The sequence below is a fragment of the Netta rufina genome (assembly GCF_964035555.1).
Source record: "Netta rufina genome assembly, chromosome: 7".
In the NCBI taxonomy this organism is placed as follows: domain Eukaryota; kingdom Metazoa; phylum Chordata; class Aves; order Anseriformes; family Anatidae; genus Netta; species Netta rufina.
This window is the reverse complement of record NC_140130.1, coordinates 15,096,855-15,168,943: the sequence shown is the minus strand read 5'-3', so window position 1 is coordinate 15,168,943 and position 72,089 is coordinate 15,096,855. Positions and strand designations below refer to the sequence as shown.

Sequence of the window (72,089 nt, the reverse complement as noted above, 5' to 3'; positions counted from 1 at the left end):
AGAAAGTGTTTGAAAAGACTGCAGCCCTCCTTCATTTCTGAAAAATGGGATTCCAAGCCCAAGCTTCATACTCAAGGCTGTGAGTTTTAAATGGAAGATACTGAATTCAAGGTCTGGGAAGATATCTTCCTAAATTACAAACAGGAATGTGAAGTCAGAAGACAGTCTTCTCTGAATTCCCTGTGGGCAAGCTCAGTTGGCTCCTTGTTCAGGATGCTGGTTGTAAGCACACGTTTTTTGTTGCTTATCTCTCTCCAAGCACCTATGAGCAGACACTGTAGCAAATATCAGAACGCAAGATTTCTGTGAGGCCAGGTCTGTCCTGCTGAGTGCTTCTGTGCTCACTCACCTTTCCAGGACAAACAGAGGGAGCTTTACTCCTTTGAGCTGTGACTTTAGCTCTTAGCATTGGTAGTGCAATAGAAAGCAAGTGACCTGGTTATAAATGACAGTCAGAATTGCTCTGCGTGCATGCACATGGTTTCTACCACCAGATAAACAGAGATAAACATGTGGTAGCTATTTTAATTAATCACACCCTAGGGGCTTTGCCTATTGGTTTCTAAGATGAGAAGTGCACAAGATGCAGTGCTGTGAAAAAATTCCATCAAATGAACCCTTACCAAAAGCATGTCTGAGAAAAACTGCAATTTCCTTATTAGAATCACATGTCAGCACCTTGCCAGCTACACTTTTGAATGCTCTTCAGCAGTTTTTTTGCACTTGCCCACAAACATTGCACATAAACCCATCGACAGGGTGACTCACATCATTATTCTGTGTCAAACCTTTCTGCAAAAAGGCTGTGGTGGAGTCACTTGATGCTGTGTTTGCTTATGCCCTGAAGGCCTCCAGGCAATCCCCAAATCAGCTGGGTTCATGTTACCAGGGATAAGTGAGCTGGCACTTGGACTGCGTGCCTGCACGATTGTGACTTCTTTTCAGTCATAAAGTGATTTCCCAATTTATGAGGAAATTATACATTGCTCACCAAATTTAGGAAGCAGATCATATTGCAGTCAATATTTTACAGGTGCTCTGTGGCCAATTTTGGTTGTGACTAATGCAGAGGTTCCCTTTTGCTTTGGTTCATCCTAGCTGGGATATTCGCAGTAAGCAGCGGTTGTATTTGTTTGGCAGCTAACCTTGTTAGAAATGGGAGTAAATACTTATTATTTCCAGGACAGGTTATTGCCCAGGAGAGAAATACCTCTTTCCTCTTTTTCTCCTCCTTATGCTTTGCAGCCTTAAAGTTTGGATTGCTGCCTTGTGCAGAGAAGTTCCTCAAAGAGGTAAGAAAGTGGAAAATACTAAGAGGTTCAAAGAAGAAACAGTTTCTGGACAGCACATCCAGAGATGTTCTGTTTCAAAACATTGAGGCCGGTCTTATTGACGAAACTCTGGGGGACTTTGAAAGCTGAAGAACACTTCTGGACTCATAAATTGGAGCTCAGCAGGTGGCTGTGATTTCATAAAGTTAAAAGTCTTCTTTGGAAAAGTTTTTTTTTTTTTTTTTGCAGTTCCTGTTTGGGTTTGAGGTAGAATATGGTCTGATACGAGAACCTATTTATATCTATTCAGAGCTAGAATAAATTGCACAACTTGTTTCTTTTGCCTGGTGTTCATGCCAGCATCCACAGTGGTCATCAGCGTGTGTGTTTTTATGCAGTTTTATTTGTGCATTCCAGCCATCTTGTATAGATATTAGGCTGCCATGTGAGCTCTTAAGGCCTTTCAGAGAAAAGGAAAAACATCACAGGGATGGAGTAGGTGCTCACCTTCAAGCTGGGAACCCACTCAGCACTGGAGTGGCTCAGGACATGAGAATGCTGGAAGAGGGTGAAATTCATATCAATAAAGTCTCCGCTGGAATAGCTACCACCTGCTTGAAACCCCTGTCAGTGTTCTGGAGCCACTTCAGGTTACTGCCTATAATGTCAGTAAAGGCATCCCAGTAAAGACAGTTAAATCCTCCATCAGATTAGGTTTCTATACATTTCCCATGGTGACATTGAGAGAATTTGAAGAGAAACCTGACAGACCTGGTATACTGGCACAAGATATGGCTGTAATCTTTCCAGTGCTTCCAAAGCAAGCCTTATCTTTGAAAATGAATTACTGTGTGTGTCTGTGACTCAGGGGTGGCTCTGCAAGCACCCTGAGTCCTGCGCAGAATGAAAAAGCCACCTTTTCTCCCTTTTCCCATTACGGAGATTTACTTCTGTTGTGAAGCCAGAACCCTGCAACCTATGTAGGAACAGAAGTCCAAATTACTGAAGTTATTTTGATAACGGTACTGTGTCTCGGGCAGACTTTGAGGATGCCTGTATCAGGTATGTAAGGTTTCCAGAGAATTTTTGGATTACTGGATATTTTCTAAAGCCCTAAGTCCATTTTCCTTGTGCTCTTTAAAATGAGGCAGCTTTTGATGACACCAGAATAGGAAATCAGTATTTCCCCCAAAACATATCTTTTATAAGCGTGGACACAGTTCCTCTGTGTCAGTGTCCTCATGTCCATTTATAACCATATTTTGCATCCTGCATTTTCCTGTTTCTTTATTTCGTTGTTTTATTTATTTATTTATTTACTAAGGGGTGGAAACCATCAATGGAGCAGAAGGAAACTTTGCTGTGCCAGCTAACCAACTAGGCTGGTGTAGCATAAGGTGCAGGAAAGAAGTGGATGTGGCTTGTTGTGACTGATTAAAAGGGGCAAGGAAGGAGCATGGGGAACAATGAGTGCATGCTGTGTGGAGTGTGCATAGTCCTGAAAAGTGAGAGAGTGAAATGCTGCTGAAATATTGATAGGGCGGATAGGCTCTGGAATGATTGACGGCATGTGCGTGTGTCTTGGCAAGTTTAATTGGATTTGTTGGCACAGAGGGTAGAAGAATGTGGTGCATTTCCTTTTATGGGTTTCTTTCTTTCAACCTCTTCTTTTCTTTCCTATAGAATTGACGTTCAATGCATATCTTTTCATCGTCCGCATAGAAAACCTGGTCTCTGTTCCTCTCAATTTTAAGGTTGAGGGAGCTGCGTAGAGGGGATGAAAAGAGATGTAAAACAAGTTTCATTACATTTTATTTACTACTTGTCTTCACTTTCACTAGGTGTGAGTATTCACTGAAGAGTGATAATTTGGAGGGGAAAAAGAGGACACAATGGAATAGTGGCTAAATGAATCCCAGTGTTATGATGCCAATCATATCAGGAAATCTGCCTCAAGGACTTGTTATCTGTGTGCTCTACTTGGGCATTCCTGTGTTTCTCTTTTTGGCTTATCCTCAGTAGCCAGATTACTTTTATCTTGCCATACAATTTGGACCTAGGACATCAGGCACAAAGGTGTTAGATTATACCAAAGTGGTGAAATCCAGATCTTTCAAAATACTGACAAGCCCTATGCCTATTAAGTTTCCTAGCTTCCATTGAAACAAATAGATTTCTGTGTGCAGCCTCCTGAGTTGCTCTGATGATCTAAGCCTAAATTCTCAACAAGTTGTCAGCCACGGTGTTCCTGGGCTTTCTCCTCCAAGGCTAGGTATTTCAGAGTTGCACTCTCCTTTCTACCTTTTTTTTTTTTTTTTTTTTTTTTTTTGTGTGTGTGTGAGTGTCCTGTGCTTTTAACCAGAAACATAGAACCATCTCTTTTCTCCCCAGGTCTTATTTCTGCTCTATCTTGTGTAAATCAGGAGTTCTTCTAGTAAGCAGAAAGCCACTCTGGATTTCTGATTCCTGCAAAAAGCTTTTTGTTTTGCTTAATTTTTAATAAAACTACTTTCCTCTGTTGTTTGTGTGATACACTGGACTTACTGTTGGTGAAAAGTCCCAGCATGGGAACTATGTGGATAGCATCTGTAAAAGTTTTTCTGGCTCTGCTGGTTTTTCATGGTGGAGCCCTGACCAGGAGGAACACACATCAAGTACAGGGAAGGTAGTTTGGTGCCCCAGTTCTTAGACTTTCACTGTTACACAGGTTAAAAACCAATCTAGTTATTTCACACAGCAATGTGTACCTGGAGTGGACATCGTGTTTGCTGTCGCAGATGAACTTCTTTAGATCCATCTTCAAAACAGACAAGTTTGTCTCCAGTTACAAGGTGCTCACTCCTCTGACCTTTGATTTCTGTTCAGGTCTTACAGGTCCAAGAGCTGATCGCAAAGATGACAGCTTCGAAGATGTCTCAGAGAGAACCCCAAACTCTGTTCTTGGGCTCAGTGGGAAAGATATCTGTCTTCTGAGGAGGTGAGTGAAAAAACAGAGAATTGAGAAGATTTTTTTTTATGCAGGGAAGATTGAGAACTGCTGATTGAGGACACTGTTACATCAAAGGGTAGAAGTTTTCACTTGCTCCTGCTCTGAGTTCAGCTTCAATCACTAGCCGTGGTAATCCCTTTTCAAATTTGTAAGCTTTCCAGGTCCTCAGGCACATATATTTGAGCCATTGGTGTCCCGCCTCTTCCTTTCTTTTTGCTTTACACTGCCCCACAATCAAACTTAAGTCTGTGAAAAGTGGTGAGTAGGAAAGTATGGGGAGGGAGAACTTAATGACATGTTCAGTCATCTCTGAAGAGACGAAGCCAAACATGTCTCCAGTAGCAGAATATTTTGGGAGCAGTTTGTTTTCAAATAACAAGCTTAATGTAATAATGTCATTACACTTCTCTAAATTCAAGGATGTGCTTTCACTGAAACACAATGGAATCTAAGCTATCAGTCAGATACCTCATTTTCACTGAAGTAACAGCCAGTTTCACTGGCAGAAGTATTTCTGAATGGTCTTCGCTTACCTAAGGCTGCTTTTGGCTTGAGATAAATGTATCTTCTTGAGACTGACTGATTATAAGAATTATTGGGGGAAAAAAGGCAGAGTATAGGAGAACATAGATAGTCTGGTTATTAGTTCGATTTGTTTTTATATTATTATTATTTTATTATTATATTATTTATATGTGCACTAAATCCAATATTTCAGAAAACACTGATGCAAGAAATCAAGGGTCACTTTTCTGCTGTGGATGTTGTACCTCCTTTCTTACAAAAAGCCCGAATTTCAGGAAAAAAGCAACGGAGATAGGATTAATGAAGAATCAACTGATGCCTTCATTACTCTGCTAATGAACCACCTTCCATCTACTACTTGCTGTGAATCTGCTCCCATTGCCCCAGATCTTAACTCTATGGTCAGTTCTCTTTAATCTTAGCACCCTCTGCTGTGGACATCTATAATAACATCTCATTTAATTATTACTAGCGTATAAATTGTGTATTCCTTTTTGTACCAAAGGATCTACAAATCAAACACAGCTTGTGTCAATGGAGCTGTATCTGATATGAAAAATGTGTTCTATTCCTTGACTTGCTGTGGAAGATAGCTTTTTTCCAAGTGTTTGCTAAAGAAGAAACATGCAGAATACAGGCAAGGAGATCTTAAAATACTCCGTATAAGAGAGAGGCCTCAACTGAAACCTAGTCTTTGCAGAAGAGGGCTGTAGGCATGCAAATGTTTATAGAGTCCAGAGATCACCTCAGGTTGCACAGGCTAATTAAAAAAAAAAAAAAAAAAAAAAGTTGATATTTGCTACGTCCTGTTCCTGTGGAACATGCACTGATTGTATCACTTCTGTCTTTGGTGTCAGATTTTCTATGTGAATATGGGCATGTAGCTTAAAATTGGTTAATTGGTTTTGTTAGCTCTCCTGATCCAGAGATTCTCTCTTGCAAGCACTCTCCATGGATAGTTCTTCAGGTCAAGTCCTCACTTGAGTCAGCAGTATTTCAATAAATTTTATATATATATATATATATATATATATATATTTAATATACCAGTTTGAAAATATCAAAATAGGAAGTGATGAGTTAGTATATGCATTTGCCTAATTTATAAAAAGGATTTTGCAGAGATTATGCTTTAAAATCAAACTTTGTTATTGCATCTTTCCAGTAACTGGTTCTGTTTTTGAATCTCTCTGAGACAGAAGAGGGGTAGATATGCATTTCAGCAGAGATACAGCCTGTAAAATGAAGGAAAAAAACATTCCTCCTAGGTGAGCTATAGTAACTTCTTCCACACCTGTTTACAGACAGAAAAAAATCTCCTTTTCCTTATTAATGAAGGTTCTTGCCCTAGCCCCTCAGATGAGAACTCAGTTTCAAGTGATCCTTTCCTCTCTAAGAAGCCTTCTTCTTACATTTAGACCCTTTCTCCAATGCCTGTCAGACTTGAAGTCTAACAAGATGGCTGTACCTCCAGAGATGCTTTTGAGAATAGCAATAATTTCAGATACCCCACATAGGCAGTTTGTGCTTTCAGTGTCTTCCTTTAAATGCTTAAGTAATTGTTACAACCCCCCCACACACCATGTTTTCTATTTTGTCTTTTAGAAAGCAGAATGTGTAATAGCAATAACCATATGAACCAGTCATTTCCCTTCTCACTCCTCCAACTCCATCTGCTGATCACTCATATGAGAGCTCTAACAGCAGAGCTGCTTTTGAGGATTGTTGAAGACGTGGAGCAGTGAAAGCCTTCTTGTCAAGCATCCAAGAGCAAATAGCATCAGAGATGAGATTTTGAATACATTAGTAATAATACTGTATTGATCTCAAAACACTTTACAAACATTAACTAATTAAGCTTTAAAACACTGAAATAAGTTTGCATTAATAAAGACCATTTAGCAAATGAAGAAGTGGAGGTAAACAAAGGGTAAGTGAAGTGACCAGTATCAGGTGGTGAATGAAGGTCAAAGAAAGAAACCTGGTATCTAATTGTTCTGCATTTCACATGATCTCATTGAGAAAACTTTTGCAGTGAAAGTTGCAGCCATTTCAAATTAAATATTCTAAGGCATTTTGTAAAAAGCTTGAGCATTTCTTACAAGAATCGAGATGGTACAAAAGCTTACAAAACTAATAAATGCTTTCAGCTCTCAGGTCCAGCTTTGACTGAGAAGGGACCATTTCTGAAAGCAGAGGGGGCAGCAGTGGCCTTGTACTGAGCCTTTTTCTCATTGCTTTTCTCTGGTGGTACTAGCTGGATAGAAAACTGCTTTGACCTGCAAAATGGGAATTCACGTGGGTTTGACTCTGATGTCATGCGTCTATCCCACCCTTCCTATGGGAGGAATAAAGCCCTCTCAAGGGATTGGTCTGCTCCAGTCATCCCAGCCAGTCTATGGAGCCTGGGGGGCTGTTACAGAGTGGAACGGCTTAGAGTCAGTGGAGCAACCCTGGCTTAAAATCAATGTAACAAGGTGGAGAATCAGGCACACAGTGAGTGAATCATGCAGAGCAGTGTTGACCCAAACAGAGGATGACGGCTTAGAACAGGTTCCTCAGAGACATTAAGTTATCCTTGGAAAGGCAGGTCTCAAAGCCAAGGTTTATACTTTCTTAATGGGTTTCATTAGGAAGAAAGGAAAGGAACTGGAAAAAAATGTGTAGCTTAAAAGGGAATGACTGCAGTGCGGTCAAAAATTTGTTCCATTTTTCAATAAAAGAAGCCAATCCTGCCTTGAAATTCATGTCCCTTCAAAGTTCAAGGAGGCCTGTATTGTTGGCCTGTTCAGTCAGAATGCTCCAGCCACTTATTGTATGTGGATTGCACTCCAGGGACTGACTGAAAAAATATGATTTAGTGAAAGCTTGTACCCAAAACACATCATTGGCCTCTGATCTCTGAACATTTAAATATTTCAAGCTTACAAGCGGACGCTGTCACGAGGATAGACCCTGATCCCTAGCTGATTCTAGAACATCTGTTGAGGCATTTACCAAGTTAATAGATTAGCTATGAGAATCAGGCAGGTGTTTTTCACCAAAGCCAGAAAACATCAAAATCAGATTGCCCTCCAAGTCTTTCAGCACAGGCAATCGAGTTAGAATGACTCATAGAGTCTAACAGATAATAAAACACACATAACATTTGCTTTAAGGTACAGGTGGGGATATTTTGTACTGTGCTTAGGAGAAAGAAAAACTAACTCTATTTGGGAATAGAGTAATTGAATACAGATGGGAGGAGGCAAATGAAAGAATTTAGCAAATATCTCAGTGGAATAGCTAATGGGAACGAGACAGAATAGGAAATTAAAAATTATTCGAAGCAGATGGACCATTCTTTGAGTTTTTTAAAATTTATTAGGGCTGCGAAAAAAATGTGTCTGTTTATTTTCCACGGCCATGAAATTAATGACTTGGTGAGTTGTGCTTGTGCAATTTTATGACTGCCATGTCATTTGTCATAATTTGGGTGCTGTTTGATATGGATTTATGAATATTTCCTCCCCCCCAACATGATTTATGGGTGTTGGTCATATGTGAATTAGACTGTCACCTTTAGTATGAAAAAGTACAAATGACAGATTATAAAAAAAAAAAAAAAGGTGCTCCAGTCCTAAGTGCTGGAAAGGGGAGTTCAGAGTCCCCTCCTCTGCTTTTTCACTGGTAGTTTTTGTTTAGAGCTGACAATTAAACGTTTGGACTTGAGTCAAGCATGGGTGAATATTGAGAGGGGCTTGAATAGTTCTGAACTTGTCTGAACTTCACCTGCGAATTCAGCTTGAGACCTCCTTTCCTTGAACCATGCACTGAAAAAAAAAAAAAATATATATATATATATTACCATAGGAACAACTGATTTACTGTATAGGAACAAATTGGCCTGGCAAATTTGCTATCTTGCTTCTAGGCTAACTCTGGTTGAAGCTTCGCTGAAAAGTGCAAGTAATCTCACACAATCTGTCCAGTTTTGTAGCACTGCATACTTGAAGGAGTGAAGTTAAAAGACATACCAAACCACCAGGATTTCTGCAATAATATCTCAGGTTTAGACCGAAGTACCAACTTTATACTAGCTGTTACCACTTCTGCCAAAACTATTAGTATATGCCATTTGTTTTGTAGCATGTAGCTATGGTACAAACCAGTTTAGGACAGGAGAAGCACAGTTGCTCCTGGATTGAAGCAGTCTGAGGTCAAGCATATAACTGAGGAATGTAAGTATCTGATCACCCGATGGTCCCCTGTCGATGTTGGGAAAGTGATGTGCACCTCCAGAGGGCAGTTCAGCCCACGTGTCTCCATCTGTTGACTGTGTAGACAGACTTAAAACAGTACCCCCTTCCTTAGCTCCTCAGTTTGGTGTAGAAAGTCATGTGGGAGGAATTAGCGCCCAGCATGGGATATAGCTTTAAAAAGAAGAAACAATACACCTTGCATGACAACAAAACATTGCTGATCGTCTTTCATGCTGAGCTAGCAACTGTTGCCTTCACAGGGGATATGACTAGTTCATTCTACAGTTTTTAGACAATCATATGCTGTAGCCCATTTTCTGTGATCCAGACAAGATTGTTTCTCTAGTGGGAGGCTGATAGTTCTTAGCAAGTATCTCTGCCCTCGTAGGGAATGAATGGATTACTTTGCAATCACAGTGAGATACCAAGGCAGTCTTTGCAGTTCTGGATAGCACCTATTACTGCTGAGGGTAATTGATCTTTTCTATAGATGATCAAGCAAGAACCTGCATTAGCAAACCACTGTCATGTCTGCTGTTGTGAGGGCAGCTAAAACACTTTGCTGTGGTGATTTTCAGCTTTACAAAATTGAAATTTGCAAAAATAATCCAGGATCACCTGTACTTAATTCAAGAATGAGGTCCAGTGACCTTAGCTGAAACATCAGGAAACCTTCACAGCTATTGGAGAAAGTTCATCAGCTGCGGTACGTTGATATATCTCAAATATGTCATTGCTTGAGGCAATGAAACTTGTTTCTTATAATTTTGGTAACACATCAATAAATCAATTCCTAGGCTCATAAATTACTTTTGTTATGCAAAAGTAGCTGGTTAAGTTGTCTGGCAGTTCTAAAACTAAATACGTATATATTACTGTAATTTTGAGTTGATCTGAGGTGATTTTTTTTCAGAATCCTGAAAACTGACCAAATTTATTTCAGTCAAAAATCTTTAGATGAAAATGAAATGCCGTTCTTGTGATTTACTTGAGTTTTTTTTTTTTTTTTTTTTTTTCACTCCAAAAATATTTCCAAACTAGCTCCTTTTGATTTCTTTAGAAATCTCTTTTTAAAAATACCAAACATCATTTCAGTCCTTTTTCAAAGATTTTAGATTTTGTTTTCTCTAGGGAAATGCGTAAGTGAAAATAAAGCAAATTTATAGTACCTTTAGTTTCACCAAATCTGCGTTTATCCCTTGTAATTTTTTTTTTGGTCAAAATATTGAGCCTGCATTAGTTCCTAGTTCCTTTTTTATTTTTACTTTTACTTTTCACTTGCTGAATGGATTGACTTGCAAGTTTTAGATTATGCTTTGCCATTTTTTGAAATTGGTGAATTAAATATGTAATCCTTTTCAATAAAAACAATTATACTCGGTTTAGGGGTGGAGAAAGGGGAGAGTATCTGCTGTTGGATAAGAGTAGTGTTCTCATTGAGCTTAGATCAAAGCTGTTTTGACTGTATCTGGCATTTAAAAGGCCAACCTGCTCATACCCTGTTACCATAAAGAAATTTGCCAGGAAGGCAGGTGTCTAACTATACAGGCAATCAGATTACAGAGCAAAGTAATCATGATTTCCGATTGTGAGCATAGCTTGCCACATTAGCACATGTACTTTGGAAGAGAGGGAGAAGTAATCAGAGAAAGATAAGGACAAGGGTGGAGATCATTTGAGACAGTCCTGTTCTAACAAGCTAGTAAATTTTATGTGGATTTTATTAAAGGATTTCATTTCCTTTACATAAAAAAGGTCAAAGCTATCTGAAAATGAGAAAATCCTTGAGTTTGCTTTCATTTGTTTTTAAGAGTTACTGAAACGTAGCAATGTGTTTCTTGGGAGGCACCATTTGCACATAGATGTCTGTAACCGAGCAAGTCACAGCTGCAGAGTTTCTTTAAGGCATGCATGCTTGGCTTTGACATGCTCAGATTTATGGTGAGATTTAAGTTCTTGTACCAATGGTGATGTTTCCTGAATGGTTTTCATCCAGATGGTCTTCGAGAGGATAAGTTTAACAAGATTTATTCACTGAGAAGGGGCAATGTGAATTAAAATTACAAGGGGTACTGTATATACACTATTTCTTTCCCACTCACTGCCTCATGAAACGTACAAAATCTTCTCTCTCCATTCCCCAAAAAGAAGTCAAATGGAGTTGCTTCTTTCAGAGTATAGTTCCCCTTTGACCAGATTAGAGCTTTGGCAAACAAGTGTGATGGATTATTGTTGGGGTGGGAGAAGGGGTTGCCACCATAAGCACCTACCCTGCCACTTTACCAGGGGCTTTCACCCCACTAGCAGAGGCAGCATATGCAAGCAAGTGCCAGTTTATCAGCTGTCATAGTCTGCAGGCCATTGGCAGTTAAAAATACTGGCTGTGAGCTGTATAGATGAGGGCTGGACCACGTTGCTTTCTAATGGCTCTGTTTCAGCTTCTGGAGAGGGACTGCTGCAGACAGATGGGAGAGGTAACCTCTTAAACCATTACCACTAAATCCAGCATGACCTTTCTGATTCAGCTCCAAGTCGTCAGTCTTTGAGAGCTGTTAGGACTAACAGCAATGTTTGGGGTTCCGAGGCCGTATCTTCAATGGCTTGTAGGCACAGTTAAAGTCAGCAGAGTACCGGTGATTTATGCAAGCTGAGAATTTAAGCACAGTAATTCACGTTGTGATTGCTGAACCTAGATTTCCTGGAAAATATGAGTTATTTTTCATATGAAGGAACTGATTTTTATGTTACGTTGTAGGTTTCTATAAGGATGTTGACACAGTGAAACAATTAGGCTCTTGCTTAATTGCTAAAGTTAGTGTCTTTGTCAAAGAAAACTAAAAGGTATCACTTCCATGCTTAAAGTTACATGCTTTGTACATGTTTGGTGGACAGAGTCAGAAGATTTGTCATTTTCTGGGGTGGTCTTTTAAAAAGTATGATTAATTAAATCACTATGTGCAATTTTTGTTATTATTTGCTTATTCAAGGGCTTAAAAAATAAGATGGTTGGCACTAGAAGATCAAAGCCTTTTATCCATTTGTTTTGTATCTCACTTGCAGGCTAGTTTTGTTTGTTTGTTTTCCTCCCATATCAAGTGTATCTCAACTGTTAATAATTTGGCTCCTTTAGCAGGACCATCACATATTAGTTTGAACATCTTTGAATCAGGCTAAAACTCCAGTGACAGAAGGAAAAAGCTTGTCCTAGAAGAGCATATACTGAAAGATTGCACTGCCACCAGCATGTTGCTTTTAGAAGTCTGGGCATGTTAAAGGTATTTATTTATTTATTTATTTTTACTTTGCTACCTTCTGTTATTTGGAGAAATATCTTTCATGCATTGCCTGCTGACAATTAAGCTTTAACAGACAAGATTTTCACAATCAATGACTGGTTTGAGATCTTTCTGTTTCTGAGTTGTTAATCTGTGATATTTTTGTTTTCACGAGGTAGCTACTCAGCATTTCATAAAATCATCTGCACTTTACACTACTGCAGTTTAATCAGCCTCAAGTGTAGGTACTGAAAATCACCAATTACTTTTGAAAACTTGGGCCAGATGATCAACACCTTTTTACAAGAATGAAAAATAGCAAGTGAAAAGACTTTGTGATTGTTCTTTATGGCAAAGAATGGACAGTCTGAATAAATTGTAGAAGGGTTAATCATTGTAATGAAATAGACCTCATTGTGTTGTTGCAAGTTAAAAATATGCCTCTTGCCGCCGGGCTTGCATTAATATTGTTTGAGAGGAGTAGCATCAATGTACTGTAATAGACTTTTATTAATAGGCTAGCACAGTCATCAGTCTCTGGGTTGGTGTGATGGCTGAATACAGTGAACACGAGCATCTTGACAAGCCAGTAACAAAATCTATCTATCATTTTCAGTGTGAAGATGCTGCGATAATTATGTTTACAGTGGTAATAAAATATGGATAAATAAAGTGTTGAAACCCATGGAAATTTCAGGTCCACAGTGAATACCCTATGAAATATAAAAGAGCATCACCATAAATTCACCTAGCTGTATAGATTGAAATCATTATTCTCTTGACCTATCTTGCTATTTTTAGAATAAATTTCATGTATTTTTTATTCAGCATTGTTCAATGATAAAACCACTTCAAGGCTAAAGACCTAGGTTGCATTCCTTGCTTGCTCTAGACGTGCAAGGATGTTTGGTGCCCTTCCTGTTGATAGTGCTGATGACCTCAGAACAGCCGTGCAGTGGCATATTATAATGCTGGTGTTAACAGTACCAGTCACTTTTTCATTCCAGTATCAGCCATATAAAGAATGGGGCATGTTCTGCTCCCTTTCATGCTTCTCTGTGTGGGCGGTTGACTCCATTTATTTCAGTAGAATTACTCTAAGTTTATGGTAAAAGGAAAAACAAACTTCCTGGTCTAGTGGCTTGTGGTGTCAATGAGTCAAAGTCTCCTTGCCTGAGAAATGATTTGTCATGTGATTGCTGGGAAGAAAAAGGCCCTGACTTTTTCTGCCCTATAGCCATGCCCCTGGCAGGACAAAGAAGCCTTATGTAGTCGAGAATATATTGCATTTACATCGTTTCACTTTCTTTACAATGGCAGGTTAATCTACACTTTAGCATAAGGAAGAATGTGACCCATTCTAGGTCACCATTCAACCCGACACTAAACAGCATCTGATTTTTTTTTTTTTTTATTGCTATTTTTTTTTAACTTCCTAAGAAAGGTGCTAGTTTGATAGTCTGTAATACTGATGTCTTTGTGCTCATCCATGGCACAGCCCTGCTCATGCAGCAGCAGAGAAGGCGCCTTCTGCCAATGTGCCTCCACCCTGGCCTGTAGTGGAGGAGAGGTAACTCTGCTTCCCATGCTTCATTTAATTCTTGGCTCTGTCTGCTGAGAATGGCAACGGAGTTGCCAGTTGTGGCATGCACATTTATTGCTGGGATGTGAGCCAGAACCACCAATCCATTTTGCATAGACGCTGAACAGCAATGGTAAATACTTCTTGTTCATTACTAACCCAAGCCGGATTTGAACTGAAAGTTTGGAGGTGAAAGACTGTCTCCCATTCCTTAATCCCCTTAACATTTCAGTCTGCCTTATAAAACTTTTTAGAAACAAATCTAAACCTTGTGTATTAAATGAAATCCAGGAGAGAAAAGAAAATTCAGGGTGAAGCTTGAGTCTGTTTTCTTCTTCAGCAAGCTTCTTTGCTAGTAGTGACCCTGGAAAATTGTTCTCTGATTATTCTCTTGAGAGATTACTCTAATTTTTTTGCTGCTGTAGATGGCCATATGATCAATTGTCATCAGTCAGTGCTTGATGATGGGTCATTACTTACTAGTGCATACTTGGGTAAAAAACACATGCGACTTCCATTAGGAGGCAGAGTGCACCTACATCAAATATGAAGTGTACAGTAAGTTCTCATTAATAATGTTTCAAGACTGTCCTCCTAAAGTTCTTAGTACAGAAGCTGCCTTCACAGTGGAAGAATTGAAGCTAAGACAGATTTGCAGTTTACAGTCAGGAAAATGATTTTCCCCATAAGTAAAAACTGAATTTTTATGTGAGTATTTCAACAACAGAAATTGCATTCAGAAATGTAGAGATCATTCTCTTCCGTTCTTCGCTTCATCACCCCCTAACTTCAGAGAGTTTTTGCATTTTAATTAATTCATTTAATTAAATGAAGTTATAGCAAGTGTAAATGTTCCCTTCTTGTTCCATTTTGAAGTTAACGGTTAATGTATGACACCATGGAAAATGCTACCTTCTTATGGGTACTGTATTGGTCAGGAAATCTGATTGTCTTCAAGAATGTAGAGAATTATTTTAGTGATTTAAAAAAAAAAAAACCAACGTATTTTTAATCATCATAGCAGCAATTCAAATCAAACAGACCTTCAACTGAATAAACAACTGAGAATTAAACAATGTAAAGCAAGCACAGTCCTGCTATGCAAGTCTTTTAGAAGGAATTCTGCAAGGACAGCCTCTTTCCTATAAAGGTCAAGATCATTTCTGTCTGAATTATATGGGTTTTCTTTTGGGCTCTCAAAGTGAAATCTGGTAGACTAAGGGGAATAAAATCAGAAAGAGGTAAAATTGGAAGATATAGGATTTTTTTGGTCCCTGTATATGGAAGGCATTGGAATATGTAGAGATAGGATTGGATGAAATTCTGTACAACCTAGTTGCATCGCTGTGTGTTCCATCTGGAGCATACTGCTGTAAATAAATATATCCATTTGTATGTCTAAAAACTGAGATGCTCTGTGAGTAGGATTGGTTTCCATGCTTCCTCTCCACTCCCCTCCCCTAACTCTGTGTGTGGAAGACCTCTTAAGAAAAAGCCTGAGGGGAAGCAAGGAAAAAGGCAAGTTCATCTTATCACCTAGTGCTGGTTGATACCTTCTGCATAAGCTCCCATAAGGCGCATTGGTGTTAAATCACAAGTTGTTACACAACAAGTAACTGACTGTGACTTTTCTTTTTTTATTTAATGTGACACTCCATGTAAAAATGTACAGATTACTGGAATGACTACATTTAAAATGGCTATCAGACCACTTATTTTTAGTCACTACTGAGTCAGCATTGAAGTTCTTTAGACATAGTAGGGAGCTCATCCCTCATGTTGTCTGCATTTGTGCAGGCAGGACCAAGCTACAGTGTAGAGAGAAGCCTGCTATTCACAAGCTTTAAACTAGCTAGCTTGGTTGACGTAAATTGTTAAGCTGTGACAGCGAGTCCTCACCCAAGATCCTTTTGAAGGCTGTACTGCTCTCAGTATTTGAGTTGGTTCATTTAGGCTGCTCCGGGTATGTTTCCACCTCTGGATTACAGTGGAAGTTACTGCAGTGAATCACAACTGCAAACAGTTTGCTGAAGCATTTATCAGCTGAGCTTTGGCCTGCTTCCTGATCACAAATTGGCCCTGGATGGCTATGTGTAATAAGCTATTTAACACTGGAATGTACTTTCTGGACAAGTTTTGGGAAAAGATCTCTTTGGGACAGACCCTGGTCTCTGCACCTTCCAGCTTAAAGCACTATGCTCACTCATATGTTCTTCTTATGTTGTATGGTTTTAGATGGGGAATTTTATAGAGGAAGTTGGAGCCACAATCTAGTTGAAATGCAGGGGAGAGTTCTGTACCTCCTTACCTTATGTTTATTATAGAACTGTAGGTAAAAGCCCTTTGCAAATTGCTCAGTTTGTAGTCATTTAAGGCTACATAAATGCCAGGGGGAGTTAGCAAGAATTCTCCAGATGGTCAGAGCTGATGTCCGCTGAAAGTCAATAGGATTGAGGCTCTTTTTTTGTCCCCTCCAGTCACTACGTTGATTCTTTGGACACTGGCATGTATCTGTAAATCTCATTCCCTGGTATTCATGAAAGCCCTACCTTTAGCTGGTGTGCTTCTACTACAAATTAACATCGCCACCCCATTGCCTAGTTCCAACTAAAGCAAAACTGAGGTGTTACCAATGTGTATCCCTCTCTGGCACCATCTAGTGACTCCAGAACTGGGCTTCCAACCACTGCTCCGTTCCCATTGGAAAACAAGATGTGTTTTCCTTTGGCAATAGCTTAAAATTCAGTTCAGTGCAGATGTTGCTCTCATGAAATTAACTCACCTTAGAGCAATGGTTGCAAAGTCTTTTGGGAGAAAGCTTTGTAGTATGGCTCTTGTACTAACAGTTTAGATTCGTAATTCAAGGTGCAAAAGTGCCAAAGCACATAAAAAATAATGTGAAGATCTTGTTATAGATATTTTGTTACAGTAAGAATCAAGCATGAGTATGTGTGTGTGTGTCTGTGTCTGTTTTAAGACTGTCAGAGTCTTTGAGCATCTTTTCTAGTCCTAATAAAATAGCTGAGAATGAAATGAGCATACTTAAATTATAGAATGATTCAGGGCATCATGTTGTTAATAATGTAGAGAAATGAGATATAAAAGCTTTTACTCAAGCATACCCTAAAGCAAATTTAAGTAGAGCACACAGCTATGATGCTGATTGTTTTCACAGGTGTTGGCACCATATGAATTAAATGAAGAAAAAAAATGGTGAAACATTTATGACTCATTAGAATTATGTGGTTTTCTATCCTGTCCTAACAACTGAAAAAAGGTGTAATTTACATTTGCAGCCAAATGGCGTGAAGTAACATTATACTTTACCGACATGAAAAGAGGAGACTTCCAGATGACTACTATTCTGAACTTCTCTGGTTCTCAAATCCTGGATTTTCAGTTTTTCATGTGGACTTTTGAGAGCTAAAATTATTGCTCCATTAAAAAAAAAAAAAAAAAAAAAAAAAAAAAAAGGAATAGGATAACTTTGAATCTATAGAACATGTGGTTTCAAGGAGCTAAGTGTCATTCACTATATATAACACCTTTACAATCAGAATATTTCCCCTTTTCATCAAAGAATACACTTGATAGATTCAAAGAGAGACACATCTGTGTTGGCTTTTTGATAAATAAGTCTGCATCCTCCTTTTCTTCTCTTCTTTTCAGAGTTTAATTTTTTTTTTTCCTATCAGAATTGTTTTGTTGTAGATTTTAAATATTTACATGAAGGAGGTCTCCTGACAGGCTGATCTATAGCAGGAAAGCAACAAATAAACAAATCCATGTCTACAGTATTTTAGATTCTGGTTTCCTGAGCTGCTAAGTGTTTATTTTCCTATTGTAAAAACCTGCATTGAAATACATTCAAAATGGAGTTCACATGGCAGCTTTCATGCAACATCTAATGTTTTAACAAAGTCATAATATAAGCCTCAGCTTCCCATACACTGCATAGTTGGCTAAGAAAGAAAGCAGCTGATTTATCAGAGCCTCTGTGCTGTAGATGAGTCTTCAGAAAAAGAACATGTCGTACTTTGCAACTGAGACTTTTTTGCAAACACCTAATAAACCAGAAAAAGAAAGTTTTACTGGGCTTCGTGAGCACATTTTTCTCCTCTCACCAGAGCACCAAACTCAGTTGGTAATCCTACATTCATTTATTTCATCCTCCCCTGAAATTTCTCATAGCACAAACTCAGTCAATTCTGGCTGGCTAATTTGCATCTCATGGCCTGCAGTATCTCTTTAGGAGGTGAACTATTAAAAATACATTAGCCTGGTGTAGATGGTAATGGGCCAAATGCTGCTGGTTTTGAAGGCAATCTGGGAAGCCTCATGCTCTCTCTGACTTGATAGCTGTGTAAGTAAGTTGTTTGTTTTTGCTGTCCTTGGACTTTAAAAGTTCTAGCAGCAGATGTAGGTGAGGTGATTGTTCTTCTGAAAATCTGGATTGAGAAAATGCACTTCTCTTCCTTTCCAAGCTTGCACTAATCTTTAACGTTACCCTTATTTCTGTTCTGCCAGAACTGTGTCCTATTAGCATCCAAAAATGTTACACATAACTTTGGCTTGCTTACAGAAGATGATCCAACCACTAACATTTGCCTTCTGTAGCTGAACGCTGAAAGAAAAAATAATCCACATTTGAAATGTGAGACTTTGCTGCTGTCAGTTTCTGGAACTGATTATTAGGGCTGTGATTTTTATCTACTCACTTGTACAGTAATTAAAAGCAATTCCCTCATCAGTTATCATCCTGCAAAGCCAGCTTTTAAGCAGTGCTTGATGTACAGTTTATTAACCTAAGCCCACGTTGAAGGAAAGGTGACATAGTTTAAAAAGTAAGAATGAACACATCTGCTCAGAAACAAAGAGCTGAATGCAAAATAGATACTTACTGTTAAACTGGCAAAATGGCTATGTGATTTTAATTGGCAGAGTAGGAGTAATCACCTGGCTTGGGCTGGGTATACACCTTCATTCTGTCCACTCCCATATGTCTTTTTTACATGGATTATTTTCTGTAGATGTATCCTGTCATGATGGAATAGTTGGTTAAAGACTTGAGCAGGAAATCAGGGATTCAATTACTATGGCTTGCTGAAGAGGAAGTGCTATTCAGCTGCCTGACAACTAGTGCCACACCTTCTAGCAGGTATTGATGAGCACGAATGCCTATCAGTGTCAGTTCTGAAATCAGGATGTTTAATGTTACCTGAATACTGGGCCTCTAGCCACCAGTGTTGTAGCTGAAGACATCTTGATTGTGGGAAAGAGGTGTCAAATAACAGGCAATTAAATGTTATGATACTTAACTGTGATGACTCTTCTGGGTGGGTGCTAGAGACAAAACATTAGGCTGAATGGAGACAAACTTTAAGTGAGCTATGGATATGTTATGTTGGTCATTTCTTGGCTACTGAGAACAGGGTGGAAATGCCCCCGCCAAAACAAGTGTAGGATGTTCAGTACTTTTTAATGTAATGCATGAACCTGGCACAGTCCTTTAAGGAAATGCTACTGTAAATGTTATCTTGTGAGAATGCTCAAAGTTTAGGAAATACAGGCCTTTAAAGAATAAGATTGAAAGTGGAACACAGGTCTCTGAAGTACAACATGCCTCCAGAGCATCTAAAACACTGATGTGGAGGTGCTTGAGAAAGGGGGATAAAAACAACTCTGGTGCAAATATGCAGAGGGAGGCAAAAAAATACTGTCTTTGCTCTTTCAGATGGAGCTGCTCAAAGCAGTCCAAAAGAATAGCAGGGTGTCTGACGGGCAGTAAAGTGATTTGCAACCAATAGCCCGCAAGAGAGCAAGGAGTAAGTGCCACAGGAGCTTGTGCCCACCTCCAGCCCCACTAGGAAGTGAATGAAGAACTGCATGGATCTTGTTTTAAATGGAACTGAACGGTAATCCCAGGAGATTTAAGTGCTGAGATCATGCAATGGATACATATTTCACACCTGGGGATAGAGACATGCCTGAGATGAGCCAGGAAATGTATCTACAGGCCAGGCATGAATACCCAGTTGAAAGCATTCATGGAACAGTGAAAGCTGTGTAAAGAATATAGTGATTGACAAGAAATGCCTCATGAAATCCCAGCCCAGCCCTGGAAAAGGTCAGAATAAACTTGTTTCTAATGAAAGAAACTTTATGGCCACCGTAGATTACTAACCCAGTTTCTGGAAGATGCACAGACAAGAATGGTGATCAGAAAATGGAAGGCACAGGTTTCGAGATATGATACTCACTGGGACCAAGTGAGAGGGTCCTGGTACCTCTCATTTAGGATTCTGAATACTTCAGTGCATTTAAAAACTTCTGCGTAATAAGATTTATGTCCCTTTAAATACAAAACAGAATAGGAAGATGATATCTGTCTTAAAGGCAACCAAACAAAAGGTGGCAATGTTAGAGAGATAAGAATAGGGGTTGTCCTGTTTGGTTTGAACCTTATAAATGCTAAATATTTCCATGGTTTAGATAGTGACATATATTCAGAGTCTAAGAAAGTATGTCTTCTGAAGCTTGGAGCAAAAATGATTTATTTTTTTTCTTTACAGCTATTGGGAAACCAAACACAAAGAACCTAAAACCCAGAAGCTACTGTATGCAGGCAGGTGTATATGAAATTTACTCTGAAGTTACTATGAAAGATAAGAGCACCAAAAAAAGTCATTGGGTACAGGACGTGAGAGGAGTAAAACAAGCAGGAATAGTGAAACCTGAGAGACTACACTGTGACTAGAATCAAAGATAGCAGCAAGTGATCATAGTCTGTTAGACTAACGTGCCCAACACAAAAAGGATGTGAAGTCTGTGATGAGCACAGAAGATCAGTACAACCGATCCTCTCAAGGGCCCTCAATAATGACCAAAATCAGGGAAGTTAAGCAGTATGGAAAGAACTTGGTTGCTTCATCGTTGGCATCCAGTGTTGTTTTAGCTATTACAACATAGCCTGTCTGGCATCCTTTTGCCACCTCGGTGGAGTGTCAATCTGCTTTAGGTCCTGCGTCATACCTGCTATTCCTGTACAGATGTCTTGGATACCTTAAGGTCTCTCAAATGGCACTGGGCACTGAGCATGAGCAGAGAAATCCTGTCACTTGCCTTATGAAGCATCATGCTCTTGAAGGGCCACAACAGTGTGGTAATGGCTACAGACCAGCGTGGCAGCACTGAGTAAGCTGAAGAAATCTTTAAATGGGTAAGTCTGTGCAATAATTATCTTCAGCTTTGGCTTTTCAAGGCTAGCTGTGGGCCCAGTCCTGCAACTTCTTACTTTGGCCAAGAGTGAATCTCCTGTGGGGAGCTGTAATTCCCAGAGCAGATGGAAGCTGTCAGGTTCGCAGTCAGAAGTGATGGAAAGGGATAGTGTATAACAGCTCCCTCTGGACAGGAGAGATTGGGGGAGACAGGTGGGTCTCTCCAGCCAAAGAGAGGATATCAGAGATAAGGATGCTTTAGAAAGGTGGTTTAACAGGCAATGAGGTGTCTATGTAAAATACCCAGAGGAGAAAGCAATTAAAAGAACTGTAGTTGATTAAAAAAAAAAAAAAAAAAAAAAAAAAAAAAAAAAGACTTGAAGAAAATAGAGTTAGTCTGAGAATGAGCTTAATCAACAAGGTGCCCTTGAAGTTTATCAGACCACCTAGAGGTGCAATATCCTAGACAAGCAACAAGTTCTGAGAAATACCCTTCATCTAATCTTTTTTTTATTATTATTATTTTTCCCTACCCTAGAAAGACTGAAGTGTTTTGGTTTGGTTGGAAAACTGAACTAGCTTGCCAGAGGGAAAGCGAAGGAAACCAGAACATTTTCCCAAAGAGAAGGTAAGGCCCAGCCACACCTTCCAACATCAAATCTTTAATCATGTACCTGCCTGCATAGCAGCGGCAATATTCAGTGTTTCTGTAACATCATTCATGCAAGCATTTCAAAGCACTTCATAAGCACTAATTAATCAAACCTCACAAACACTCAGCAAGCAGCAACTTTGCCCACCAATGAAGTGTAATCACTTCTAAAATGGAATATGATGGCAGTTTGATATCGCATAACGTGACGCAACAGGTCAAGGCAAGTAGAGCAGGAGCAATTGAGGGCACTTGGGAAGTACCCATCCTTAAACAGTTTTGCAGATACAGTGCTTCTTTTACGTTAGATATGCTTTGTTGGAGGTATTAGCTAAAAATATTTCTTGTGAAAAAGCAGTTTTTGCATTTCAACCAAAAGAACAATTTAAAATATGTTTTTAAATTCCTAGTAGAGTTCTTTATGCTAAAGGCAAATATCTGCACTTTGTGGGGACAATCCATCAGAATACTCTGCTGTCATTGTTGTTTCCATCTCACTAGCCATTGGTACTTCAGTCCTAGACATGAAATAAAATACTCCTTGATGCCCAGGCTTTGCCAACGGCAGCTTCTTGGAGGAAGAAGGAGACTGCAAGCTCTAGCTTCAGTTCTGCTAAATTTTCAGGGACCACCTGGCACTGTTTCTTTTAGTACTTTACCCCTGGATGTCTCTTAAAGCCCTGATCCCCAGCCACAAACCCTGCTCCAGTGCAGAAGCCATAGGATCTAAATCAGGGCCTTCTCTTGGCTCAGTTAAAGCTGTCAAGCATTCCAGTTTCTCCGATGGGAGAAAGAGTGGGCCAGCCTAGTTTCTTTATATTTCTGCCAATCCAGTCTTGAGGGGTGGACTAATTCAGATGTGTGTATGTTGCTAATATTTTGATTGCATGTCTTCCCGATTAAACATATGCTGAGGAACGTTGGCCTTTTCCTGTCTATAGGCAAAACATCCCTGTAGTTTAGGTCTCCTGTCCCATCACCTCTCATCTTCTTTAGAAGCAAATGGGACATGGATTTTATTTTTTTTTTTTGACATCACACAATAAAATTATATTTTCCTTGTGTAAAACAATGTGCAAACCATTAAGTAGAATAATGAAATGCTGGAAGTTAAAACAATAAGCTTGGATGATTTAAACCTTGCTACATTTTAAAGGAGCAATATGTTTGCAAGAATGAATTGGTCTTTTGGGCTGAATAAATAGTACAGATATCCAGCCCTCTTTGGAAAGAACAAGTAATACCTAGGAACATAATTTAAACCAGTGTTGTAATTAGCTGGTCATTTCACGTTACTAGAGCTTTGGTCTTGTTGTTTGGCTTTACAAATGACCCATATAGTCATCTTTTAATTATATATGATACTTTAAAAACAAAACAAAAAAAAAAAAAAACCAACAAAAAAAATACCACTAAACACAAAAACCGAAAACACACACACACACACTAACTATGTTTGCATGAGAATCTTTCCTTTGGCAGAATATTTAACAGTAAATTATTTAGATGGATTATGTGGTACATTCTCCATTAATAAGTCTTTGCAAGCTTATTTAAAAGCCCAAGGTCTAGGAGCTCCTCTAACCATACCTTCAGGATATCATAATTCTCCCTGACTTCACTTCCTGAACACTGAAGCAACACTGTATTTTAAGTCAAAACTCATCGCACCATACATCTAACTGATAAATAATGGGCATTACTGTGAATGGAAAAAGATGGCTTTGTTCCTGCTCATGGTAGAAACTGTAGAAGTAGAAATTCTTTAACAGAAATTCAGTCAAATTCTTGCAGAACTTCTTTCAGAAGCTAGGAGGGCTAGAGTTTTCCTTGGGATTTTTTTCTCCCAGTAGCACAGGGAGTTAAAATATTCCTGACTTTTGCACTGGGTCACCCACATACCAAGCCAATATTGAGATGGAAATCAGAGCTGTCTTAAGGCTGCTCCTGGTTACCATCACCTTCTTAAAGTCTCCAAGAAATGATTTCAGTTCCCTAGGATCAGAGAGAGACAGATGTTCCATACCAGTTTCCTTATAAGTTCACCTGTAGTGGATTAGTAAATAATACATTGTTAGAGGAAGGCATTGCAAAGCTATCACACGAGGGTTTGTGTCTTTTGTTTGTTTGCTTGTTTGTTTTTCAAATCTAGCATTCTCCTGGCAGTGCAGGTACATGGTTGAATTGACTTTTTCCCTGTTTCATTCTAGCTGATTGCTGAAAAGAAGCTACAGGAGGTCAGCATCTGGCCCCAAATTTGAGTTGTATGCAATAGAGTGAGGATTCTTCAGTTTTAATATTAATATCAGCGCTAACAGCAGCATGTCTTCTAGTGCAACACCTCAGTGAGGTCACTTCTAGGGACAGTCTGGATTGTGAATTGTGATACTGTATTGTGAAATTTTGGCTAAAGTTGGTGTTGTGTGAGAGGCATTCTGAATGCAGATTTTGGCCCTCTAACAAGCCCATTGCCACCAACCTAAAAATTAAGAAAATACTTTTTCATATATGAACTTTTTTTTTTTTTTTTGTCTCCTGGCTTTACAACTTCAATTCACACTAATTATAGATTAGCTGTAATAATAAAAATAAATAAATAATTAAAATAACAACCAAACAAAAAAACCCACTGTCATCTATATTCATACTCATACACTAGAAATTAGAAGTTGAGGGTGAGAACTGAAAAATTCAGTCTTGGATGTTGAGAAAGAGTCAGACCTGCTGTCTCCCCTTGAAGTCACCTAGGTGAGGCTTTTTGACATAATGGAAGCATCAATGAACTGCTCGTGATTAAATGTTTGACAGGTTGACACTATCCCCCTGAACAGGAAGACTGGGGTTGAAAGAAAATTTTAATACAAACAGAATTTCATTAATACCACAGTTTGCTGGTCTTTTCTTTTCCCCCACCATTATTTTTGCTTAGATGGTGTCATTACCTTTTAAAGGGGAAAGACACTATGGTTAAGCTTTGTCTCAGAAACAATGTCATACTAATGGAATGGGAGCTTTCAAGTAAAATCTGAAACAAGCATGGAACAGTTCTGATTCTCCAGGCACAAACAAAACCAGTTTTAATAGGGTGGTTCCTTTAAATGCAGGCTCTATTCATTGAGCCAACATTTATTTTGTAGAGAGAGTGCAGAAATTCATTAAACAATATAAAATAATCAATATAAATAGAGTATCAGAATGGTCTTACATCTCCAAATCCAAAAATATAGCCTCACTTTGCTTTATTTACCTTCTGAGAGCTTTTTTTCAAATGTGGTAACTGTTAGACTCTATCTGCTCTGTTCAGTGTTAGGGCTGTCATGATGAAAGTGCATAAACAATATAAATAATAGTTGTTGGCACATGAAAGGAACTCCGAGTGGATTGTTCTTTTGGAATCTAACTGTCAGGGCTTTTGTTTGACTCTGTTTTTTTATTATTATTATTTTTCATGTTTAATCCAAAAATTCTTAGAATCTTAAATTGATTATTTGAAAACCCATCATTCTTTTAATATTTACATTAGAATTTAATATTTATAGCTTGATGCCAGGCAATTCTTATACAATTTAGTAAATATTTATTAAATCAGACTTGTTTTTTTAAGACTTACAGTTTTGTAACTACTCCCTAGCACTAATACCCTTTGAAGCAGAATGTCAGCCTGCGCAAGTTAGTTTCTATATTGTCTTTTCATTTCTTGTCTGCGTTGATCCTTCTTGACTTCTTTTCACTGCTGAATAGTTAAATAGCTTAATCTCTTTCTGATCCTTGATATTATCAGGTTATATAACCTCCCACTCCATTCCCACTCATCATCTCTGAAATGTAATATTTGCACGTGGAATTTTGACTTCTCATTTGCGATTTGGAGCGGTCTTTAAAACATTGTTTGAACCCACAACAACTCTCCTCGTGATGCATTTTTAATTTCTCATTTGCAAGCAAGTAAACTGACTTACTGAGAGCTTACAGTCAACATTCTTCTGATACCATTTAATTGCAAGTGTTCAGCTTTTATATGAACAGCTTGAGACATTTACCACCTTACTTGCAGACTCATACAAACTCTTTTTGAAGATGAGAATTGTGGAAGTACTGACTCACAGTGAAAAGCAGACCATATGCATCTTCTCAGTTTGGAAACCTAAAACTGAGCCATCTAAATCAATGAACGTGATAGAACGTTATAAACAGCTTACCCAGTCACCAACAGAGCCAGTAATAGACCTTGGGCATCTGCTTCACATTTTCTTGTTCTCCTGCTATGCCGTTCTCCACTCCTTAAATTTGTCCATCAGTGACAAATTAAGTACAAGTGGACACTTGAGGGATATGGGCAAAAGAATGTTGAAAACAAAGCAATTCAGAAGGTTTTATCCTTTCTATCCAAGTCAATGGCAGGTGTTCTACATCCTATTACAGCCCTGATAGTGAGTTACGTTGCGTCATTTCAGCACACTTGCTTTCAGACTGGATGAATAAATGTCAGTTCAGATAGCAGATATCCAGTCCAAATGATCCACAGTTGGATGGCAGCAGGTGAACAGAGGAATTTCCAGTGCAGGAGCCTATCCTAGCACTCCACACATGGAAGACTGCAGATATTCCAGGTCTTGGTAACGGAAAGAAGCAGATATAAGCTAGGAAATATTTTCCTGTGATTTTATAGTACATTCATGATTGATTATGAGCCTGTACATGATGGAGAAGAGAGCTTTTCAGAATAAATATAAACAGTTCTGATTATACATCTTCCCTCTTATTGACACAAATGGGCAATAGACAACGTGCTATAAGCAAAAAAATGTTTCACTACATTAGGAACCATTTCTTTGCTAAAACACCCATGAAATCAGCCTCTTGACATATTCCCCAGCAAGTTAATCTGATTGTGATTGTCTCTGAGTGAAATGGAAATGAGAAAATTCCAATAAGCATGCGAACATACAAACTGATTTTCAACCCATTTTAAACACAGGTTGGCTGAAGACATTACTTGTGTAGACGAGTAAGTGAAAGGATGAAGTGCATCTGAATGTAAAAGCCAAAATCAATTTGATTTTAAATGATTTTCAACTGATTTTAAAAAGCAATGGTGTGGAACTTATGTGTAAGGTTAAAAGACTTCAATTTTATTCCCTTCAAACTAAAACAAGCTTATTTTTTCTCCTGTATTCAATTTATTATTTTTTTTATTCCACTACTGTTTTCAGGAGCCTGTATGTCACTTTACCAGTTTTAGTCAGGATTATTGGACCAACAATGCAAAATATTTCTATACACTGAACTGAACAGCAGATGGGACTCCATGAATATTATATTATTCATGGCTATTGAATTAGAGATGCCCTAAAAACAAAATATCTAGTCTGCTGTGGTAGTGCCTCTGTTATGACCTTTATTCTAGCTGCAGGTTTATTTTAACTAAATTCATTGAGAAACCCAACGGAGTGATCAAAATCCTTCATGAAAATAGCAAGAGCTTTTCCTGTTGAATTCAGTAGGCTGCTGGTCAGGCTGTGTTTACTATTCACTGAGCAAAATGGTTTTGTGATACAAGTTCCATAATAAGCCTGGATAAATTTGGATTCAACTACAAAGTGATAGTAATATTTTTTTTTCTTTTTTTTTTTCTTTTTTTTTTATATATTTTGTTACCTGTCAATTTTGATTTTAATATTATTGGTGAGGGGATTGATTTTTACTGCATGTGGACCCAGCAGCAACTCCTGCTATCCATTTTGAAAAGTGAATTATAGCTTCCTGTGGGACTTGGAATATGGTGGTGCTGGAATTCCAGAAGTATTTTGATCAATCCATGTTGAATGAGAGATGCTACGGTTCCTCAGATTGGATGGACAGTGACTAACTTGTGAATTCAAACTGTTCTAAGCATTTGCTGCTTATGCTTTGGAAAATGCTTCTTGATACAGGTATGAAAACAACCCACAGTTGTGGTCAAACACAGGCTTAAATTCTGTAGAGTTAATTCTACAACAGAGCTGTGCAGGATTTAAATGAGTTTAAATTAGAACAGCATAGAGCTTGCTGAAATCTTTGCACAAATATCTGTGATTAAGAATGGTGACAAATGTGTCTGTGCTATTAATTGTAGAATCCCGTATCATAAAGAATTCCAAAAAAAAAAAAAAACCCACAACATAATCCATTTGTCTGGGAGTATTTTAAATGAGGAGTAAACAAGCTAATTTCTGAGCTCCTTTACATCAGTGTAAATTGAAGAAGAATTTTCTTCAGAAATTAGACTGTTTAAATGCCATGAGATCATTTCTATCTTCTCTCTTTCAATATCTCTGTGCATTCCAGTTCTTCTGGCTTCCCACCATGATTTAGTTTTCTGTTTGTATTTATAAGAGGGAGTTTATTGCTGATGTTTGTGCACAGTGTAATTAAAAAGCAGCTTCCTTACTGAAAGCAAGGGCTCTGAGTCAGTTCCTGATATTTAATACATCCCTTATTAAAGCAATATGATAAATCCTGTATATGAAAAGAGATTAAGGATAAGGCCTTCAAAAAGAAGAAACATTTAAATGTTAGACTTATGTTCATATTTACATATATTTCAGTGGAAGCACCAAAGTTCTCAGCAGTTTGAGCCAACCTAGGTATCGAGGGTCTGAAATCTCAGTCAATGAATTTATCTCTTTACTTCCATGTAAAGATTCTTCATGGTACAATGTGTTGTTTTTTTCAATCTGCATATTTACTCACTGTATCTTTTAGTACTGTTTTACACTATTCAGTGTTTTTAAAGCTTCTGTCTACACAACAGTAAAACCTTGCTGATGTAAATAGGCTACCTACATGGCCATTCAGCTAAGCCAGTTTCCTTAGTGTAATAGTTACATTAGTACTTACATAATTTCCTTTCTGAAAACATTCAAACTATCCTGAAACAATACTTACTGAGGTGAATTTTCTTAAGAAGATGATGCAAAGTCTTCACTTTCTGGAAATGCTCTGAAGATTTTGTGCATGTATGTTTTTGTGTGTCAAAATACAGATATTAGTTGGTGAACAGCTATAGATTTTTTACTTTTGTATATCTTCCTAGATTCACAGTTGAAAAAAAAACAAAAAACTTCTGGGACAATGCCGACTGTAAAGTGTGTGACACAAATCTCTGACATGTTCACATCTTGAAAATGATGTGTGTCACTTGTCCTCAACTCATAAAGACCTTTCAAGATTTAAAAAAGGTAAGGAAATGCCAATAGCAGTGAGCCGATTTCTGGAATGGTTCCCATATGAAAAGAGGGTAAGTAGAATGAGCTTAGAAAAGAGGTCTGATGGCTGTGTAATTCCAGTTGGTAGAATCTTAAATTGTATGAAAAAGTATAGGAAACAACTATTCTCTATTTCTTATGCTAACAGTGTTTAAGCAAGTGTCAGTGCTCACTCTCTCACACACGCGCGCACACACACACACACACACAAAGCATTAGTAAACTGTGGAACTCATTGCCACAGGATGCCACAAAAGCCAAAGTATAATTAGATTTAGAAAGTAATTATCTGGTTTCATGAACGGTAAGCTTGTCCTTTGTAATTAAAAAACAGAATCCTTACTACTGGCAACAAAGTTCTTGATACAGCCTCAGCTCAGGATGTCTCAAAGAGCTGAATTATAGGACATATGCAAAAAAAAAAAAAAGTCCTCTGTGTTATGTAATGCTGAAACATTGCTTTTGCAGAAGTTTTTGGTTTTGTGTTTTGTATTTTACAATGACATTTAATGGAATGTAGGAAAATCTACAGCAGTGTAATGCCATCACTTTACTAATTTAAACTTATCACATAGGCACACTGCATCAACATCAAATATAGCTTATTTTGTTTCCAAGTACGCTGATAGTGTACTCTCTCTCTCTGGTACACAGCAACTTTATTTAATGTTCATATTTCATATGCCAGATAGCACCCTGTGTATTCTATAATAATATAATAATGCATCAAGTACTAAAATAAATGGAGCAAAACCTGATCAAATGTGGAAGATTTTGAACTTAGCTCCCAGTAGCATATGCATGCACCTACACGCAAATGTGAAATAAGGCAAGAATGCCTAACCTGAGGCCTACATACTCACTCCAAAAATACCAGAGTTCAGTCCTGGACTGTATTCATCTTAATAAAGGACTGAAATCCACAAAAAGGCCTAAAGTCCCTGAATTCAAGTCATCCATTTTATGTTGAGAAGTATGTTTGGACCAGTGATGATTTTTTTCCGCCCAAGAGAATCTGCCTATGAAGGATGAGAGTATTAGACATTTGTTTCTTTTTATTGCAAAGTAGTAGCTGGTCTTCAACAGGACATAAGTTGAATCGCTCTCAGATTGTGCTACCAACCTATTTTGCATATTGCTCTATGGCATTGGCTCAACAAAGCAGAGCCTACAGTTATCCATTACTCTCTTCCCACAGAGCTGGTCTGGATTAGCCAGACAAGTCGCTGGCTTCTTAGCATTTTGTACAACGCCAGCAGCAATAGTTGGTCCTTGTGAGCAACTCACCTTGACAGAGATGGGTGCATTTTTTAGCAAGCTAGTGTTTATATTAGAGTTTGACTGTTCACCTGCTGAAAGTGCTGACTGAGCCCATGGCTAGAACTCCAAAGGTTTGCAGTGTGTTGCACGTTATTTCAAGAACGGAGGAGAACTCGTTGGTTTTCTTCTTATTATTATTGTCCATGCATAAAATTGTATTACCGCAGCATGGACATGCTTTATGGACCAACAGGCTTCCATTGTGCCAGGTGGCTGTGAATGGAGTTGCTGCATGGCATAGCAGAGAATGCAAATGAAGCCATTAAATGGGCATTTTTTGTATTGAATCTTCTAAAGAAAAACAAACAAACAAAAAACCAGCCTTTTCAGGCTGACTCCCTTTTGCCTGGTTCAGGGAACAAGCAACTCTTCCAGTTAGCCCAGCCACACTACTGAAATATTGCTTTCTACTAGCAACAGCAGCAGTAATACACGAGTTGTCTTTGAGCTCGTATCTTTGTGGAGAGGAGCGCTCACTCACCAGAACTCACCAGAAGCTTTCTTGCTTCACCTTCAAGTGCCCCTTTACAGTATGTGAGCACCTGTAGAGCCTAACATTGTCTGCAAGCGCCTGGATAACCAGCAGTGGTGAGTCTGGGGGCTTTGGAAAGTGGAGGAGGGGAAAGTTTGGGTGCATAAATAAGCTGAAAAAATCCTCACTGTCAAATGAAATGTTCCTCTGCTTTATCACCATTATTTTTAGCGAGATTTTGCATTATGGTACCTTGAGTTTTAAATTAAATGTCAAATATAATTTGGCACTACAAAGAATGAATTATGTGACTGCCCTTAGAGAAAATCAGAAGGCTTAGCTCTGTGAGTTAAATTGGTATCTGCCTTATACTGAGCTGATGTGGGCTAATTGATTAGGATCTGACAGGATACCATATTGCAAATTCAGCACAATCTCTCCCATTAAAAAAAATAGACCTAAGGTACCTTTAGGGAAAAGCAAAAAAATCTTATGTGAAACAGAATGGGGAGAGCAAAAGAGTATCTTCAAGGACTGTCTTTTGCACTGATGGTTTAGATTCCCCAGAAGCCCACATTTCTTAAGGGCACAAGATGGATGTTAATGTGCCCCGGGTCACTTTGAAAGCAGATTTGCAATCAGATTTCAGGTTCTTCTGGCCTAATTTTAAAGAAGAGCAAAATATTTTCTCAGATAGCTGACTAAATCTATCTCCGTGAGAACTAAGATGACAAAGTGCCACTTTAGATCATTAAAGGAGGGTAATACATTTTAATCAGCAATTATATGGGGAAGGACAAACCAAAAGCTATAGCAGTGGGTCGTTTTAGAAATTCAGTACTCGTGGCCCTCTCCCTTTCAAAACGTATGATGCTATTTCCTGGAAACATTAGTCTTAAAAAACTATTGTCAAGTAAACAAGCCTTGTGTTTCTCACAGCCTTCATGTCTGTGTAGTCTGGGTTTAATTTTCTGTTAAGTATGGGTAGTGTTGGGGGGGGGGAGGACTAAGTTTGAAGTTCTAATGTAGTCAGGCTGGAATCTGTCACTCAGCTTATTGCATGTTGATGACTCAGTGCAGTTTCAGCTGTAAGCAGACCATGATTTATGGACACCAAGTGAACTCCTGCGGCAAAAACCAGCCATGAGATCAGAGCAGCAATAGGGCCCTTTTTTGGCAGGAGACAGCGCCTGCATTTTTCTCATTCATGCCAAACTGCTTTGCACGGCAATTAGCTCTGTCCTCATTTAGTCTCCAGTCCCAAAGGGTAATGAAAGTCATATATCATCTTCAAGGCTGCTAATTATCCAGCTCAGTTACAGGTAGGCTTTGTAACTGTGAGAAGGGCCTGTCTGCTTGATATTTATTGCTCTTCCAATAAGCAAGCAAAGGAGAAGGGGGGGAAAAACTTTCTTGAAAGCTTGCCCATACCCCTTGCCTCAGATCCTTGACATACCTTCTGCAAATGTGCTAGTCAAAGGGGAAATGTCTTCATTCCACATATCCATTTTTCATGCTGTAACTAAACATTCAGCAAGAACAGAGAGCAAGTGCCTGAAACATGAGAGAACATACATTTGGGGTGAGCTTGTCTCTGGCTGTTTGCTTGTGGAAAGGCAATCCTCTGAATACACAGTCATGAAAACAGGAAGAGCAGTAAGAAAGAATGAGGAAATTCTTTCTCCTCCTCCACTCCTTTCTCCTCCCAGCCCTTCAGCACACACCAGAGCAGCATCTTGGGAAAGCACTGGGGTTAGGGAACCATGATAGTTTTACTGAGGATATGTCAAATGAAACCTTGAACTCTGTATTTGAGCCCTCTCACCATCAGCCCTGAAATACTGTAAAATTCAACTCTCTAAAGAAAGTATGGGACCTGCCCAACTTTCTGTAACAGGTTGGCAATTCCATTTGTTTTGGATGCTGATTATTAACAGAGTCAGGTCTCACTACTTGGACCTATCTTATGCTGTTTGTAATATACTGGCTAAATCCATGTTCTAGGTATCTGAGACCTTAGTATGGTAAGGATTGAACTATTGAACTTCCCAACCTTGGATGAAATCCTGCTGTATTTTGAAAAGGCTTTTTTTTTTTTTTTTTTAATTTATATGTGCACAGTAGACTTGTTACACATGCATGGAGCGACACCACATAAAGTCTGACCAGTGGCTCATTTGCCACTGAGCCCATTGTCTCAAAAAATTCTCAAGACAGTCTTGTTGTCTAGAAAGGCAACCACCAGGGTAAATGTGTAACGGGGGAGCTGGGGCAGAAGCAGTCAGTAAAGCTCAGCAAAAAGAGCTTTGTCTGACACCTGCATCTGGAGGCATAGTGGGCAGGAGGAGCAGAGATGCTCATCGTATGTGCACAGTAACAGCAGTATGTGACTATAAGGGCAGAAGGCAGAGAAGATCTGAGCTTTTTGTCATAGCAGAAACATGTTGAGGAGATTACGCTGCCAGGTATATGGCTTTTTGGGTGGGGAGCTGAACTGCAGCACGGTGGGAGTTCTGCAGCCTTTCACAGCTTTGAACTGCAGTGTGGTATTGGGAGGGGCCCAGTACTGCTCTGGTGCCTCTGGGTATCTGCACTTGGTTCATCCAGGCCTGATTTTCATTTCTGTCAGCAGTAGGAAAGCACTCAGAGTGCGGGGGTGTGAAAAAACAGGACAAAGTTTCTTATTCTTACATTGTCTCTTCCTGTCTTCAGTGTTGTATGAAAATGGAGGATCAGTTTTCATGATCAAATGTGATTTTATTTTTCTTTGCACTGTGAACATCACAGTGTTTTGCAGACACTGTTTTCACCTTCTTCCTGGCCTGGAGGAAGCATTAGGAAGCTGATGGAGATCCAAGTGGTTCAGATATCAAGAGTCAGAGGAGTATTGCGAATGAGTGGGTGTTCATCTGTTGTGTATTGGCAGGTTCCCTTGAGCTGACTGGTGCTCATCTGATTTATACCAGTCCTGGAGCTGCCGTGCAAACCTTGGGTTGTCTGTCTGCAGTGTCTTTGCCAATTTTCCAAACCCGTTGACTTAAACTTTCTGTAGTTGCGTTCTACATGCTCTCACCTCAGCTTTCCTGGAAGCAGGTATTCATGCAGCTCTTTCTGACAGCGATGGGAACTACTCCTGTATGTCCTGCTGCAGAGCAGAGCACTGTGTTCCTGCTTTCCTGCAAGACTTTCTTGCTGAAGCACCATTCTACCCGTGATGATGGGTAGGGCAATGAGTAGGATAGAAGTCGCCAGTCATGATCAGAGTGGTGATCTATCTAATCTGATATCTTGGCACTGATAATGGATAGTGCTAACTGCTGTAGAGGAAGCTGTCCCTTTTCCTCCTATTATTTAATTCCTTCTCTGAAAAGGATTTTAATTACTCTTTTCCCACAATAATAAGATTTTCTGTTTCTAAAAAAAAAGTTGGTTTGGCACTTTTCATTCTGCAGCTCTATAGATTTTTCTTTTTCCACATCTTGGAGTTTTTCTGCAGTCTCCCCTTGGGAGTTAGCAGAGAGTGAGAGACGCATAACAGGAAGAAACAAATATTAAAAGCTTAATCCAAATCCTGCTGAAGCTGCTAGTGTATTGCCTTGCCACCATTTGGTTTAGATCTGCCTCCTAAGTCAGCTTCTCATGTAGTACTAATTAGCGTGACACCAATATTAAATATTGTTTTGGAAGTAGTGTTCTCTGAGATGAAGATGAGAAAGTAATGAAAAATGAATGTTTAAGCCTTGCAGTTCTCTGTCCACAAAACCTGCTCTTAGACTGTCATTTCACTTGGTTTGATTTTCCTATTTATTGTCCCATCTCTTGAAGCAAACATTTTTCTGTCTTCTATCCATTGCCGTTTAGTATTAAGAATGACCATGTTATCATAAAGGCAGGTATCCCAAATTCTTACTCTTTATCAGTAATGTGATTTGTTGCACAGCAAATTACATGGGAACTTCTTGGCTTTTTGTTTACTTCTGTCACCAAAAAGGGGTGATACTCAGGGATAGTTTTGTATCAGCCAAAGGCTAATCTGTTTCTAAACTGCTGAAAAGGTGGTGAAAGGGTGAGTGTCTGTCCTCAGCTGCAGCACTCCTCCAGATGTGCAGGCAGCTGCATGGAGAACAGATCTGGGGGACTGCTGAGGTGTGCAACCACGCGTGCTGACACACAGGGTGCAGGAGAGGCAGGCGAGGGGGAGGAAAGGTGGAAAGGAGGGATCTGTCCCTTCAGCAGCATTTCACAGTTCAGCTAGATGAAGCTGGCCATGAAAGCACAACCTTACTGTAGCTGCATCCATACGTTCTGTTTAGGGCTCAGTTTGTTTGTTAGGTGGCTTCTTCAGCAGGTGAAAATAAAATAAAATTATATAGGAAAGGGGCAGCATAATATAATATTCCCATAATATGGAAAAGGGCAGCATAATAAAGCCTTGCTGCGTGGACCCCTACACAGGATTTGGCTACTGAGTCCCTAACTACAGCAAATTAAAATTAAAAATAATAACATAAAATATAAAATAATGCTGCTTTTAAAATCTTTCACTCATGAGGTAGCTTTACTCTCCCCTTCCTAATGAAACTGAAAAAAAAAAAAAGGAATATAGGGAAATTCCATAATTCCATTTGTAGCAGTTGAATTATGGATCTTCAAAATGATTCCTGTGCATGAGTTGATTACACTGCCACAGGAGCCTTGTTCTGTTCATTCCTTGTGGGAAGCAGTTGTGGTAAGCCTCTGTGTTCAGCAGTTTGGACTGTAGGGCAACTCCAAACAGCTCCTGGGGAATTATTCAGCATTGTCTGAAAATTCACTCAGATGTTCAAAAACTTCAAAATGTTCAAAAGATGTTCAAAAGTAAAATCTCTCTGTGTATAAAGTTGGCAGCAAGGATACGTGTGATAAGTAAAAATAAAGCAAAACAGAGGTCTGATGTGTGAGGTACAGGTTGGAGCAGGACGTGGTAGGATTGCTTTCTTCTTATGACCAAGAGGATTTTTTTTCTTTTTTAACGTATATTTATGTGCTCAACAGTAAATACATTGCTTCTCTTTTGTGACAGAAAACCATCACAAATTTGATCAGCCCCAACAGGGAAGGCACCAAACATCTTGTCTGGTAAATGTTAAGCTCACTGTCAGGAGCCACCAAATCTTTGGCATATACACATGGGGAAGGGGTGAGGAAGTTTGTTTTATTCAATCTCTTCATATATATTCCGCTCTGTATAAGTTCTTGTAATGTGGTCATCTCTCTAATTAATCATCTATGTGTCATTCCATTTTATGTCAGAGCAAGCAAGGTCAAAGAGATGCACTATGTGCATAGAGCAGAAGAGGCTAAGTTTTGCAGTTATTTAGCTCTTTCGGATGATTGTTCTTCATTTCATAATGAAGTCATGAACAGCCCACAGGAGATCCCACCTCTTGTACAGATGAACTCTAGCCTTGTTATGGAGAGCCCTGCAGGGACAGAGGGCCATAACTGATAACTGTGATCCTCATCCTCTCTTCATGTGTAAGTATGCTGGGAAGAGAAAATAAGAAATGAACCTGGTTTGAAATTTTATGAAAAGTCATTGCAGGCAGCACAGAACAAAGGTAGCTTGCTGACAGTACAGCTGTGGACATGCACAGACGTTCCTTTTCATTGGAACCAGCTCACTTTGTGAGCTTCCATGAGCAATACACAGTAGCTGGCTAGAGTCAGTGAATTAAATGTGGGTTTCTTTTATGTTGATTTCTTACTAGTTTGTCTTCAAGAGGATAATGGAAGGTTATTTCTCAAATTAGATACAGTGCATCTCAGGCAGGGCATGGTACCTCTTGTTTGTGATTACTTTTTTGGCCCAAAGGAGTCAGAGTTACCATCCCTGGGCTCTTCTACTGCAACACAGAAAGCGTCCTGGTGCCTCCGTGTCTTTCCTGCTTTGGGAACACTGGCAGATTGATGATGGTGAGTGATGGCCAGATGTGTTTGTGCTGTTTGAGAAAGTTTCCTGAATATGTAAAACATAGGATATTATTTCACGATTGCTGTTCTGTTGTGCTCGGACTGTTTGAGGCTACTCCTATCAAGAGTCATAGGCATTCTGTAGCTGGTAACACCACAAAAGTGTAGCCATATGTAATTTTTACCTAATTGTGTCTCTAGGATATATCTCCACACAATTAATTAACCCGTTTATTGAGCAACAGGGAAAATGTTTTATTTACTAATATAGTAAACAAATTACCAACATACCTATGCTATGTGAAACATCAGTTATAGTGTTTGTTTCCACATTCAAAAATTATCACACTGAGTATGTATATTCAGAAGCAATCCTTTTATTCCTATCTTACTTTATACAGCTGAACTCATATTTATATTGCTTTCAGTCTCCAAGCCCAAGCCAAAGGCAACCACACAGTTGTCCTCACTCGAACCAAAACACAAGTCCATTGCTGTATGTGTTTAGTCTAAGCTATTTCAATATCTTGTTAAGAAACAGACAAGCAAGGGAACACCTCTAGTTCGCTCTTCAAGCAGTACCATAAAATCATGTCATAGCTTTGGCCTGGCTGCTATAGGACCAGAGACAGGACAATTCATTAGTCTGTATGTCTCTGCAGTAGAAAATTAGTACTTGATTTAGGGCAGAGCTCAATTGTGCCTTGTGGTAGGTGGCTGTCCAAAAAGCATTTGCATGACTTCCTCAGTGCACGCCTACCACAGTGATTTCTGCTTTCATTGCTCCAGATACCTCATCTATGTCTGTACTGCAACTGAGACTTGCTGGCAGAGGAATGCAATCTGAGCTTGCCTTTAGTTTTCCACATGGCTCCCAGAGGCCTCCATGCCTTGCAGACAAAATACCTCAGGGGTATATCAATGCTGTAAGTGCTGAAGGACCCAAGCTGGCTCAGCATGAGCAGTCTGGAACCAGGAATGGCAGAGAAGGACAGCAGATGTATCCATGCTCACTTTGTAGAACGTCTCTCAGTCCGAGAGCAGCATGGTTGTGCAAATGCAGCCAAACGACCTCTAGATTTGAGCTCTTATCTCTGCACATCACCACCTGGGCTAACCATTCAGTCTGCATCCTTGAGTCAGATCCTCAAGTTCTCAGGCAAAATTTTCAATGAAGTCTGGCAGAAGGAGCATGCAATTTTGTCCATAGACACTGAATACACAGTAGCAGTTGTGGATTGTCAAATCTAGCATAGGATTATACCCCACATCATATGCTTCAGCACTTTATACAGACTATGTTTAAATTAATTTTTAATTAGCTCATTTTACAGATAGAAGATCTGCTCATCTCAGGTTTCATAACCACAACTTTGCCTGCAGGTCTCTTTATCAGACGGTTGGATTATGCCAGCACCAAACTGGAGCTGGAAGTGCTCAGACCCTGCAGCAATGAGACTAATATTAAAAGCCCTGATAGCATCAAGCACCACCCTCCATTATATCACAATTGCATTTCCATCTTCATGCCCAACTATAAAGAGCTTGTGGAGGGTGGGGGTTCATGACTGCTGGAAAACCTGCAAGCCAGAGAGAGCCAAAGCTACTTGACTGTGCATAATGGTGCTACCCATAACCTCTGCATAGGTTTTGATGATTGAATGCGAGTTCAGCCCACCCAAAGTGATTCATAATGAATTGTTGGTCCAGAGGTTGCAAACCACTGATATTTTCCCTCTTCTGGTCGCAGAAGATTTTATAGACATACTCGTACATGTATAATGAGACGTGACAGTGCCAGTTGCCTGCAATAGTCTTGTCTGCTTTGGAAATCCCTTCTCTCCTCCATTCAAAGTCTGTCTCCTGTTGTGAGATGCACTGGCTACACACAGCTTGCAGCGTGAATCGGCATAGCTGAGAAAGTTCTAACTGCACAGATCTGGAATTAAGGTACATATAAAGTGATTTATTTGGGTTTATTCAGGAAGTATGTGGCATAGTTAGGAACAGACCAACTAACTTAAAGTCCTAGTATTGGTCTTTACCAGAGCCCATCCTTACCCCTGTTCTACCTACATGTTAACAGTCTCTTCATTAGATGCTTTCAGTCCCACTGAGAAATTCTCCATGGAGCTTCCAACCCACTCTGGTGTGAGAAGATGACAACAGTTGTAATGAAATAATTCAGAAAATTTGTTTTTTCCTTTTTGTTCCTTTCCATTTGCTTTCAGAAATACTGTCAGAAAGCTAATTTCCATGAGACCAGGATGGAACGGACATTTCAACGTGTGTCAGTATGGCTTCGTAAGGATAGCTGCACCACGGGAGACTACTTGCTTCAGACTGATCAGATGGAAGAAAAGGCTGTCAACTTAGCTTGACACAAACTGCAAATTTGACTCAAAAAAGTTCCTGAAAAAATGTATGGTGTGCTGTTTAAGGTACATCAGATCTTTCTGGAGAGATATCCAGTCCCAATTTAATTTCTATGAAATCCTGTTCTTGGCCTGTGCGGAACCATACCACAGCCTCAGTGATGGGAGGAAATCCAACTGCAAAGGGTCCTTAAGTTATCATCCAGCCATTCACACCTCTGAAATTTCATAATAAATTGAATCAGCTGAACGTGGTGGTGGGGTTAGACAATGAACAGATCTGAATGAGTGGTGAAACCAATGACTCATCTCAGTGTCTAATTTCATTCCTGTTCAGATTGTTTATCTAGGAAGAAAAGGGCAGAGAATGTATGAGGATATATGTGCTGTTTATTTAAATGTGTAGTAGAAAGCTAATTCCTAGGTAGAAGTTCTGCTCTGAAGCAGTGGGAGGGAGAGACTGATTTGCTATAGGGATATCATTAATTTATTTATTTTAATGACATTTCTTGTCTTTTGTTTCACATGTAACAAAAGACGATAGTAACTTTCTTCAAAGTCCATCTGTCTGAGATCCTTCTTTGTTATTGATTTCCATTCAACTCTTTCCAGCTTCTCTATGAGTTGATGGCATTCGAGGGCCAAAGCCTTGTGATGTATTTGCTGTGGTTTTATTAATGCTGTACAAAGCCTCATCTCTTCCCTAGTTCCTGATTGTGGTGAGCCAGAGGATGGAAAACCAAGCTGCAGTGAAGCATTTCAATATCCTATTTCACTGCAAACTCACATTAAATTTGCTATTCTCTTTGAAGTCAGCAGAAAAACCGTGACTGACATCAACTGAATATCTGGTTCTGTGCTTCTGACAACATTACTGCTTGTCTTGTATAGCAGTCCCTGTGGCCGCTGAGACTGAAAAGTAGCTCAGGCAGTTTCTCAGAGGTTGGGAATGCAAAGAGCACCGATATCTCATCCTCTAGCCAGCCTGCCGTCCCTGTCCCCAGTTCTCGTCAACTTTTTCTAACCCACTAGTGCCACTGCCACCATGTCTCTGCCTAGCCTGTCAGCGCTAAATTGTCAGTAGGCATAACAGCAGGAGGATGAAGGTAACTGTTGGGTGTGAAAGGAGAAGTAGGCAAATATTTTGCTTGCCCAAGAGTGGGAATGTGCCGTCAATGTGCCTGGCTATTTCCCCGAATAACATGTTGCAGAGCATTTTCTGTAAGAGACAGGCCTCCTCTTCAACATCCTGCCTCCAAAAATAACTTGTGCCTGATCTTTCAAAACCCTTCATAATGTACCTTGCCAGTTACATATTGCTGAGCAGGAGGGTTGAGAGGATTATTTCAGCTGTGGCAATCAGTTTACACCTTGAACCACAAGATCGGATTACTTTTGGTATTTAATTTTGAAATATTTCCCCCAGATGTACTGTACCTTTGCATGTTTCTCGGATGAATTTCATTTTGTTATTTCCTGCTCTTATTTCTAAGCTTTCTTAGGTACTCTGTGTTGTTTCTCTGTCTTCACTTATGTTTGCAGCACTTCCTAATTTAGTATCATCTGCAAATTTAATTATTGTCTCGGCTCTTTGTATCACCTGATCAGTGGTTTTAAAATATTAATGAAATATTAAAAACTGAGTTTAGCACAGTCCCTACAAATTTTCCAATGGGCAGTTCCCTAAAAGCATTTATTTGCGAGTGGGTTTGTTATATGTTTAATGTATATGACACTACAGAAGTATACAGGACCACTCAATAGAAATTATGGACAATTAATGCTTTCTTTGCTCTGAAAAACTTAGGCTACAGACATCTCAAACATGAGAAATAGTATAAATAGTTTGGGAGTGGGGGCATGGTTGTACGACTGAATGTATGAGTTTTTGAGTTTTCTGTGGGAAGCCTCTAGCAAAAGTGAATTCAAAGCTGTCATAAACATATTTCATGACACAGATGAAAAATAAAGACTGTGGTAGGAAAAGAATACTCAGATGGTCCAAACAAGACTGGTATTTCTTTTAAGGAGTGGGATTAATGAGAAAAAGTAGTAAAGGAAGAGGTCCAAGTTTTTGCAGTGCTTTAAAATGGTGTTTTGAACTTGATTTATAATAACTGGAAATCAAGGGGCTGAGAAGGAAAGACATGAAAAGAGAAGAATAATCAAAATGTCCATTGAAACAAAGGCAGTAAGAAAGCTGCAAGACAAAAAAAAAAAAAAAAAAAAATCATTGATACAGCTGAGGCAGCAGATGACTAATGTATGAACTCTAAGAAAAGTAGTAAAGAAAAGGCTGAATTTTTAAAGTTTTTAGACCTGGTTTTCTGGTAGCATCTAAATAAGCATAGTTGAATATTTCAGTTGACTTTCCATTAAATGATTTACTAACGTGTAAATATCGTACATCAATTCCATTTTTATAAATTTAGCTTTTCCACAGTTAAGAAGAGTTTTTCTTGCAAGTTCCTAATACAACCTGTTTGTTACTGTTTCTTGCAATCTCACAGTTCATGCAGGTTACTCCATCCTGTACTTGGCTTCAGTGGAGATTCCTTGCTGGCCTGACAAGTCTTCATGAATTGCTTGCTCCTCCCTCTGTCTGAGATTGCCTACGTTCTTATTAGGTAAGAAAGAACAGAACAAGACGCTTTGCTTACTGCTTTTCTTTTTATACAACACGTTATGTCTTGCATTCTGAGACGAGTTTTTGCTCAGTGGCTTTTAGATAATTTTTCCAATTATGTAACAACTGTATCCACTGTATCAAGGATCATATTTTTCAATTACCGGTATGTTGTATTTTAGATACTTTATTAGGACTAATCATGCAGCAGGTGCTAAGTGCTGAGCTAATATGAAGGGAAAGCATGGGCCTTATCCCAGTGAATTTCAAGCTTGTTGAGTGTTGTCACTTGTTCAGCCATTCTGGCCTGTAGAACTGTAAACGTTGTATTTTAAGTATTGTTAGTGCTCTAAAATGTTGCCTTCTCCAAACTGGACATTTTAATGAATATGCTTTAGCACCCTGAAACTGGAGAGATTGCTTGGGTTCTCTGATGGTGTTTTTAAACAAAAGTCTAATTTCTAAGTGATGGAAGAGAGGAAAGTGATGCTTAGATTGTATCAGTATCAGCTCTGACAGTCTGTATGGGAGTTTTTCCCAATGCCCACATCCTTTTGTATAGAGCATTCTGCATTAGTTTTCTTACATTGTCAAACTTTAGGCAGCTAACTTGCACTTATGAGGTAGGTGTCTAAGTTCTTCATATTCTCAACAAAGAGAGAGAGGTGCTTCCCTTCATCCTCTGGAAGTTCCACTTTCACATAGAGCCTCCAAACCCAGGGATGTAAGAGAAAAACTGAATCAGTGTCCCACTTGGCAGCTGCACTGCTATCCCTATGCAGGGGTGTGGATATGCAGAGTCTCAGTCTCAGTAGTGAACAATTAGATTTTTTTTATTAAGCATCTCACTGAATCTGGAGGGATCACCCACAGCCATAACCACAACTATGCTTAGGAATCAGGCTTATCGGAGAGGAGGCCAGCAGGGAAAGATCAGCTTGTAGTTCACACAAAAAGAGAGTTCTTCTTGGAGAGGGACAGAACAGGACCCTAGCTGTAAATGAAAGCTTTGCCCTCACTAGGCTACAGTCTGTTTTTTTTTTGTTTGTTTGTTTGTTTGTTTTTTTAAAAAAAGGCTCAGTGGAGTTGTCTGGGAACCTCACTTATTAGGTAATTTTAATGTGGCTGTAACAAGCTCCCTTTAAGCCAGACCTTGGGTAAGGCCTTAGAAATGCTCAGCTGTGCCATGTGGCTTGTAACAAATATCACAAAGTATTGATTTATTCTATAACCGCTCCCTGCCATGTGTTATGTAAATAACAAGGTTTGATAGAGTGTGTGGTTCTTCGTGCTGTAACGCATAGGTCTTGCAGAGGTCTCCAGTCAAAAGATGAAAAGCCAAGTGCCTCCAATTGTCCTCAGGATGTGTGCATGACACTGCAGCTGCACACACGTGCACCAAGCCCTTCCCTTCTGAGTGCATTTTATGATGATGATGATTTTAATGTTTTATCTGGTTCTGATCTGGGCGGGTATAATCTTCTAATTACATAACTTTGAATTTTCTCAGCTTGTCTCCATGCTTAACACTGTTAATAATTTTCCACTGGAAAAGCTAAATTCATGGTGCTTTCAGTGCATATGCTCATATCTATACAGATTTAACCTAGAAAAATACATGCCATCTGAAAACACGACTAATTGTGCTCCAGTTGTAGGTTACAGAGCAGCCTTGTTTTGTTTTCCCACAGCCAAGAGAAGGCCTCAAGGCCAAAATGTCACCTCAGATTTCTTTTGATCTCAACTTATATTTTATTAACCCTTTTAACTTCACTGAGTGTGTGCAAGGAAACATGTATATTCCCTTTCATATAAAACCAGCATTGTCCTTACATCTTGCGTGCAAATGTATGGACAGTTTCTCATACAAAGGATTATTTAGATGTAATCTATATGCCTTGTGAGTTACAGATAAGAAGGGGCGGGCAGCGTTTATGCTGCAATGTTTATGATTTATTCCCCTTTTATTTTCTCTCTTTAACTCCATCCAAAATATTTCTGAGAGTCTTAGTGAAATATAATACTTGAAGCCTTTAATGGCACCTTTTCATCTCACAATTGCAGAGTGCTTTTCAAGGCTTAATTAAGTTTTACAGCACGTCTCTCAGGTGAGTATAATTTGAATGCATCCGTTCCTGTTTGTGAGGAAACTGAGGCAGAGAGTGGTGATTAACTCAAGGCCATGCACCGAACAATATGTCACAGTGAGAATTATGGGGTCCAGGAGATCTGATTAGTTTTGTATAGATCAAGCATGATTTGGTTCTTAAAGACTTCATCAAAAAGGCAAAAAAAAAAAATGATGGCCTCCTCATCTAACATAGGAGCCAAATGGCTTCTCCAGAGTCATCCTTTCTGTAGCCTTCATGATGACTGACTGGTTTATGCCACGGTCTGCTTTCGGGGCCTCTCAGATGTTTGGGCATGCTGGATGTTTGCTCGGTCCTCCAACATGGGCAGAAGCAAACAAGTAGTTGCATTCTGCCTCAGTTTCTTTCTCAGCACATGGTATAAGTCATCTTTTCTTTCCACTGGCAGTCTTGTTAGGGTGGGATCTGAATGCATCAATCGACTCCCAAAGCTTTGGTGTTCTACAGTATAAACTCCATAATATTAGCTGCAAAAAGCACGGGCTCTCTGCCTGGTCCCTGCCAGTGACAAAGGGGGAGCTTCTGATCCCTCTCTTCATTGAGAAGTACTGAAAGCAGTCTGTCCTCTTCTGCTGTTTGGCAGGTGGAAGAAAGCTGCTGGGAGGAAAGTGTTCATTTACTCTACACATTTTTCTTCCTAAGATGTTTTATAGATTCAATCATCAACACCCAGTAACCAAACACAGCTACTGGTGATGCTGCAGAAGAGGCCATAAAGCATCATACTGGAGTAGAGTGGGAGGATATACTTTCTGAGACTTCAATGATCAGGGATTGAAAGTCTTACCTGCTTTCACCAAAGCCTGCCTGTGGCAGGCCTGTGGCTCTATGAGTGTGTCACGCAGGTTCTGGCTCCCCACTTTGTGCTCCTGTCAGCAGAAGGGATAACATCAGCCAGCCTGGCTGGCAGGCCTGGAACTGATGTACCTTGGAATTTAAGAAGTGAGGTATTGCCACTTATCTTAAAGTATGTGAAACAAGTACCTGAGGGACTGCACAGATGCAGTGTGTGGGCTGGGAGTGCCCTTGCCTTTGTACTGGCCATCATGGTGAGAAAAGGTCTCCAGCTGTGAGTCAGACTCATAACAAGCAGAGCGGTAGTTTTAATGAGTAAAGGAATCCATCTTTTGAAAATCAGTGGTGCAAATTAACTCATGATTCTTTCATCAGACAAGCCAGAGTTTGAGTGATGTCCCTTTGTTGCAAGAAACAGGTCTCAGACCTGGAGGAAGGAGGGAGGAGCCTCCTGCTGTTGAATGCAGTCCTTCACTGCCCGGCTCTGCTGGATCCTCAGCTCGCACCAGGCAGGCACTGGGCTGTGCTGTTACCATGTCTGGGTTTTCCAGAGCCTCAGCAGGATTTAGCAGTCATGATGTCCGACTCCAGTCCCTCCAGGTAGGCTGTGCGATGTGGTAGCGCAGTATGTTAGCTGTGTGCTGTAACAGAGGCAGTCAGTAGCCACAAGCCAAGTAAAACAGACGCAAGGAGAAGTTTTCTATTTCCAGCACTGTCAGCCTGGTCTCTTAGAAAGTACTTGCTTGAAAGTGAAATTGCTCCTCCCAGTCCTGCAAAGGCCAATCTTCTGTTGCTATTTTATGAAACCAGCACAGCATAGTTTGACTCTTTATCGGGATAATATAATCAGAGTGCATATGAGGCCATGCAATTGCTGAACAGTGCTTGCCACTCACTGTTGATCCTCTTTCTGATACCTTTCTTTTCTCCTTCACACTGACCTCTCCTAGCAGTGAAGTCAGCAGCTGTGGCCACGTGCACAGGACATACTTTGACAGCAGCAGGACTCAGCTGACAGACTCTGGAATGAATTATTCCAGCAGTGTCATCTGGGTCTATAGCTGGCTCTTCTATAATTGTGATGAAGGCCTAGGTTTTTGTCTCCTTTTCATCTTCTTTCCACTACACCAGCATTGCAAAGGGACCTTAAAGTATATGTAGGAAAACTGGCCTTGGGGACACGCTTTACCTCAGGGTTAGAAACCCAGCTTTTTTTAATTTACAAGTGCTTGGTTGTGTGTAAATCTGTTTCGCTGCCTGAACTTAACATCAAAGTATCTGAGCTGTGCTGTGCTTGAGAGCAAGAGTGCATGTTCGTCATTGCATAAGCAAAACAGAACTGTCTTAGGGAATATGGAGACAAAGACCTGAATGTGGCACACCTTAGAAGATTTGCTGCTAATTTCAATGACAGAAGGCTTTTAGCATTCCTCTAGATGAATACCACTGCAATAAACACCATTTTGAAACTCATTTTTGTTTGAGGCTATTTCACCAAGGTGTTTAAACTCCTTTGAAACCTCTTTGTGGGGCTCCAAGTAATGATTCGGGAGACTGAAGCCTCCAGGGAAGGAGCAGTGAAAGTGCCCAGGAGCCTAATTCACCTCTTACAGAGCACAGACTGCTCCTGTTGACCTGACTGCCTGAAGTTCTCAGCCATCAGGAGAGTATCAGCAAGAAATAGTGTGTACCAGGAGAAATTCCTGCCAATCCTATGCTGAGTAAAGCAAGAGGAATTGCCCGTGAACAGAGAGAGCACCCTCAAAATCAGGATTCATTCTAGCACTTTGGTGAGAATGATTCCAGAGGGGTGTTTAGTGTTCAGTTTTCAGGAGGATTAGCTGCACCTTTCATTTGTCCTTCAGAGATTATTTTTGCTCTGTAAAAAGGATTTAAGAAATGGCAAACCAATGCACAGGCACATACAAAAAGAAGAAAATACAAGGTTATGGAAAGAAGAGAGATTATATCTGTTTTATTGAATGATCCTAGAATACTGTAACAAGGGGACAGTCGCCTGCTTAATCATCTCACTCTTACAAGTGGAAAAGACGCTTGACAGCAGAATGCACTGATACGAATGTAAGAGTTGGTGAAGGGGAAAAAAAACAAAAACTAAGGAACAAAATAAGCATAAAATGTAAACAAAATCCTACTAGGAGTATTTGTAGTGACAGATGCTTTGGTAGATAGGGCAAAAAATATATTCCTTTCTCCTAAAGGGAAATAGGTGGAAGTCCATCAAATAAACTTTGTCCTAGCGTATTTTATTTTTGCATGGAGGAAAAGGAAAAGATCTTTTTTGATGTGGCTTTTTTTTTTTTTTCCCTTCTGCTGTTTTTTCCCTTCTGCCATACAAGAAAAAAAAATTATGGAAGATAAGCCAGGCAAAAGAAGAAAAAAAAAAAGAAAAAGAATGGGGGTGGGGAGGAAAAAAAAAAAAAAAAGGTTACTCTGAGTATCAGAGAGGGGGCTAATTGTCAAGGTTATATCTCCAAAGATGATTGATGTGAGGCTGGGTTTTTCTGTCAGCCTGTCACAAAGCAGGAATGTTTAATGTTCTCATTATTGGTTACGCTGTTGTGTATATTTCTCTGTCAGCACTGCGGACCCATCTGAACTGCCAAGGCACTTCAAAGCCCTGCAGGTCATTTATCATCCTCCTGACGCTGCGAATGTTCAGCCTCAGCTGAGTGCCAGGGATTTGTTATGACTTGAGAGCCAGCTGACAGACAGGTCTGCTGCAAAAAGGATTCCTTTTTGTCACACTGCGAAAACATCAATGTTCCTATAATGGCCTACAACTGTCAAAGGGGACTGCCACCTGACAGTTGTGTGGTCTCACTAATTTGCAGCCCGGTGACTTGTTTCCTTGAGTTTAGATTCAGTTACGGTGTCACATGCAAACAGGTCACCATCTGTCGTCCTGTGCCAGGGGGCACATGGTAGGGGGCGGAGAGGGAGGGAGCGAGGCAGAGACGAGGAAAAGATGAAGTGGCAAAGTGGGGGGGAGGGAGATGCAAGGGAAAAATAAAAATGGCTATGCAAATCAAAGCCATGTCTTTATTTAAGATTCCTGTTTCCTGAACGTTCCTAGCCTAACACAATGTGAATCTCTGAAAGTTGTGATGAAAATCAAGGCAGGGAAAGAAAGGACCTTGCAAACAGCCAGAGCTAGTGAGAGAGAGGGGGAGAGAGAGAAATATCAGGGCTTTGTTTCCTTTCCCAGGCCATGACATGATTAATCGTTTTCTTCTGATCTAATTTTGGAACATGAAAAACAGCACATTTGTCTTGAAGAAAAATGATGTGCCGTACTGCGCAGATGGAAATTTCGAGCAATGAAAAAGATTAAAGTGAAATTCCACTCCTTAGACCTAATCATGAGTTGTAGATTATTCTGTCGTTCTAACCAGATGGTAGGCTTGATTCCACAACCCCCTTCTTATATTAATGAATACTAGACTGTTATATTTGACTTAGGTAAGTGAAATGTCTATCAAGCCTAATGGACTGCCAGCCAGCATAACACATGTTGTACCACTGAGGGTCCTTGCTGCATTTTTCATGTTTTATACTAATGTAGAACATTTTGTTTCCTACTGTTTTCCATCATTGTCACTGTTTGCTAAATATTTTCACATGTAGGGGGAAAAAAGTAAAAAACTTGTGTCCAGAGCTAATTTCCTCACGTTGGTCGCAGCTATAATTCTACAAGTAAAACAGTCACCCGAAGCAATGCATACAAGAACTCAATAGTAACTTGATTAAGTTCCCAGTCAACAAGACTGCACTAGGCTGTATGTTAACAAACCTAATTATAGGCAGCATGGTGATAAATTGTGCAGGGTGCGTGTAGCACATCTCTGAGGTCATGTCTAGAAAAGAAGTTTTGCCCCAGGGGACAGGGATGGGGTGTCATTTCTAAATAAAGTAAACACAGGTTCACTGATGTTTCCCATTGGGTTACCTTCCGCTTTCTGACAAATGTTATTCTAGCAGGGGTGTCCCAGGCGATCCTCATGGGAACAGAAGAGTGAAGGAAGGGAGGAATGGGAGGCTGGGGGATTCTCTTTAACCTTTCCAACTGTGCAGTCCTGTGACTGTCAAGTAATTTCTACCAAGTCTAGGCTCGCTAGAGTCATGGGTATGGATAATCATATGTTAGGATGGATGCCACCACTTGCGCTCAGAAAGCCTGTTATCATTTTAAGCATTTAGCTGAACAAAATAATACTTGTCATGTGTGCTGAATGTGAGAGTGGATTGGGCTCTCTTCCCTGCACATAAAGTAAAAGGTATAAATCTCTGGTTTCTCCTCCTTCAGAAAGCGACACTTGGGCAGTTGTTGCATCCTGCCTGTGCGTGAGTGCCTGCAGCCCGGGAGAACGCCGCCAGGTAGAGGAAGCATGCGTGCACAGACCTAATTTTAGACACTGAAAGAATCAACAGGATGCGTGGATCAAGTTACTCTTTGCCTAGGAGAGAACAAGTCCAGAAACATGAGTAAGCAGGCAAGAGTTGTCCAAATCTGGACTTACTAAAGTGTGATAGATACAGTAAAGCTATAGTGTGAGAGCCGGTTAGGCTGAACAAATCCTGATAAAGAAAAGTAAGGCACCAAAGTGTACCTCCTAATCAAGTAACCAGGATATTTCCTTTAGAAGAGGAATATCTTTTGATAATGGAATGCATTTAAAGCTTACTTCATTGGTTTAACAACTTTGTTCTCAGTTTATTAAAATTGTTTCTTAAAGTTAAAATCCTGATCTCTGCAGGGCACTCCCTCCTCAGCAGAACTACCATTAATGTTGCTGCTGAGTAAGGACTTTGGGATTGCACCATAGAATAAGCTCTGAGTAGCGCTCCAGCATGAGTACCTTGCATTTGGGATCCTCACTGTTGACAGCTTTTCCTTTTTCTCATACACCTACATTTTTTAGAAAGGATAAGGTGAGGATGTTCTGAGCAGAATGAATTTTTTTCTCAGTGTGTATATTGCCTGCACTGAAAGCAAACAAATTGGAAGGTTTAAATTAATATGCCTCAAAACATTTTTCTTTGTAATTAATGTTAATTTTAAAAAGTATTTATTTGTATTTGTACTGATTGGATCTGTCCAAGAATACAAGCTAAAATACCAAGACTGTTTCATCACATTTCTGTTACAGCTGGATTTAGACTCTGTTTTAACAACCCTTAAAGCTTGCTCTCAAGGGATTAAAATTTTTCATCGATGAGAATTCCTATACAAAAAGTTGCATGACAATTTTTTTCCCAATTAATTTAAACTTCCACTACCCTGTGTTTACTGAGAATGCTACAGAGGAGCAAGTAACCCCTTTAAATTATCTGTACAGATTACCAGTCTGTGGAGTTCATATCCTCTGGGGAAAACTGGCTTCTTGCAGTGTTGCTTCTCTACACAGGGCGTGTGGAGCTGAGCTGGCAGTGAAGGGAAAGTAATTTGTTCCTGACAAGGGCCAGTAGCAGACTATTTCTTCACTGGAAGAAAGTGACAATCAAGCAGGAAATTGTGACTGCAGTTCCTTATTTGAACTGATCCTTCTTAGGAGCTGGTAGACATATCTTAACTTAGCCTTTAGCTTGTTTTCCTCAGTCTCACGGTTTTGCTTTCCGTGAAATGTCAAGGACCTTGAATTCCTGCAGTGTTTATAGTTTGGCCTATGGAATTCATGGCCTGCTCAGTGTTGCCACTTTACACTTTTATCGTGAAAGTAACACAGGAAAGGCTGACATTGCTCTTTCTCTGTTAGGATTTCCCGGGGATGACTGCAGCTTTAAGAGAGGACTTCGACCCACTGGAGAAGAGGGTAACACATAGGAAAGGGAGAGCAAATTGTCTTCTGTCATTGAATCTTTGCTAAAACAACTTATTTACAAATGCAAGTATGGATGGTGACTGTGCTGTAGCTATCTGCCACATTGTCTGTCTGAAGAGTGCGTACAGCCTTTCTGAGCTGCCATGGGCTGCTACTTGGCTGTGAATTCAACCGATGGCAAATGATGGGACCAGGAAATAAAGGTCTGCTCTCAGCACTCAGTAACACTACCCAGGAAGGCAGGACCTTGACCACATGGAACATCTATCCAGGTTTGGAAAAGGTTACCTACAACAGACTCAGCAAGTTGCTTATCAGTTTCCACACGTCTAACCCCCATCTGTGTGCTCAGAATTGGAGTGCTTGTACTTAGGTTTCAAATCAGTATGCCCAGGTAAGCCTCATGGCTCTGAATCAGCATGACGTTAACTTTCTGAAAGCAAGAATCTGTGGCTCCTAGCATTTCTTGAGAAGATTGCCTACACATGTGATGGATCCCCCTCTAAAGAAGCCATCCGTAGAAGGCTCTTGCACGCTAGCTTCATGCACCTCCTTGGCTGCCTGCCTTCCTTTGGAGAACAGGACTCTCTTCACCCCTGTGACCTGAGGCTCCGTTCATCAGACTCCGAAGCCATCCCTGCCTGGGCAAAGTGACTATCTCTGGTGGGGCTGGGGGTGAGGGAGGAAGGAAGGAGCACACTCTTATCTGAACTGCAAAACCACTGCTTACAATAGTTTTCATGAGGGGTGACAAGTCTCTTCTTTCTTCAGAATGTTTATTACCATTTTACACATGCTCCCAACTTCCCTCCCTCCTTGCACTTTTCTCGCTTTTGTACCCTGTAACTTTCATCAGTTTGTTTCTTTCCTTTCAGATGTGCTCAAGGCGCAGCAAGAGTTGATACAATCTAATACAAACTTCCCTGTTTGCTGTATCATAAAATGTAGTGCCTGGTGTGTTCATTCCCCTCCTGTCATCAAGTGCCAGCTACAGCAGTGCTTAGTACCTCCAGGTTCTTCCTGCTGTCATTTTCACTTCCCCCCAAGGACTAAACATTTAAAAACCAAGAAATCCTAACTGAGATCCTAAGTAACACTTGAACCATGCTGATCTTAGGTAAACAGTTCCCAGAGTGTTACCATTCCTGATGTTGAAAGAGCAGATCAGTGAAAGAAAAGAATGTGCATACAGATTCTTGGTAATCAGACAGCCAGCTAATTTCTCAATATTGAAAGATTCCTTTTGAAGCCATTAATTTTGTTTACATTTCAACTGACACACAGGCTAATGAGCCTACCGTTTACTCATGAAAGACTTTTACCCAATTTTTAGTAGGAGCTAATGGTTTAAGGCTTAATTTGATGAAAACAATAAGAAATGTAAAACTGGGCTTGTTTTTTGTCCATTTTGTATATATTTATATTTTTAAGCTTTACTTCATTAAACTGCTTTTTTCAGTTTAGCAGTAGACAAGTAAGAGGAAAAACCACCCTGCACGCTCTTGGCAGAACTGCTTTTGCCCGACCAGGTGCCGGTGTGAGAAGTGATGTCAGGTGCTGAAGAAACACCTGATCTCCTGTTGGCTAGAAGCCTGCCTTTCTGCATAAGAGTGGGTGTACGTTTCTTATTGAAAGGTAAAACCTAGGTCATCAGTAATCATCAGCATCTCTTGCTTAAAAAGGGCTTTAGACTCTCATCTCCTCCCACAGCATAGGTTGGGTTGTGTCAGGGTCCTGATGGGCTTTAATGGCCCTGACCAGGCTCAGCTGGGAGCACCACCCACAGCCCCTGCCTGCAGGTCCAGGAGCCCCATTTTGGGCCAGCTTTGGGCACACTGCTGTTCCCTAAGCCATGTTGTAGAGGTTCCTGTGCCATTTGTCTGCTGCCCTGGCTTATGGGCTGGTTTTCGTGGGTGGACTCTAGACCTGACCTGCAAGGTTGCTTTGCCTTCTGCCCCTGTCCTGGTTAGGCTTCCTGGGTGGATCCTGCACTTTCCAATTTATCTCGCCTTGTCTGGAATGATCAATGGACCCTCTCACAACCACGGGCCCAGCCCCATTCAGATGATGTGGGGCTGCACATGGGTTACGCTCATTTCCTAGCTTATTCTGCCTCTGGAGAAGCTCTGCTTTTGCTGCTCCCTGACAGGGGACCGTTTTAGTATTTAACATTAATGAGTTTGCTACACAGCAGGAAAGCTCCCAGCCAGCCTTGGCTTTTTTTTTTTTTTTTTTTTTCTCTGGCCCCTCCACAGCCCCCTCATGTATTCCCTGCTCAAGAGAAAGGGGGTCTGCTTGAACATCATGCTGCTATTTGCACTACCGCATGTGGTACAACTCTGCTCAAGGTTCTTGCAGCAAAGTTGAAGGCTTCTCCTCAGGCCCATGAGCATGGGCTGTCAAAGTACTGGGAACAAATCCATTGCTGATTCTACTTGGTTTTGCACCTGCATAAGCAGTTACTGCTTCAAAATGTAATCTTTCAGTTTTGTTTAGGCATGACACAGAGCACTTTCACCTGCTGTGTGAATTTGTGCACATTCAGAAAGGCCTCCCTGTCTCCATTTGTCAGTGGAAGGGGTAGAGTTTCCCTGGTGCAGTGCCAAATTTATACAGAATTTGAAATTTCCTCCTATACAAGATGCAGTGTTCTGTAATCCTCAAGGACAGCCTAATGTCTTTGGGATATAGATACATATAAATACCCTGGCAACTGAGAAAACAGTACTTCTAAATGAAACAGGTGAGTGTGTAGCTGGTATCCCACTTCCTGCTGTTGTTTATTGTTTTTCAGAAGCATACATTCACGGTAAATAAAATCTCAGAAAATTTGACAGAAGGAGACTTGAAGAAAGGCTTCACTGTTACTGGTAACTAGCTAACTTAGGCTGACGACAGCAGATGACTGGTGAAATATTGACGTTGTCTTAGTGTTGCCTCTTCCTCTTTCTGGAGTGTTGGTCCTGAGAGCCAATTTAGCCAATGTTTTTGCCACATTGCTAAAATTAATCTCCAGATTGATGTAATATTTATCACAGAATTCTACCTTTAGAGAATAATAGGCATTGGAAATAAGGAAACCTTGCTTGCCTCTATCCTTTGTCATTAATGTTAATAAAAGACTAACTCTAACCCAGGTTGGTGTCAAGGGTAAGGAAATATAGGTCAGAACTGTGATTTATATGCTCAACTATTGGATTTAAACACCAACTTCCCGTTAATCTCAATGACAATTATTTAGTTAAATCCTCATATCCTTTCAAAAATATGCCAGTGCTCTCCTACTAATTTTGTCATGCTCATACATAGTGACAGATTTTGTAAAACTACTTTCATAAATGAACAGACCAAGAAGTGCCATACGGATGAATGCCAGTAAAAAAAAAAAAAAAAAAAAAAAAAAGACAACCTGATTAGATTTCCTGTGGTAGAAATATATTATCAAACAAAATACAGTTTTTGAAATGCAACACCACGGAAGAAATACAGTAGGTTGAAAATTCCCATAATGAGAAATCCATGAGCCTAAATATTTGGTGTTTCTGATTTGCTCACTTCCTCAGGTTAATGTTTCTTCAACATGTTTCCAATTCTGTTTTTCAGCTGAATTGGTAGTTGTACTTTCAAAGGTGATGATTTGCAAATGATGATTTCCAGCCTACTGTATTCTGTGTAAGGCAGAATGTCCGTCAAGATGCCTGTAGGTGACATTAGTAGTGCAATCATTCAAAATGCAGCCTGACAGCATTTCAATCAATTCACTTTTCAACACTAGACATCAAATATACATTGCAAACCCAGCACCTGCTCTGCTTATAGTGTGACATCAAATAAGTTAGCCCCAGGTCCTAAGACAGAGGCTGTCCCTCTTGAACTGCTAGATTAAGAAGGGACTTTGGCAATGATACTCTTGGAGATTAACACTCTACCAAACCTGGCTCTCAAGCTACAATACAATCTAATCCCCTTACTCCTTATGTGTTGCTCTCTGAGCACAGACCACAGGAGCTCTGTGTGCTAGATGGGTCTGCCAGAGTCTGGGTCTTAGCATTGTACAGTAGAGGTTCACACCGACAGCAGAGGTGCGAGCAGAATGGCAGTCTCACATTTACAAAAATTTGCCCCAGGCCTGAGCTCCCTGGGAGCAGCTCCCTCCCGGTGGTAACAGCTGCATTGCAGTGCCCCGGGAGGCCCCTGGGGAGGCTGGATTTTGCAGCTGCTCGTGCAGTCTGGGTGAGGGTATCGAGAGCTGCTTTTGAACAGAGGGTGAAGCATATGGGGAGCGCCCACCTCTTGTCATGTGGTCCCTGAGAGGAAGGGGTGCAGCTACTGCCCCCTCAGTGGGTGTTCCCGTGCCCTCCCGCAGGGCAGGGAGCAGCGCTGTGCTACCGTAGCCCCACTCACAGCAAGCCTGCCCAAGGGCTCCCTTGCCTTTGGAGCCAGCCCCCTGCCACAGCAGGGACACCGCAGCCCACCTGGGAGGAAGGACACATCTCAACCCATGGGGGAATCCCAAAGGGGATTTTCACTCAGAAAGATCATTAGTGTGGACATATCAGAGTCCTGGCCCTTCTGGCCTTGTGAAGTGGTGGCTTCAGGGAATAAGAGGGAGTCATGGGCCCTGCTAAGAGTTGAGGGTTGCTGCTTTTCTGCCTGGAACCTGCTGCGTTGATGGGGTTCGAATGCACAGAGCTATGGCTGAGAGGGACCGCTGATGTTAGTTCTGAAGGTACCTTCCCTGGGGGACTGGTCCTGTGAGTTAAGATCTCAAAGATTTCAAGCATGCACTGAGCAAGAGAAGAGATCAAGCAAGGGTGTGAAGGACAGTTTTGATGCTGTTTTTGGTTTTGATTTTTTCCTTTTTTTTTTTTGAGGAAGGTTGCCCTGCAATGTTCTGTCCTAGTGAGATACCTGAGTCCTGAGTTCCAGCCTCTATCTGGAGACAAGCCCAGAAGATCAGAGCAAGACTGCCTTTAGTGTGGTTCTTGACTGCCTAAGGCCAAACATGGACAAAGGAGTATAATTAATTCCAGAAGTTTCTGTGAAGGACTGTGACTAGACAGGCTTATTCTGTTTGTTTGTTTTTCATGTCTTTTGTGGAGTTTTCATCATGGAGGCATGACTCCTCAGGAAGCATTCTGTTTCAGTGGATTCCCAAACAGAACAAAAGACGGAGTTTCTCCTTGTCCGGTGTCATTTACAGCTTCTAATGGTGGTAAAGGAACAAGAAGCTGATTGTGAGAGCCTGTTCTTTGCTTGTGGCCTGCAAGAGGTGTTTTTTTGTTTGTTTGTTCTTGTTTTGTTTTCTCTTTTGCTGGGGACCAGAATAGGTTAGCTATCGGTGCCCTTTTAAGTTCTCATTTCACAGTTATAATTTGGGCTGAAGTAAGGTCTACCCCTTGACTCGCAGCAACCTGTATTGTATCTGCTAGTTCTTTTGCTCCCGAGTCAGATCAGTAACTCTCTCCTAAATCAGAGGACAGCTAGCTACAAGCAAAAACCATGGCAGTGCCTGAGAAAGCAGGCAGGTACTGGACATGATAGGATTTCATGTTCAGAGGAATGAAAAGGGCATGCTAACTCATGAACTTTAGAAGGGCAGTGTGAATCCGCTTTCTTCAGTCCTGTTTGCTTTAAGACTTTGGTGCTGATGGCATAAATGAGGAGGATGAGCATCTGGGAGATGAATCAGGTGAAAGAGCACCAGAAAAGCACTGTCAGCTGGCCATAAGTGCTGTACCCAAGGGACACGAGTTGGGGCCCAGGTGTGACAGGTATACAAGGTGACGGTTTTGATGTGTCCTGTTTTACCTCGCACCTCACCACCACTGCCGTGCCAGTGCTCTAGAAGATGTGATCTTCCATGACCACAAGTACAACACCGGGTTCGATCCAGCTTCAGTCCCAAGCACAAGGATTGAGTGGTGATGATCGCAGAAGCAGTCAGGGATTGCAGGTTCGTGTTTTAACATGTGGGGCGGTTGCCCTCGCAGCCAGCTAAGTGACACAGGTGGCAGCCAGTCTCAGCATTAGTGGGCCCACCAAGGGCAGGAGGCTCGTGCCCCCTCGCCCTGCAGGAGCTGCCCTTCAGCTCCGTGGAGGGCAGTGCCGCGCGTGCTGCTGCCACCCTTGCTGAGACTCTCTGAGGCAGGAACGCAAGTGCAGCAGGAGGTACACATCCCATGTGGCACAACAGAGGTTAACGCTGCGCCTAATAACATTCACAGATGAATCAAACAGCTGAGTAGAAAAAGCTGTCATAAATATTTGCTGTCCTAGCAGACTGTGTGTGGGAAGAGGAATGCTTAGAAGCTGATGCGGTAGAAGCATGGACAAAGACTTCAACAAAGATAGGAAATTGTACAGGGTGGGAGAGGTTACTCAGAGCTGCTAAACTCAGTGGTTTGGGGCTCTTCTCTCCAAGGAGTGACTGAATCTCTTCCCCACAGAAAGGCTGGGCTCTGGAGAGAGGCAGGCTGGATGCTGGTAAAGCCCAGGTTAGGGCAAGGTCCCCGCAGGCTTGCTCAGTCTGCTCTTTGGGACATTAATCTGGCTGGTGCACTGTCAACATGCAGGCTCACAGATGGTAAAAGGACTCACAAGCCAGGCCTGAGTGCTTGCTGTGGACACAGATGTGCTCTGAAGATTGCTTCGGTATTTATGTGAAACAACTGCTTTTTATTAAGAAGTGTTGAAACTAATATAAATATTTATAAATGACTTTAGCATATTAAATTGTTGACATAACACAAATACAAATATTTCATAGAAAAGTGAATAAACATATAAAGCTACATTACTTTGTAAATGAATTCATTAGTATTTATTACAGGAAATTGCAATTAATTATTAAGCATTACGATGGCTTGCTTGGAGAATGGATGTATTATTTTCACTATAATTAATAATTTTAATTACCGACTTTAAGTACTGGTGATTTCCCCCCCACATCACAAGGCACATTTTTTATAAGGCATCTGAAATATGCTAAGTGTTTTTGTTCTGGGTAGCTTTGTAGTACAAAATAAACAATTGAAAATAAAGTTAATTTCCTAGTTGCTAAGTGGAAATAGACGCTCTGGCTGCCCCTTAATCTGTTATGACCTGGCTTGGGAGAGCTGGTTTATATTGAGCAATAAAAATTTTATTTCTCCACAGTTTTCTGCATCACAACCAAAAAGCCAAGAAAGCAGGTTTTCCCATTCTACTGATTTTTATGTCCTTTCTGCCATCAAAAAAGTGTTTGTGTGCTCAAAAACCTCCTGTCCTTCCTTCTCTCCTTACACCTCTTGTATTAAATTGGCCTAAAAATGCATATTGCCTCAAAGATGTCTGTAAATTAAGATGGTCTCGCTGTTATTCCTGGTGCTAAGCAGGGTGCCCTATTACTATCTTGTAAACCTCCAATCATGAGACCTATTACACAATATGCAGACAGTCTGTTTTTAGACATTTTCATTTGTTAAGCAGATGCATAACCTGCATGTATGTTTGTGGCTTGTTGCCACAGGTCTTCACTTCTCAAATCCGTGCTCCGCTTGTTTTCCCTTGTGCCCTTCGGTGCACCTCAGCACTCTAATATCTCTCAGGTTCTTGCTTCTGGTGTCTCATCTACCTGACTGCTGTGCTTAGTACACACCAGCTCTCAAGCAGAAACGAGCATTTTCACTTCTGCATTACCATGATTAACTTTGCACCCAGTACCTTGGTAGAAAAAGGAGTGCCTGGCCAAACTGTACCTCTAACCACCCCACCCTCTCCTATGGTACCACAGTATCCCCTGAACTCTGGTTGTAATTACAGTCTCCCACAGGCTCCTCCTGACAGCAGGAGTTGCAGGTATGAGCATTAGCAGGCACTAATGAGGACATCTGAACTGGGTTAATGGTGATTTTTCAGCTGTTGAACCAATCACCGGACTATGAAAGCCGTGAGGTGGATTAGCAAGGTATTTTACTTAACACTGAAGAGCAAGGGTGGCACTGCCTGTGGCTGGTAGGGTGGCTGTATGATTCCTCATAAAGTGCTTTATGCTAGAACAAAACGTAGATATTCTATCCTCATTAGGAGTAGGGTTTATAATATATATGCAATTAAACTTTTAAACATTCTTCTGTGTGTTGCTAAATACCTTTAGTTCTACTGAATGGATAGGTTGTGGCTGTTGTGAATTGGTCTGGCTATTTGGAAGTGGGAAAGGAGCATTGTAGTAGAGTTCTTTTTTAATTTATTTTTTTTTCTGTATTGAAAATACAGAGAATAGAATGAATTCTTTGTGAAATTTGGATGGACAATTCCTTCAAAGGTGCTGGAGGAACTGCAGGGGATTCCCTTTCTTGCTTCACATCATAGCATGGTTCCGTGTGTTTGTCTCATGAGAAACAGAGCAGCTCTGTTTGACTGATACCCTACTTTTCTTTTGAGACTGTTTAAAGTAAGATTTTTTTTATTTATTTATTTTTTAACCTCCCGCCTTTCTGTTATTAGGACCGTGTAGCCATTGAGTAGGTATGTCCAGGTTGGCTGATACAAAGCAGGGAATGCTGATCAAATATGAGTAACTTGGATTAGCAGTAGGTATGCAACTTACTTAAGCCACCTAAATAATTATTTTACATCAAAGTATTTTCTAAGCAGGAATTCAAATTTAGTTGCCTGGAGTTTGCTGTTACGAGGTTATGTGATGAATATGCATTGATTCACCAGAACTGTTATTTTACGCAATCACTTATTGTCATGTTTTTAGTTTTGATGTATTTACACTAATGTTTCTCTCTAGCATAGCTTGAATAAGATGGGATCCTTTGCCTTTCATTGCAATAATTAAATATTTATTTTGATTTTTTTCATAACTGGAGTAGTAATTACTTGTTGCAAAGCACTTTGATATGCTCTGCTCAGATGGAAGATGTTACAGAAAAATTCTGTTGTCAGAATTGAATGAAAGCTAGAAAAAACATAAGTAATAATGCAAATACAGGAATGATTTCACTGAATATACGCTTCTGTGTATAATTTCTCTGTGGCATTGGAGGTAAAATTAGAAAACCCAAGTTATTGGTGGTATTCCGCAAGTGACTGAGCCTATTGTACTGGTACCGTTCAGCCTCACAAAAATACCATGTTCCCAGCACTCGTCTGCTAGTTGTGATCTGAAGGTCATTTAAGGTCTGGAGCTGATAGAGGTTTTTTTGATTCACTGTGGGGGAGAATTGGGTTTTAAGTGATCTAAGACCTTCCTTTGCCCAGAAAAATGACTGCATTCCTTCTCCAAATACTTGGTGTGAATTATATTTAAACTCTGTAGCTGGCTAATAAACTTAAAACACTTTAATGTGTTTTTCTAGCAACACTGATTTAGTCAAGGCCTGTGGGATTCAGAAAGGGAAGTGTATGAGTGCATCCACACACACATACATGTGTGGTGTGTGCATACATACAGTAGTGAAGCTTAAATTGTAACTTTAAGTATAGCTGCTGTTAATTTGATTGGTGTATAGATGTTAATGTAAATCCCCCAGGATTTGTCCATAATGCATATATGAGAAACGCTTGTTTGCAGGTATATTTTATGTAATGAATAAGATGAAATCTAAACAATTTAAGACTTCTGAACTTTTTTTCCCTTTCAGAATCTAAATAGCAAAGGTGTCTAAGATGTACACTTGAACTTATCTCATTATAGTTTTAAATGTTGCCAAAGTAATTGAGTAGATTTCTTTATATATTTAGCACTAATTATTCTGTGTTGTGGATCAGTGATTTCAGAAAATTAATTCCACTGAACCAATCTCTATTGGCAAAAAGTATACATTTCATTGGTGATGCTGTGGTGATGCATCTTATTCATTACATAAAAATTTTCAGTCTCCTAATAATATTTTGCACTTGCTTATCTACTTGATTGTTCCCACTCTCCCCCACCGCCGAATATAGTAAACTTTTATCTACTCTTAGCCACCAGGATATGTCTAGATAGTCATAAAGGCCTCTGCTAGCCCCTCAGACTTCTGTAATTAAAATGGTTGGGGTTTAGTATCTTGTAAGTGGCTGTAGTGGCCCTAAGCATGCAAAGAAGGCACAGAAAATGAAGCATCAGGGTGGGAGCTCGGAGTGAGGGGAATGAAATAATCTAATGAATTAGAGAAGATGAACGAGGAAAATTAATATTAGTCCTGTTGGTTGTATTACAGTTGTACTACAGCTGGTTCCAGTTGGTTGAATATCTGATACAGTCAGTATCACATCTGTGCATGGAGTCATAGAGGAAAAACAGTATGTGCTCTACCCTGAGGAACTTGCACTACAAAGACAACAATAGGGGAAGGAAAAGGAGTTAATGCTACTTACTGCTGTTGCTTTATGATCTGCTCCTCTCTTAATTACATATGTGCCTGTGAGAGCAGCTTTGATAAATACTGAGCTGCAAATTAGCAGAGGAGGCTTGAGGGTGCCTACAGACTAGGAAAAAGAAAGTGATGACTTTGATTTACACTTGCTTGAAAAAAACAGCAATACCTTTTATAATGGGCTGTGTGATGTGAAAGGACCGAACTAAGGCAGAAGGGGCAGTTGAACAGCTGGTGTAAGCCAGCATGGCTCATTGGCTTCAATGAAATTGAGTTGCTGGCTACCAGCTAAGGCCCAAAATTTCACTCAGGTATTAGGACAATGTATTTGATGTACCCTTTGATCATTTAAGTCAAATTGCATGAGTCATTACTCAGAGTGCAGAATGAAGTTGTTGTGGTTTCAAAAATCACTTGCTTCCCCATTAAAGTTCACTGAGATATTTGCCTTAAGAGCCCTGAAATTAAGAAACAATAAGTCCTAAATATCGCCCCTAAATAAATTTATAAGGGGTCAGAGGGAGCTGGCACACAAGACTGAAGTTTGAACACAAACTCATAATACTACTAATATTATATGTTAATGTTAACATATATGTTAATGTTAACTCATTCACTTTGTCTTGGTCCAAGCTATGTTTCCACCTGTTGCCTTTTTTTTTTTTTTTTTCTGTCAATTCCTCCAAAACTTCCTAAATATAAACCAAATTCATTATGGTCTGTAAGCAGCATTTCAGCTTTGTAGGCTTGGGGATATTGGTCTACTTAGTAATTTTGTGCTTTAGGTGCATTCATACAGATGGTGAGATAGAGCAAAAAGATTTATGTTTAGATTTATTGGGGAAGTCTATTTTTCCTCTTCTGGCTGACATCAATAGGGCTGTGTTTTCCATTCACTCCATCCCAAAGTGTGCCCTGAGAAAGTACGGAGAGGGCGCCAATTGCAGTTCTTCCTTCTAACAGGTCACAACCATATTGTTCCTGAACAATAAAGGTTTTATAAACAAAGTCTGACTAGAAAGATGGTGAGTTCTTATGCTACAAAGAGCTTTGCTGAAAGCAAAATAAGGCAAAAGAGAAACTGGGTAAGGTCTAGAAAAAGCTTTTAAAGTTAAATCCCAGATCTTGAGTAAGACATTGATCCATTGCCATCAGAAGAACTGTGCCACCTTACGGCAGTGCTGAATTTGGTCTATTAATGTTTGTACTGTGTAGTGTATACACTTTAAAGTGAAAATAAGCTTGTAAGTACAGAAGTACTTAAGAAAACTGATTACTACTGACTTTAAAGGGATTGCTGAAATGTTTCAGGATAGACATATGCTTAGGCTTCTTGTTGAGGGTGTGAAAGAGGCTGTGAGTGATGCCCTTCTATTTGCATTGCCTATCATAGTCATCTCACATTACCTGAAGTTACTATTTCCAATGACCATCTGTCGCCTTTCATCACAAACTTACCACCACCCCTGGAAACTTGCCCCCTGGGGAGGCATGCTACAGTTACTCATAGTAATAACCTATATGGAATTATTTTTACAGTACTGGACCTTGTTTCTTTGGGGTATGACTGTCTTTTTACTACACAACACACAGCATCTGGTATAACAGATGCCCTGTCTTTAAAGCAATCAGTCCCACTACTGGTTGGAGGGGGAGGGAGACACAGGTGGATGATATTTTGGGAAACTTTGGGGTGGTCCTGTATGGAGCCAGGAGTTGGACTCTGATCTTTATGGGTCCCTTCCAACTCAGGGTATTCTATGACTCTGTAATTCTAAATGCAGAGCATGAAAGGAAGCCTCTTGAATTCTGACTGTTGACATGTTGAAGTTATTCAGAAGTGTATATGTAATTAAAATCAAAAGTAATGCCAGTGAGGTCATCTGGTTAATTTGTCCTTTGTGCACAAATATTTACATGGTCTCTTTATCTAGGTATTATTCAGTAGGGGAAAAATTATTAGCATTTAAATCCATCCCACCAAAACCAAGGAGCTTTCCCTCTTCAGAGGTGTTCTGCAAATGTACATTGTTTTCCTCCCTGTTGGATATGTAGGTCTCTGTAAAAGCATACTCATATTACTTTGTTATATGAGCTGCTAAAGTTTTTCATGTTGGTTGCTGGTGCCCAGAGGACGAGTAATCAGTTATTAAGCTAATCAGCCTTATGCTGTAGCACATCAGTTTGATGAGGTTCGTGTTAAAAATCTGGCATAAGTATTTGTGACCTTCCTGTGTTAGCAGAATGTAATGCTTTCCATGAGAAGATCAACTTAACAAGCAGATTTAATCTGATGGGGGGTGGGGGGGGAAGGTCGGGAAGGGATTGAAACTTGCTGTGCTAGACCTCCACCTCCACAGCTATGGCAAGCCATTTTTATCAAACTAAAGTTTCAGTAAAGAACGTGGTCAAAATGCTAGGCAGTAAGGCTGTGTGCAACTGTTTGACATTAATATTTACTGGCTTTCACTTGTTAATGAGTGGATAACAAAAGATTAAAAGTATCCACTAGCTATTTTGTTTTGCTTTTAAACTAAATTTTAGAAGGGTCTTGGAAAAGACTTGTTAGTATGTGATATCTGTTTACTAAATGTGCCAAGCATGTTTTTAGACAAAAAACAGGAAACCTGGATAGGTCTGACAAATAATCATGTTGTGCAGAAAAATGCTACAGTTTGAGTTTCTGATTAGGTGAAGCTGAACTCCAGAGCCACTTGGGATTATGTTAGTTCCTAGTGAGAATGTGTATAGTATTTTTCTCAAGAAAGTAGATGTCAGTTTGTGCATCAGGCTTGCTTGGGGTGGAAAGTGGGGGCCATCCAGGTTTATCAAGTTGAATTTTGCATTCTGCAGCCTTAATCAGTCTGAAGCTAATTAGCAGCCTCTACACAATAAGGCCACAAGTCTTTAATCACAGGAGATGAGAGCAGTCACCCCCCAATCCTCAACACTTCAAGAAGTTTTCTCTTGCTTTTTTTTTTTTGTGATAGGGCTTCAAAAGTCGCAAGATTGCTTTTCATGGTCAATAGTGTGTGAAGTATAAGCCACGTCTTGATGTGACAGACAAGGGACCACTGTTCAAGGACCCATTGGACCTGCTTTTTTAAATGCTGTCTTCTAACAGAATGGAGTCAACTGATGACTTTATTTGCTTTGAGTTGAAGCATAGTTCAGATCAGAGTAAAAAAAAAGTTTTAACAAGTATGATTTTTGTTAAAAGGAAGTTTGAATTTTTTACAAAGCCTCTTAGTTCTTTTTAAAAGTTACAATCCTTTCTTATGCACAGCTAATGAGGAATGAAAGTCCTTTCACATGCCTAATACAGTTTAGTACAGTGTGTCTTGAAACTTAATGCTAACAGCCACAGGCTAAGCACTGGGAAACCTTTGGAAGGGGAAGAAAATAAAATCTCTCGAGGCTATTGGTCAAACTTTTTCAAAACAATTTGAAGCAGTACATTTAAATATCAGGTTTGTTCTCTTAAATAGAACTGAGAATTAGGTTGTACATCATCTTGCATTCTATTTTGCCTATCCTCAGATATCTATATTATTCCCACAATAGAGGGATAAGTATCTAAAATAGCTAGATGTTCCTTGAAGTGCTTTTTGTGAAGGAAATATTGCTTACTGGGTCTTTCTTACTCCTATTTTCCGTTTCTGGGGAGTGTGGCTGAAATCTGTATGTTTGCGCATTTCTAGTGGGTCTTGGTCTGTTGTTCATAGTATGTCCCTTCACCTGTTGATAGTATCAACAGTTCCAGGCTAAGAAAATTCTGAGTCTTAGAGCCATTTAGAGCTTCTGGATGGGACTGCCAGGGACAGAAGGTGATCTTACAGGCAACATGTTCATAGAGATTCCTTTCACTGCGAATTTCCAGTATAAGCAGAACTGTTTCTTTGTAGGACAGGTTTCAGATGCCTTGAAGTGTGATCCTCAAGGCCTCCTAGTTATCATATTAGCCTGCGTTGGCTTCATTTTACTTCAGGAATTACAATAACAGAGAGAAGCTAATGGGCTTTCTCTGTTCAATTGTCCTTGTTCCAGCAGGCACTATACCCAACTCTCCATCCATCCCTGTGCCTGTAGTCATCTGCTGCATGAGGAGGATTGCTTTCAGAAGGCGTTAGCTGGAGTAGCAAACTCTGTGGTGAAAGAGCACTGCACAGCACTACCAGCAACCATGGCATATGGTGATCTACTGCTCCTCTATAAGCAGTTCCAGTTGTGTTTTGCTTATTTCTCTTGTTTGGAGAGACAATTAATGTTGAAAGTCTCTTCCCTTCTAGGGGGGGTTGGCCTCTTTTTTTTTTTTTTTTTCTTCCTGTAATCAGTCTTTGAGATAAAGACAGTGAAAGTGAGAAAAGAAAAATTATAATTAGGAGGCTAAAACAAATGAAGTCAGTGTTCTGCCTCCAGAAGCTCAGCAGGCAGCCATCTATACTTGTAACGTGGGTGTATGTTGTATTTATTTGTCTGGATCACCAATGGATGTTGTCCTTGGACTATTGTTCTAATTCAGTAAGAATGCTGTCTCCAAGCTGTTTGACATCTTCTGTTTCTTCTAGAATTCAGGAGAGAGTGGGGATCATCAGATAATCACTTTGGGTTGCTGCAGGGAAGTTACCCTCATCGTAAGAGTATGGTATACGTTTGTTTTGGTGCATTGTTTGCTCCTGAGAAAAGGGCTAAGAAGCCCTGCTACATGCCCCCTTTCACTGCTTTTTGGTGTGTCCCCACCTCACGCACACTTGCATGCTCACTCCTTGCTTTGCAGTTCTCAGCTTTTGGAATGTGCACCCAGCAACAGTCCTGTTCCAGCTTTCTGTGCTGGTCTGAGTGGGCCTGGCAATTAGGTAAAACGCGTTCATGCATCCATAACAAAAAAGGCCCCATACAGAAACTTCAGCAATGCACTCTAGGAGCACTGAAAGAGACATTGCATTCCTCCTGTCGTATCAGTGCAGCAGTACACATTTTGAAAAGTTCCCCTAACATATCTTTAAACCATAGGCTGTGGCACTGGTTATAGCTTATTGTAATAATTCATACGTTTCAGTGAAGGCATTTTCTTCCTTTTCCTCTTTTTGTGCTACTGGGGAAGATACGACATGCATCCACATACACACAAAAAAAATTGCAATTAAATGACATTAAGGGTTTGGCTAAGGCCACACAAGCGGAGTTAAGACTGATATTCTGTCATTACCTCAGCTCATTACATCTTGTTTGTTTGTTACTAGTACGGTCCCAAAGATAACCCTTCTGTCTGGAGAATCCTGTACTACCTGGAAACAAAGGGAAGTGTTACGCTGTAGCTTTATCTCTGAAATCTTAGTGCTTTGCCAACTTTCCTCAGTGTTACCATAAAACAGGTTTTGGTGACTTATATGTATTAATGGCATTAATTAAACTATCAGCCCAGCTGAATGGGAGAAAATGTGTCTTCTGAACTTGTTTCTTGAATAGGAGTAAATGCCTCATTAATCTTAAGCATCAACCAAGAACACTGTGTTTGTTAGATAGAATAATAAATGACTTTACAGGAAATACACAATAGCAGATGCTGGAATGCATCCATTCATTAGTCACTGTGCATAAATATCCCCTTATTTCCATGAAGAGACATTTAATGGAGGGCCGATCTGACAAACATGCACAAGCTTTCACTCACTCACTGAGAAAATGGAAGGGAGAAAATGTCATACAAATTTGCCCGCTGAACACAAAGCATCACATACCTTATCATGTGTGCTCTTCCTGCTCCTTGACTTTGTTTCATCAGATTGAAATGTAGCAAAGGGAAAACTTTTGGACAGGTTTCAGAAACCTATGAAGCATTATAGTTAGTTCTGCCTCTTGGTTACTAAGTCTGTTTCATTAGTATGTCATCTTGGAGACAGTCACCAACTTCACTCATATTAATACAGACTCGAATCTGGGTTTGCTGTCTGGTAAAGTCAAGGAAAGCTATTTGCTTATAGAAAAATAGTGTTGAGTTGTGTTTTGTATTTTTTTTTTTTTTTCCAAATCAGCACCTCCCAAGACAGTAAGAAACAAGCTCATTTCAGTGAATAGTAGTTTATATATAAGCATGTTCCCCACCCTCCTGCTTCTGTTTTCTGTCAACTTCTGTAAACTTGTATTTATTCTCTAGTCTTGTAACATAACTGAGCCAATGAAGTGCCTCTGGCCAACAGGTACAATCTACAATTGTTTAAAAAAAAAAAAAAAGTCAAGCCCATATACTAATTGTGCAGAGGGAAAAGCAAAACAATCAGTCAGAACTCCTGTTTTTCTTGGACTGTTGATTCAATGTACAAGAATGTTAGATATGTTACAGGAGTGCCTAAATACACGCAAGTTGCTTCGTATGCTCCCTTGTTTCTCAATCCATCCCTTAATGAAACTTGACAAAAGGGTTACATTTTAGCATACTATTTCTTAGAAAATGTTAACAGAGCGTTTGTATGTCCTTTTGTGTTTGAGATCTGTTTGGTTTCTATGGCTAAATTGACCAGAAAGACAAGGCAACCTTGATTTATGAAACAAATTCTTAAGCTTGCGATTACACTGTGTACCAGAGGTATTGCTGTGCTGTAACAGTACCCATCCCACTTGGGAATACAGAAGTCTTCCATGTAAGCATGCGGGTGCCTTAAACCCACGTGTTCTTCATTGGTGTTGCAGGGTTTCATGCCAGAATGCTAACCGGGGTACAAGGATTTTAGCTTGCATGGGCTCAGCTTGGCTGCATAGTATGTGGGAAGAAGTTTAATTTCCTATACTTGAATTTTCTGAGGACGTATGGATTTGATAACTTGCTAAGAGGCCTCACTGGTCACAGGGATGTTGGGAGATGTGCAGGGACTTCATGTATGATTTAGCACATCTTTCCCATCTGAATAGAAAGCTTGTCAACCTTTTATGGTACTGTTACATCAAGCATATTAGGGCAAAAAAAACCCATGCTGGGTACTGTGGTAACTTGGGAGACATCACTTTACATTTCTACAGCCTGAAGTTGTGGTCATTGCTCAGAAGTCCTACTTGTATGAACAAGAATCAGTTTGCTTACAGAACTAGAGCTGTACTTCAGCAGTGAATTACTAACAAAGTCAAGGGAGACGTCATGCTCAAAAGGTGATAGACAATGAATGATGATAGCAGTCTAAGCTTTCAAAGGTGGCCAGTGTTATTCTGATGCTCAGCTGAAATATTGAAGAGTTTAGTGTTCCTGAGAACAAGGCCCATTTCCATTGCTACAGAACTACTGCTAAACTTCTTGCATGTTACGAAGATGCAAATTTATTTTTCTGTCCGTTTATTTCACCATTAAGATCCCAGGGGAATCTCACTGGTAAACTAAAGAATTTTAATTTTTGTCAGATTCCCTTTTAGTGTAGTTTACATTTTTCCTGCATTATGTTTCTGGTGTGGTTCTGTGTGGGTAGGTGTACTGGTACTGGGATTTTAGTGTTCCATGTGAAGCTAACTAGACAGTTGACATCCTTCAAAATCTGTCTCACTGTGTGCTATAATTGCATTTCTATCCCAGCTGCAGCTACATTTCTGTGACTATCTGAAACCCTTTCACTATATGCAACTCTAAACTGAATTGCATCAAATGTAACTATCTTAGCATTGCTGAGGCAGCTGTGCAGTTAATAAAACCTAGCATTACCCTTCTCTTCCATGGGGTGGGTCATGCTGCATGATGGCAGTGGAACATTTCCACTGTTGGTCCCAACAGGTCAACTGTAGCTGGAGCCAGAAAACTGATTCTGGAAGAGAAGGGCAGAATCATTCTTTATAACTGGAATGCTGGGTGGGAATCCTTCGGCCTCCATCTGGAACAGCTTTGACCAAACAAAGGCCACAGATCTGCCTGCACTACAGTTGGTGGGAATACTGCCACAGAATTCCTTGGGAGCAACATTAGGCTTCGATTATGGTCACAGCAAGAGAGTAGTACATGTACAGCTGCCAAAAAATATTAACAAATAATTCTAGAAATGTTTGTCTCTTCTTTCCTTTATTTTTATTTTACTTTAAAGCAACTAGCAGAAAAGCTTTTGCCTGTCAGGAAGGAGAATTATAAAACTTAAAACCAAAATATCAGGCCCCAGCTCCCTCTGCTTACAGAGAGACAGGTTAGGAAAGGCATGGCTTGCAAAGTACTTTGAGCCACTGTCCCCTCTTCCAGATGTAGAGTTGAGCCTTGACAGCCACCGGTGTTGCCCCCAGCACTCCCTGGGAAGTACGGCATTGCTGAGTGCAGCATGCCTTGGCCTTTCGCTCTCCTTGCACAAGGGCCTGTGCTGGGTCTGCTCAAGTTTGCTTCTTTTATGGCCAGATATACTGCTGGAGTGAGCTCAGCAGCATAATAGTGTAAGATGTAAAGGGCAGGGGCCAGAGAGCACTGGCACCTCTCAGATAGCCCCTTCTCACCAGGGGCATCTCATCATGCACTTGATGCATCTGCTCCCTGTTCTGTGCATTAGCTCTGCTTGTGCCTTGTTTTATGAGTGTTTCACAGCATGAGTGCTCTGAACAGCTTTCTCAAGCTATAATCTTGATGCTCTAGCTTTGCAAATCAGGATACCCTTAACAACGAGGAGAAGAGTATAAAGTGGAGTTTGTGGATGCTGAATTGTTCCCTGCCTGAAACAATTAAATGTTTGGGTGGAGCCTAGACCTTTCTGGATGCTAATTGGAACAGAAATTAATATATAGTACAGCAGGAAGAACTTACTGCAGAAAATCTTTCCTGAAAACACAGTGTGGACAGATTTAATTCCACTAGATTAATTTAAAAGGGAAAATGGCATCAATTATGTTACATAACTTCCTACAGTTATGTGTTGGTAACAAATGTAAAGTGTTACGCTCCTGAGGTCAGCAGAGTTTTTACCATTAACTTAAATGCAAGTACAATAGGATTTTTAAAATGCTTTGTCTACAGACGTCCATAATTATTCCTTTCCTGTGAGGCCTTTTAAGAAAGGACCATAACATAGATTTTTCTTCTTTCATAAAAATTAATTCAAGACGGTTAGAGATGCCTCTTTCTTTGTAATTTCTCTAGCTGTATAATCCAGTCTTTAATGCTGACCACAGTGTGAGAGCTCAAGTCTGGAGTGCTTTGTATTTTGTCCCATGATGTTTCTTTCCTGAACTACAAAGGAGAGGCCTTTCCCAAGGTGAAAAACCAGAAGTGTGGTCCTGCTAGTCTAAAGGCGGGTCAGAGTAGTCAGTAAGGTATGAGGAGAAGAAAGCCAAAGGCCCAAATTGATGCCGTCTTTTCTTATTTTGACTGAGAATGTTTTATGTAGTTAGTGGGGAAAACATAAGCGTATAAACAGCTGTTGACACCAAAGAATCCTTTGCAACTAGATTAAATTGCTTTCATTTCTAAATCTATAAAAGACTATTCAGAAGACTATAGAAATTAGTGAGCAAATTTTGATTGCTCAGTATCTTTGCTTCCTCTCAGCCTAGGGAAAGTGAGTGTAAAACCAAATCAACTTGACTTGCTAGGGTTTTTGCTTTGCAGTTGCGAAAAGTGGCACAAGCTTTGGAGCAAGTCAGAATGTAGCTACAGCTCTCTTACAACCAAGATTGCTCAGGCCAGCTGTTAGGAGCCAGCAGGAAATTGCTGTCGATATAGAAATTAGTGATTTGTTTTCTAAGTTTTGGAAGTATACTTTTTCCCACCTTGTTGGAAAGGGTATGTTCACTCATACACTCCTCATTCTCTATGCTTACATAGAATTTATTTTATTTCTTTATTTCTTAACTGATCTATCACTTGGCTTTGCAAAAAATAAGGTGCTATGAAACATGATGCCACAAAAATATGCTTACACAAGGGTAATGAAGGGAGAAAACCTACAACCAAACTACTTGGTCTAGTATAGTTTGCCAGCATGCTGTAGGATATGAGGACTACCTATGGTGTCTGAGGACATCAATGTGTAATGTAGATGTTTAATGCTAGTCAGCTTCATATTAAGTAGATAAGACAGATTAGGGAATGTGTATATGTAGATGCACTTGCACAGGACCCCTTTCCACTCATGGTTCTTCAGTGACTTATTATGTGGCTCAAAAACCATGGTGTCATACAGCTTTCTATCTTGCATATATGCAAAGATTCATACACTCTTACATATCTGTTTTGCCTTGGCAATTGGCATGGTATTTAGGCTGTTGTATGCTCTCCTAAAGAAATGCACACAGAATTGCTGCAGCCGTGCATGATGTGCTGTCAGTTGCAGGCACTGCCTATATGTCTGCGTGCAGAGTGCTGAGACTGATCTCACTTGGTGCTACACTGTGCACCTTGAGCTCTGCTCTTAACCACACAGCGATTAGTCCAGCTGTGCTGGTCAGGATTTTGCCTTGTCTGCCTGCTCTCCAGAACTGAATCCTGACAGTTTGGGACTTGGACAGACCCAATACACATCCCTAACATGGAGTCATGAAAGATGGTGTGGTTTGCTTCCACATCCTCTTACCCTGCTAGCAGCTAGCACAGATGCACAAACGAAGCCTGTGACTAAGTGTCACTTCGACTCGAATTCAGCAAAGCGCTCATTCAGGCTTAATCTTAAACACATGGATAATCCACTGCTATTGAACGACTTAAATACACCATCTTTCGGGGAACTAAGTATGTGCTTGGATGCTGAAATAAAATCTTTTTTTCTCCAAATAAATTGATGCCTAGCTATAAGTACAAACAAATGCTAACGTACATGGCTAATGATGCTCTAGCCAGAATTACTCATCGTTGCAGCTGTACATCAGAGTGTAATTTTAATTAGAGTTTAATTATCTTTTCATTTATTTTCTTCAGCTAGTAAATTTATACCTTGCTCTAAGTTTTCCTGTGAGTATAAATTAAAGCAACATTAATAACATTATATTTGTCCTAATTTGTGTATCTGCATTTATTTATCTGTTTTTTATTAGTCATAATTAAGTATGTTTGGAGAGATCAGGCAACTAATCTATGTATAGTAGAAAATAATGCTAGGCAATATCATTATAATAATAAGACTTTCTGGTTTACCAAATGGGAATAAAAATATAAATTTGTGATTAGGGTTCGTAAAATATTGAAAATATTAATTTGAGGAAAAGCTGTCCAAATAGCAATTAAAATAGAAAAAAAAAAAAAAAAAAGACTATTTGACATTGGAA

General features: G+C 40.0%; 2 long non-coding RNA genes across 2 annotated transcripts; both read left to right on the top strand.

Annotated features, from left to right (window-relative positions):
• The first annotated feature begins 21,049 nt into the window (after positions 1-21,049).
• LOC311211317 lies at positions 21,050-28,923 on the top strand. Its single transcript, XR_014618604.1, has 3 exons — positions 21,050-21,102; positions 21,639-21,728; positions 28,828-28,923. It is a non-coding gene; the product is annotated as an uncharacterized lncRNA (long non-coding RNA).
• Positions 28,924-38,996: 10,073 nt separating this feature from the next.
• Positions 38,997-51,362, top strand: LOC311211316. Its single transcript, XR_014618603.1, has 4 exons — positions 38,997-39,184; positions 41,629-41,745; positions 49,017-49,195; positions 50,467-51,362. It is a non-coding gene; the product is annotated as an uncharacterized lncRNA (long non-coding RNA).
• Positions 51,363-72,089: the final 20,727 nt, after the last annotated feature.